At 35.2% G+C, this 71,932-nt stretch overlaps 6 protein-coding genes across 11 annotated transcripts in view; 5 read left to right on the forward strand and 1 right to left on the reverse strand.

Moving 5' to 3' along the window:
• The first annotated feature begins 13,338 nt into the window (after positions 1–13,338).
• Positions 13,339–17,855, forward strand: LOC120629607 (deoxynucleoside kinase-like). Its single transcript, XM_039898583.1, has 5 exons — positions 13,339–13,658; positions 13,983–14,152; positions 14,886–15,022; positions 15,243–15,337; positions 16,307–17,855. The coding sequence occupies exons 1-5, from the start codon at positions 13,512–13,514 to the stop codon at positions 16,451–16,453; spliced, it is 696 nt and encodes a 231-aa protein (XP_039754517.1). The 5' UTR covers positions 13,339–13,511; the 3' UTR covers positions 16,454–17,855.
• A 2,026-nt stretch (positions 17,856–19,881) lies between these two features.
• LOC120629590 (NADH-ubiquinone oxidoreductase subunit 8-like) lies at positions 19,882–23,868 on the reverse strand. 3 transcript variants are annotated; one of them, XM_039898564.1, is made up of 5 exons: positions 23,713–23,868; positions 23,060–23,280; positions 21,831–21,971; positions 20,517–20,615; positions 19,882–20,176 (listed from the first exon to the last, which is right to left on the reverse strand). In XM_039898564.1, exons 1-5 carry the CDS (start codon positions 23,747–23,749, stop codon positions 20,015–20,017), a joined length of 660 nt encoding a protein of 219 aa, XP_039754498.1. In that variant the 5' UTR covers positions 23,750–23,868; the 3' UTR covers positions 19,882–20,014. The 3 variants fall into 3 exon arrangements, with proteins under 3 accessions (XP_039754498.1, XP_039754499.1, XP_039754500.1); XM_039898565.1 differs by lacking the exon at positions 23,713–23,868 and adding an exon at positions 23,559–23,683; XM_039898566.1 differs by lacking the exon at positions 23,713–23,868 and adding an exon at positions 23,453–23,533.
• Positions 23,869–24,244: 376 nt separating this feature from the next.
• LOC120629187 (pyridoxal-dependent decarboxylase domain-containing protein 1) lies at positions 24,245–43,552 on the forward strand. Its single transcript, XM_039898026.1, has 15 exons — positions 24,245–24,380; positions 24,461–24,894; positions 27,542–27,648; positions 28,660–28,791; positions 29,602–29,816; positions 30,169–30,240; positions 30,748–30,807; positions 31,502–31,693; positions 33,572–33,616; positions 34,654–34,782; positions 36,253–36,472; positions 37,265–37,415; positions 39,220–39,341; positions 39,960–40,131; positions 40,832–43,552. Exons 1-15 carry the CDS (start codon positions 24,309–24,311, stop codon positions 40,908–40,910), a joined length of 2,202 nt encoding a protein of 733 aa, XP_039753960.1. The 5' UTR covers positions 24,245–24,308; the 3' UTR covers positions 40,911–43,552.
• A 4,581-nt stretch (positions 43,553–48,133) lies between these two features.
• Positions 48,134–50,647, forward strand: LOC120629188 (lactosylceramide 4-alpha-galactosyltransferase-like). 2 transcript variants are annotated; one of them, XM_039898027.1, is made up of 4 exons: positions 48,134–48,326; positions 48,593–49,328; positions 49,805–49,932; positions 50,350–50,647. In XM_039898027.1, exons 2-4 carry the CDS (start codon positions 48,664–48,666, stop codon positions 50,571–50,573), a joined length of 1,017 nt encoding a protein of 338 aa, XP_039753961.1. In that variant the 5' UTR covers positions 48,134–48,326; positions 48,593–48,663; the 3' UTR covers positions 50,574–50,647. The 2 variants fall into 2 exon arrangements, with proteins under 2 accessions (XP_039753961.1, XP_039753962.1); XM_039898028.1 differs by having other exon boundaries at positions 48,134–48,245.
• Positions 50,648–57,474: 6,827 nt separating this feature from the next.
• LOC120629332 (lactosylceramide 4-alpha-galactosyltransferase-like) lies at positions 57,475–59,978 on the forward strand. 2 transcript variants are annotated; one of them, XM_039898246.1, is made up of 4 exons: positions 57,475–57,667; positions 57,933–58,668; positions 59,145–59,272; positions 59,681–59,978. In XM_039898246.1, the coding sequence occupies exons 2-4, from the start codon at positions 58,004–58,006 to the stop codon at positions 59,902–59,904; spliced, it is 1,017 nt and encodes a 338-aa protein (XP_039754180.1). In that variant the 5' UTR covers positions 57,475–57,667; positions 57,933–58,003; the 3' UTR covers positions 59,905–59,978. The 2 variants fall into 2 exon arrangements, with proteins under 2 accessions (XP_039754180.1, XP_039754181.1); XM_039898247.1 differs by having other exon boundaries at positions 57,475–57,586.
• A 10,478-nt stretch (positions 59,979–70,456) lies between these two features.
• Positions 70,457–71,932, forward strand: part of LOC120629334 (lactosylceramide 4-alpha-galactosyltransferase-like) — a 2,509-nt gene continuing 1,033 nt past the window's right edge. The window contains exons 1-2 of one of the 2 annotated variants that reach the window (XM_039898248.1): positions 70,457–70,649; positions 70,915–71,650. In XM_039898248.1, the coding sequence (XP_039754182.1) occupies positions 70,986–71,650 (665 nt within the window). In that variant the 5' untranslated portion in view covers positions 70,457–70,649; positions 70,915–70,985. The remainder of the gene's footprint in view (positions 70,650–70,914; positions 71,651–71,932) is intronic. The other variant, XM_039898249.1, reaches the window with a different exon arrangement.

The raw sequence follows: 71,932 nt of genomic DNA on the forward strand, positions 1-71,932 counted from the left end.
TAAGAGATACGTATGAAACCAAATAAATGAATAAATAAAGAGAGTAGCCCTATCAATATAGCCCTGTATAATGGTTCCGTAATTTTACTGTAAAAACCATAAAAACGACAAAGATTCTAAACAATTTAGGCAACGTATGAAAAACAAACCAGGTGAGTAATTTGTTTTCCAATAAAATTGTTTTCTGAAAGGCTGGTCCTTTTAATTCCAATTTTCCACTTAATTCCATACCATGCGCTGCGACGGCCGTATTTTTCGTTTCGAAACCGATTTATGTCGGCATCGCCGGCCGTTTATTTGTTCGGAAATTGGTACGTGTGATTAAGTCGTAAAAAACCGGTAGATACCGATCTTTCGGTTATTTGTCCCTTAAATTTTCCTACTCGATTATTTTTCTTTATACCTAAGCTCGTTATATAAGGAGTATCGAATAATAGACCTGTCCTCAGACCATTTTGGGGAAAAGCTTCCAGACCCAAGAAAAGAAATGCTATAGGAATAAGCCGTCATGACGTTTAAACTTTAATCCCACTAATGGAAGCTTAATTCGTATTTACATTATTATTTTGAATAGTTTTTAGTTATATACTTATTTTAGTTTTTATTTTCTTATAATGTGACCGGAGATAACAACGATAATTCTGTATACACTTATAATTGATTATTGTAATGGCACTAGACAGAATTTTTAATTCTAACACACAATTTAATTTTTTTTATGAATGTAGTTACAATTAATTGCTAATGTGTCTTTTGAATAAATAAATAAATGGATGGGTGCTCCATAATTTAGAACCCCTTATCATCTCTGGTAATATTAGTTCATTCATCATCATCATCATCAGCCTTATTACTATCCCACTGTTGGACGTTATTCTTCCACCCGGATAGAAGTAAAAGGCCATTTTTCTTTGCCGGAATTGGACCTCCGATTTATAGGACCACTTTAATTCGGAACCACCCACTTATGACCACAGAGCTCAACACTGCGTCACAGATAAAACAAAAAAATGTCTCCAGACTAAATAACCTCTAGAAAAACACAGATATACGATCAAATTTAATATAATGCTCCACGTTCTGTATTGTTATTTCAGTGAATTGTGAAACAAGTATAGAATGTATTGAACTGAATTGCTATAATAATAAAGTAAAAACATTGCGTATTTTTTTGCTTCTAAATTAAAGATAAACATGGTTTCTAAGTAAATAATGAATTAAGTATTTTGGAGGTCCCAGAGTATTTATATGTATGTCTTTGCCTGGAAGTACATTAATAAACTGTGGACGATCACGATTTTGTGCATGCATTAAATGCACGCAACTGGTAAGCGCAGTCTCTCGAAAATAAATTAAAAGCGGGTTCCCAATCGTCCGCATATTAATGACGTGGCCTTAACAACTGCATACCTACCGTAGTTATTTGCAATGCGAATCCATAATAAATCATTTTCACAGATTCAATTAATTTTAAGAACGATAGTGAAGTGCTTGCGGCTATCATTAAAAGTGAATGATTCCCGATTCGGAACTCATAATAATATTTGTATATGGAACACTCAATCATTCATTCATTCGCTATATTTCTTTATTAAATAAGTATATTTATAACAATAAAGTATTTGTAAGACAAAACATTTCGCTTCACAAACGAAAAGGCGATATAAACAACCGCCTTACTCGAAATTGACATAAGTTGTAATCTGCATATCGTTTGCGAAAGGTGCAGAAGTCTTGGGATTGAGTATATGCTTTTATAATCTGATTCCCAAAGTAATTTTTGATCTGTCAATGCATAAGTTTAAACAATGTATTAAAACACATTTAATAAATCGTGGTTACTATACGATTGATCAATTTCTTAACGACAAGGCTGCTTGGAAGCACGCTCCACTCTCATCTCTCAAGATAGAAAATTTATTTTAAATATATTTTTTCATTTGTCACAAAAAAAAAAAATAACGTAAAGTTGCGGGCAGTAGCTCGTATTAAAAATATTTTAATACTTGGCAGTAGAATACTAGCCTTGTCAGAGTTACGGTTGGTTGAATAGCGGCATATGGCACTGTATCGCCGTACCTACCTTTTATGTTATTTATTTATACCTAAATGGGTCCAGTTTCCAAATAGAATACCGGGTTATTAAATTAATTTTCACCATCATCATCATCGTCATCATCATATTATCATTATCATCACCACATCAACCCAATACCGGCCCACTACAGAGCACGGGTCCCACAATGAGAAGGAGTTAGAGCCGTAGTCCACCATGCTATCCTAGTGCAGATTGGTGAACCCCACACACCTTTGAGAACGTTATGTAGAACTCTCAGGCATGCAGGTTTCCTAATAAGTGAATTTTTAATTACTTTAAACGCACAGAACTTAGAAGTGCGTGCGTGCTGGGATGAGAACTATCAACAATGCGCTATCACCGCTCAATAATAAAAATAATAACTCGGAAAAACTAAAGGTTCCAGAGGGATTTTCAAAAAGCCAAAAAAGGCGGGCACATCGCGAGAAACAACTGTCCAATTAAACAATACATACGATTTGAATATTTCTTCTTTTGTCAATGCGGCGTTAGTAAAGAGTTATAATCGACACTAGCTGACCCACGCAACTTTATTACCGGTTTTAATATCTTAAAAAACCTATAACCTAATTGCAGCGCCACCTACCGGGTCCAGTTTTATTTTTTAAAGTTCAAATTAACTTTTAATTATTATTACGAATCGTTTGTATGGGAGTATAGAAGAGTGTTCAATTTTTTTTTTATTTTTTTTAATAATAATAATAATAAATATACTACGACAATACACACATCGCCATCTAGTCCCAAAGTAAGCGTAGCTTGTGTTATGTGTACTAAGATAACCGATGAATAATTTTTATATATAATATACATAAATACTTATAATATATAGATAAACACCCAGACACTGAAAAAATGAATTTAGACTTTTTCAGGCAATTTTTTAATTTTTTTTCTCTGTAGTAACTATCATCGTACTTCAAGGAATATTTAAAAAAAAGAATTAGCGAAATAGGTTCAGCTGCTCTCGTGATTCGCGCTTAGCAGCACATTCAGCGATTCATTTTTCTATTATAGATTAATTACAGCCACGTTTAAAGTCAAAGCTTGTGAGTGAAAGAGCAGAAGTTTTAAGTTTAATTTATTTCGTCTACCGCCTCACCCCGAGTTGTTCGTAATTTGACGAAAACAAATTTAATTACGGCATGCTTCTGACATGGTGATTGTGACTTTGTGTGGAATCTTTTGTGAGCCCGACCGACTACACCGACGTTTGGAAATAAGGCGAGTGAGTAGGAAGGGTGGTAATGTATGAGTTCGGGGATTCAATCATTTAAGACAGTAACATACTTTTACGGCATTTTAATAAACGTATCATAACAGCGGAATAACTATGTAGTTTGCATCATGCTCTGGTATTTGAAAGGTGCTGTCAATTGAATTGTGACAAAGCGAAATTGCGTAACTGTTCCGACGTTCGCGTTCCCGTTTATTTATAAGGCCCTAAGGCTTAGAGCTCAGCGGGCGATGGAGAGAGCTATGCGCGATCGAATCAGAAATGTGGAGATTCGTAGAAGAACCAAAGTTACCGACATAGCTCAACGAGTCGCGAAGCTGAAGTGGCAATGGGCCGGGCACATAGTTCGGAAAAAGGATGAACGTTGGGGTCCCAAGATGCTGGAATGGCAGCCCCAATTATGAACATCTTAATCTTCATGGTGTGACATGGTGATTCTAATAAAATAAAGATATCTTTGTAAAGCATCTTTTGTGGCATCTTTAAGGCTTTGTGCGTGCATTAGTGGGGATATGTAGATGAGTGATTTACTACCTTAAGCTCAGGTACCAAGAGACAAGAGGAATACTTCTGCGAATTCAATTTCCTAGGGTACGAATGTTACATGATGACTGTTACTGGTGTCGAATCACTCGAATCGAAATAAGGTACGACCGACGGATAATGTTTGATTTCGGAGATTCAATCACTTATGTCGGTAACAGGCTTTTAAGGCAATTAAGCTACACGATAGAAGCAGGCGTTACTTTGCAGGATTCCATGAAAATCTGAGCAGGCTTGCTTTTCGCAGAGTATAGCAAGCCTAAATTACGTAATTCAATTTGACTACGACGAAGCTTATTTCTTATCTCCGAGCTAGTAACTTAGAAACAGACGCAATCTGTAATGGAATAAGACAATCTGTAATGGAGTAAGTTTACCTCTATCAACATCATATCAAATTCAAATTCAAATTCAAAATTTCTTTATTCATGTAGGCCTATCACAGGCACTTATCACGTTCATACATATGTGTTTACATAATTGTAAGGGGATGGTGATAACTTCGTTCGCCAACTTAAACCTAAATCTACAAGGGTTTCAAACGCGGTCTGGTCTAAGAAGAGCCCACAACAAACTTAGCCGGGTAATTTTTTTTTTATCACCATCTCACAGTAAATTTATATTAAGCTATGAAGCTAGAGCAATTCACACCCAAGCTTGTTTATCGTTTAAGTAATCCTTAATATTATAATAGGATTTTTCTGTAGGCTTAGGTTTTATATAAACTTTGAACTTATTGAGAGACATTTCATTTGATCCAACACGCGCTATACGCCATACGTAAGCGTTTCATGTTTAAATAATGTCTCGACCATTTATTTCATCTACTTCGTAACGTACAAACTTCGAAGTATATTCCCATTTTGGTTCGTATTATTTTTCATAACTGATCCTATTCTTCGATGTTTTTTAGAAATTTTATTTATGAAAGTAGTTTAATTTAGATTCAATAGCAAAAAAACATTCATATCAGTCATATTAAGAGCTTTAGAAGGCTATAGAACATTAAACATAAGACTAAAATGTGTACATTTAATACGTAAATTCTCATTATGAACAATGAAGCCTGTATCATGTAGTAGGGCAAGGTAGAAGGCACTAGAGCGCGCGTTTTGTCACACATGCGATGGACCGATCGGATCAAATCTTCGGCGGTCGTGAGGCGAGTAACAACCAACAATCTCCCACCGTGATGACCACGACCAGTCTGGCAAGAGTGTTACGACAAAGAAGAAGAGCCAACAGACAACAGCCAAAGAGTACGACAGCTGTCATAACACGTCCTTAAAAAGTCATATAAAAGCCGTTGTTACTTTGAACCGAAGATTTATAACAAGTATAGTATTAGTGCTACATTTATTGTGTTTTTCTTTTTTTGACAATCTCCTTTGTAGATATTCCAAGTATACGTGACACTGGCGAAATACAACGTGCTGATTTAGCACACCTAAATGTCAAAAAAGCAAAAGAAGAAAAAAAACCGGTGCGAATTCTTCGACATTGATTAAAATTATCAAAACATACAAACGGATTCCACCACCATTGTCTGTGATGAAATGTTAAAAGCCATCCACGCCATATCGGAATCTACCTCGAGGTTTTCTTTAATTCAAATTCAAATTTCATTTAGTTCATGAACACTATAATCATGTAAAATTCATTTGAATTACTACCAAAATACTATAAGGTACATTATACTGTTAATAGTTGTCCAACTTAAAATAATATCATCATCATCATTTAACCAACCGACGTCCACTGCTGGACATAGGTGTTTTGTAGGGAGTTCCACAATCCACGGTCCTGGGCCGCTTGCCTCCAGCGGCTCCCAGAGACGCGCCTGATATCATCTGTCCACTTCGTTTGGGGCCGACCTACGCTGCGTTTACCAGCGCGAGGTTGCCATTCCAGCATCTTAAGACCACAACGTCCATCGGTTCTCCAAGCGATGTGCCCTGCCCATTGCCAATTCAGCTTCGCGACTCGCTGAGCTATGTCGATAACTGTAGTTCTTCTACGGATCTCCTCATTTCTGATTTGAACACTTAGAGATACTCCAAGCATAGCTCTCTCCGCTGAGTGACTCTGAGTCTTCTTATAAGGCCCGTAGTTAGCGACCATGTCGGAGCTGAGACATGGTCGCTAAAATAATATAGCCATTAACTAATTAAGAAAAGATTTCAAAAATAGAAATAAAAATACAACAACAGCCACAGCGAGTGACGAGAAAGGAAAATACAAACAAACGGATTCCACCACCATTGTCTGTGACAAAATGTCAAAAGCCATCCAGCGTTGCGCTAGGCATTGTGCGGGCGCTATTTCGGAGCGCGTCGAGCAAAACTGGACAAATGAATTGTATTTTTGTGAGGGAAGTGACTAAGTGGGAGGTGCAGAATGTAGGCCTATTGTTGTATTCAAATCTATCATGCAGTACTACCATGGTCAATGGCGTAGATAGAAGGTATGCACAGAGTATGCAGATGATATAAAATGAAGAAAATCTCCAGTAAGAGCTATACAAACTTAAGGGTAGGCTTTTTAAAAGTCTTACAATGCCTATCCTCAAGTTTTTATAGCGCATTTGATAGGAGCACGACTTCCGAATCCCAGCACCAACCTTTAACTTTTCTAAGCTATGTGCGTTTTTAGAACTTAAAATATCACTTGCTTCACCGGTGAACGTCGTGAGGAAACCTGCATGCCTTAGAGTTCTACATAATGTTATCAAAGGTTTGTTTGAATAAACTAAAAGAAAGAAATTAGTTTAGTTTTTTATACCAAGCGTGTTTTTTTAGTTTTTTTGAACTATTTAATTATTACTGTTTTAAGTAATAGACAACTAAACTAACTGATATCGTCGGAGATTGCTCGACTAGTTTTGTAACCTGTGTACTGTCATCTTTATTAAACAGTCAAAATAATAAACCACGTACTATTCCATTATGTTCGCGAAAAATTAACTAAACGGGCGAACAGAAATACTTAGTGAGCGAATTTTGTACCGAGTGAGCGACTACAAAAGCTGAAGGGTTAATTAATAAGCTTTGAAAAGTGTAGTCTCGCTGACTCCGTGCTACTGTTAATATCGAAAGCTAGATTAGTTTAGGTTAGAACATAAATATACAGGTGCTCGCAGGTGGTCGCAGGCCGGACGTTTAGGTTCTTTTCGTTTTTTTTTATTGCGCTCCAAACTAGCCCTTTACTGTAATCTCTCCTGATGAATAGTAGCAATTTTTAAGTTTTGTAGTCGCCACAATACATGCGCTCACTTAGTTCCTACTAATATTATAAATGTAAAAGTGTGTACTCAATCACGCAAAAATTACTGAACGGATTTGGACGAAATTTGGCTTGCATGTAGTCTTTGACATGGAAAAGAACATAGGCTACCTTTTATCCCGATTCCTTGAGTAGTTCCCGAGCGGAAGTTGAACATTGTTTACCAGCTAAGCCGCGGGCAGACAGCTTTGAAATTAGATATGCATGTCAGTGTCACCTATGCTATGGAAAAGGGCATCTACTTTCTATACCGAACTCCCAAATAGTTTCCGTGGTAAGATTAAAAATTGTGAGCGAACATTTAGACCCCAGAAGCTAGTATTTTATTAAGTCTTATTTAGTTAATACAAAACCTTTAATGTACATTGATATTCGCTCGTTTAAATACTACATTAAAAACTTATCTAGGTACTTATAAACCGACTCATATGTTCTTAAACGCATGCCGTCACCGGCACCTATTAATTATCACATGAACTCACTTGACTCAAATAGACTAATCGCTGCAATCACACATGGTGAGTGAAAATTTACCCAGTTCACTCTTGATTTTAAGGTACTCCACCTACTCATATAGGTACTAATAGAGGTGGCGGTGAAATCGGAACGTGAAGTGGAAATCCAAATCCTTGTAATGGAATTAGAACCGAGGAATAAAAGCGCTTTGTAGCCTACAATATTCAAAATTCATTCAAAATCAAAGTCAAATATTTCTTTATTCAAATAGGCACATGGATGGCACTTTTGATGCGTGGATAACATACAAAAATTGTACATACATTGCAGTGAGTAGTGATGGTAATAACTACATTCGTAATCTTAAATGTTAAGCTACGAGGGTTTCAAACGCGCCCTGGTCTAAGAAGAAGCCCACATCAAACTTAGCCGGGTGTTCTTTTTGTTATCACCATCTCACATTATTATTATTATTATTAAATTCTTTATTGCACACACAAAAACAAAATACAAAGAGAAACACATTTACAAATAAAAAATAATAAAAAACTAGTTTAGGTATGCAAACCGCCAAAGCGATCTCTCCCAGACAACCTTTGGCGAAAGTAGTTCTTTTAAGGAACGGACACACATTGTCACACCCAAGCTTTTTTATCTTTTACGTAATCCTTCATACTACTCGTATAATACGACTTTTCTATAACCTATCGCTTAATACAAACTTTGAACTTTTTTAGAGACTACGCCAAGATATCAACCGGTAATTTAATGTAAAATTGTATACATTTCCTCTAAATGAATTGCTTATTTTGTGTTGAGTATTGTATTGTACTGAAAGTTTATTTTTACTTCTAATGTTCAAATTATTCTAGTCACATTTTCTCTTAAATTTTGAAATATTTTTGTGAACATACATTAAATATTCAAATATGTATTACATTTATTTCAAGTAGGCTCACGCTATAAGAACTTTTGAAACGTCGACTCTTTCTGTTTGTAGTGACTCTGCCACTGATTCGGAAGGCAGACTCTGCCGCGAAGAAACCAGCGAGAAAGTCAGCAGTTGCTCTTTTCCAACATTAAACATTATTTTTAACATTGATTTGACGACCTCCGTGGCGCAACGGTAAGCGCAATGAATTTAAGTTGCAGGTCCCAGGTTCGATCCCGGCAGGGGGGAAGGTTTTCTCTGATCTGGTCTGGTCTAGCTTTGGCCGAGGCTAGTTACCATGCTACCGAAAATCAGAAGAGATTGCTATCAAGGGCTAACTTGTAGTGTAATAAAAAAAGAAAATCTTTTTTTTAACACTAGAGAAAATAAATTGATTGATCCTAAAATGTAAATTGAATTTTCAATTTGAAAAAAAAAGCGCTATATTTATGAAATTTATTTTTGAGTTTATTTTTTACACTTGAGCAAAAGATACAGAACTATTTAAGTCTAATGTGCCCAAAGTGCACTTTTTGATATTGCATGTTCAAAAAGAAGTAACGGAAATTACCTACTACCTAATTCCAGAAGAGTCATCGACATATCTCAATGGGTTCAAAGCTGTAGTGGCAATGGGCGGGGCACATAGCTCTGATAAACGATAGACGTTGGGGGGCCGGTAAACGCAGCGTTGGTAGACCCCCGATGAGGTGAACAGATGACAAACGAGTCGCCGGTAGCTGCTGAGAGCTGGAGACAAGCGGCAAAAGACCGCGGTATTTCGATCTCCCTACAAAAGATCTATGTCCAGCAATGGATGTCCATTGGTTGACGTGATGACAGCATTAAGTATCCTGAGTTTTTATCCACCAATCCGCACTGGGTCACATAAACCCTATTCACTGAGAGGAGACCAGTGCCCTGTAGTAGGCCGGCAATGGGTTAACGATGACGATGATCATGAGTTTTGAAAAAGTCAACGGCTTTTGGAAATATGAGAAAAATAAAATCATCACGCAAACGGGATCGCGCGTTACAGTGGCGAATAAAACAAAACAAAAAATGAGAGACACAAAACCGTATATAAAGTACCGCTTAAAAAATAAATAAGCTCCGAAAGAACGCCAACAATCGCAGCGAGCGTCGAAATGAAAGAAACACAATCATCTCCCGCCCATTGTCTCTGACAATTGATGTCAACAGCCATCCACGGCGACAGCGCTGAGCCATTGTGCGAATACTATTCTGGGACTGCTCGAGAACTGGACAGGGGGAATTGCTTTTACAACTTTTTTGAGGGTTCTGCACCTGTTAAATACACTCTTAAAAAAATTAAAGCCGGTTGGGATACTACAGTACGGTTTTTAATAGGTAATTGCCTAATGTAACGTTCAATTATGGTGCTAAGTGAGTATTATTTGTGCCAAAAACTATCTACGACGATAGCGCTGAGCCATTGTGCGAAAACTATTCTAGGACTGCTTGAGAACTGGACAGGGGGTATTGCTTTTACAACTTTTTTGAGATTTCTGCTCCTGTTAAGTTCACTCTTCAAGAAACTATTCATTTACAATTAATCAGCGAATAGCAGGAAAATCTATACGGTGTAATTTATAAAATAATACTTAAAAAAAATAGATTTTCAAAAATGTACTTTCTTTGTACGCTCTGTAAACGGACCATCCTCAGAAGATTTTGACTTTACAGTTATGATAATTTTAGCAGAATTATTGCCTAAATTATTATGCTAAATATATTTTTTGTCAATAGCTATCCACAGCGTCAGGGCTGATCCATTGTGCGAATACTATTCTAGGACTACTCGAGAACTGAACCGGGGGAATCGCTTTTGTAACTTTCTAAAGGTTTCTGTTCACCTGTCCGATACCGCAATATGCCTTTTACGAACATTTCCCCCTATATACTTGAGTTGAAGGTCGGACAGGTTAAGTACACTTAGTCGCATCCAGTTTCACAGTATGGTTTTTAAACCTTATTGAATAATTTCGCAGTAAATTATGTCCTAAGAACGGGCGAACTAATGAGCTAATTTACGGCGACAGGTTTAAGTCATTGTGCGAAAAATGCTGGGACTTCTCAATATCCTGCACAAAAGGAACTGCCTTTAGGTCTTTCTTTTAGTTTCCACACCTGAGCTCAACAAATAAGACGTAGCCAGAATTCCGCGAGACGATTTTAAATTTGCCTAATTCAGTACCTGGTTATTTTGTTGCCAGTCATCAAGTTTTTTTTTTAGTAATAAATGTCGGACTGAGCAGATGGTCCACGTGATAGTACGTGGAAAACCATAGAGCAACACTTCGCAGGGCATGCAAGAAACACGTCCTGCAACTTGCAGCCCTGTGTCCATCAACCTGAGGTGTGAGTTAAGACTCATGTGCCTTTGATACTGGGACACAGCATTGAAACAATGCTGCTCAGAAATAAGCATGTTGGTAGCAGTTGCCCGGAGCTCTGTCACAAAAAGCTGTTCTACTCTAGTTAGAAGAAATCTAGTTCTAAGACGAAGGCATCACAGAAAAACTAATGCACGCAGATCACGTCGCAAGCAATAACATTCCTTAACGTTTACTGCTGTACTTTTATGAAGATCCTATTCTAAAAAACCTTACCATTGATTTCGGCGGTATGGCAATGTCGAATAATGTAGAAAACATAACAAATGCAGCTCGCGTGGTAAATAGAGGCCTTTCAGAGTATATATCGAAGGTAACATACGTTCCGGTAAATCTACGTGCATTTAATACTTCGACAAATATCCTAATGTCGAGAAGCATGCGGCAAATTTGTATACGTTCTCTACTACTCAGAAGTTACCCTCGACTGTCGATGCGTTCTTTGTAAATCCCTGGGGAACCGTTTATTTCCTGTAATAAAGAATAAAAACGACATTCGTCTCCAGAACAATAAGCGATAAAGCAGGTACAGTTAACAAAAAAACCCCTTGAGTTAAATGTTTGATAATTGAACCACAAAAACCTCCACACACAAGGGTATGGTGGTGATGGAATGTGTGTAGTTCTAAGATGAAGACATCATAGCTAATGCACGCATTCCGTCGAAGGCTAGGTAGCTAACTTAGCTAAATCATATATGAGTGGTGCTCTGCTGGTGACTGGTTTTGTTCCAAAGCGTCTCAAAATGATCTAACCTGAACCCCAACGTATGAAGGTCTACATACACTAGAATAACCTTGGCCCTATTACTTCCGACTCTCTGATTACTCTTCAGAAAACTAGCGTCATAAGACAAGTTTTATTTTTTAATTAGTAAATAACAGAATTTCTTTCATGCTACCATTCGCGATTCAGTCTTGAATAAATACTTGACTCTTTGTTTTACAAGCTCCAAGTTTTATACTTCGGCCTTGCGTTATTTTTTTTGTCTCCAAGGCCAAAAGGAAAATTAAAATGAAACCCACGACTTAAGCAAACTTCCGCACTGTCCCCTAGTGGCCTGGAACCATAAGATATATAAAATACAGGTGCAGCTGGGCAAATGTTTATAACTGATCACCCAAGATAAGTCAAAAATTACGTCATACATCGCCAAGACACCGACCGTGAAGGGATAGAACTGCAGTCTTGCGTGGCTCATGTTCGCAAAACTCAAAATTAAAAAAGCATTGATTGCAACTAGGCTTTCTATATAAGTCATTATATCTGTCTGTTCGTATTAGCTCTATCAGCGATTTGCTAGGCAGATTCTATAATATTCTATTTGCTGGTGCAGACAGCCAACCTAAAAATTAAAACTTGTCCACTAAATAGCACCAGAGCAGACCTGCAGACCCAGAATCTAAAAAAAAAAACAAGTCTATCCTGATAACAGCTGTAGTACCTACTCTTGTTGTCACAAAATTCAAACTAAGCTTTCATTATAAATTCCATTAGAAATGGTACATACTTTCAAACTTTAATGAATTTAATACTTAATGAACTACCTACCCCGTGCGAAATTTTAATAATATAGATCTAACTAAATCGGTAATTTTAACCCAAAACGGCTATTATCATAATAATTATTATTTTATATATCTACATAAATATCTTAAATTGTTTAGAACTATAACTAAACCACATCAAAAAACAAAATCAAACGCAGACGAAGTCGCGGGCAACAGCTAGTAAAATATAACTAACTAATATTTTTTTTAATAAAAAAAATTAAATAAAAAGAGTGTTCCTTTTATTTGTGCGCCAAAGCAGCATTCTTGCAATGTTATGTATAATATAATTATGTTCCAGTCTGAACTCTGAGGGGCATGGTTGCCGTTATAATTACCGGCACATGAGCCTATGGCATCTATGCCTCAGGTTGTTGGACACAGGGCGACACTTTGTATGACATGTTCCTGTTCCGGCATGCCCTGTGCGAAGTATTGCTCTGGTTATAGGCGATGATGATGATGATGATGGAAATAATTTAAAGAACAAGGAAATTTCCATACTTAGACCGGCGTTCACCAAACTCTTGCTTTGGATAGCACGTACATTAGAGCGCATAATGCGCATAAATACACGGAAAAAAGGTATTAATAAATGAATACACTATTATTAAATAACACAGAAAATTTATAAAATACAAATATAATATAGAGCGTTTATATAATAATAAAATCTTAGAAAAGTTTTTAAAATCCCGCCCTCATATTGAGCATAGTGCAAACCCAAAGACTACCCAAAGACCAGTAACATTAACATTTTTAAGGTAGTAACACATGACTACAAAAATGTCAATATGACAGTGACAAACTGACTCAAAAAATTGTAGATGGATTTTGGCGCCTTGCGGTTGTCAATGTGAAATTTGGATTTTTACCTAAATTACGCAAATCTATAAATTTTCGTACCAAAGCCATACCATTTCCTTGCCGTTTACTGCTGTGCTTTTGTAAAGTTCCTATTCTAAAAAAGCCTTACCATTGAATCAGTAGTACGGCAATGTCGAATAATATAAAAAACATAACAAATGCAGCTCGCGTGGTAAATAAAAGGCCTTTCAGAGTTTCTATCGAAGGTAACATAGGTTCCGGTAAATCTACGTGCATTAAATACTTCGACAAATATCCTAATGTCGAGAAGCATGCGGTAAGTGTTTACGTCCTCTGCTACTCACAAGTTTCTCTCGACTGTCGATTCGTTCTTTGTAAATACCTCGGGAGCCATTAATTTTCCTTTAATAAAAATAAAAACGATATTGGTCTCGAGAACAATAAGCGATAAAGGAGTTACAGTTAAAAACCCCTATTAGTTAACAGTTTAATTGAGCCTCCATATAATCATAGGGGTAGTGTGGTGATGGACTGTCCTCTTTATGTCCTGTTTGAAAGTTCATTATTGCTTTCCATCAGCTATGATAATTCAAGCGTAAGCCTATCTTCCATAAAAAAAAGGATTGCCATTTATTTCCAGGAACCCATAGCTGAATGGCGCAACGTCAGCGGTCACAACCTGTTAGGGCTTCTCTATAGTGACATGAATGAATGGAGCTTTGCGTTCCAGCACTATGTGCACCTTAGCCGCCTCAAGATACAGACCAGCCCGCCCTCGAACCCTAATATCACCGTTAAAATGTTTGAGAGGTATATATTCTTCTTATATTATTTAAGTGTATAATGAAGCTGCAGAAAGATTCACTTGGCTACCAAAAAGATCCCAAAGGTAGTAGTTATATTAATAGAGCAATTTGGGAATTTATTATTTCTGATTTGTCTCTGGTCTGCTCGCTTCAGCTAAGGCTAGTGCCACTGTCAAAAATATGCCTGCTATGATGTCCCATAGAAACTGATTAGGAGTATGTACTCATATAACTGCCATACCCATAACAGGTTAGCCCAACATTTATGGTGAGAATGCAGTTAACTTGTGGAGGAATTTAAAACAAAATGCAAAACCACACTTTCCATTGTCATGTCTAATATTAAGAAAGAAAGATTTTACTTAGTGCATTATTAAAATTATTTTTTTCATTAAACTAATAATACAGCCGACTGGCGCAGTGGGCAGCGACCCTGCTTTCTGAGTCCAAGGCTGTGGGTTCGATTCCCACAACTGGAAAATGTTTGTGTGATAAGCAATAAGTGTTTTTCAGTGTCTGGGTGTTTATATGTATTTTCTTAGTATTTATGTATATAAAATTCATAAAAATATTCATCAGTCATCTTAGTACCCATAACACAAGCTACGCTTACTTTGGGGCTAGGTGGCAATGTGTGTATTGTCGTAGTATATTTATTTATTTATTTATGTTATATGTTGCTTTATTTATTGTTGAATATATTACAAAGTTTGTAACACTTTTTTTTGTAATTTCAGATCCGTACAAAACAGCAGGCACTGTTTTGTTGAGAATTCCAAGAAGCAAGACTTCCTTAAGGATCCAGAGTATCAAGTTCTACTACAATGGTTTGATTACACTGAGAAATATTTAGATATCAGCTTAGATCTTATAGGTAAGCTATATATAGAACAACCAACCTCTGCAGGGCTATGATTGCAAAGGATGCACTATTAATTATATCCCCTGAAAAAGGCTATAATTAACGTGTCCACATATATTAAATAATAGATTTAGTAACTCTGTAGTGTAATATATTTATGCAACAAGTAATTTAGTCAGTGAATAAAGGCTTTTTTATTTTATTTTTCTTTATTTTATTATAATAATTTCAGTATATTTAAGAACAACACCAAAAACTGTTTGGGAGAGGATGATGAAGCGCGGGAGAGCTGAGGAGTCTGAGGTGCCTTTGGAGTATTTAGAACAAGTGAGTTTTGGTTTTCTTATACTGTAAGGTTTACTGAAGTGTAGGACTTGACATCTGCTAAAATTTAGCCTAGAAAAGTGAAGTAAAAATGCTGAACTGGGTTATGCCAGATATGGCAAATGAGAGAGATGAAGAATATGTGAATATGTTAGACAAATATAAGAAACCTTATGATGGTTAAAAATTAACAGTTTTAAGTGCAAAGCAAATTGGGTTTGCTAACAACCCAAGCATCTTCATCATCGGCAGACTATTAACATCCCACTGCTGGGCATAAGTCTCTAATGGGAGAGCTTTAAAGCATAGACCCACCACACTGCTCCAAGGGGGTTGATCGTTTTTATCAACTATTTCCACAATTAAGTGATAATAAACGGGACTAACGGGGGTATAGCTGCTCTGAGGCATGGTGGCAGCTTCCTAACTCCGGGCTGGTACTTTTGATACGTAAAATCGGTATGTTTGTAGTGACGACCACCAGTTCGGAAAGCAAATTCTAGCGAAAGAAGCCGATTACATACGACAGCGCTTTTCTAACATTATTATATAGTTTGACAATCATTCATAAAAGATCCTCTCAAAGCAAAATCTATCTTGCTTTCGAAATATTCTCATACGAAACATCTGCTCATAGTCCACCAATCGATTGCAGTATGTCAGATAGGATAGATTTTTTTTCTTTTTATTCTACTACAAGCCCTTAACTGCAATCTCACCTGGTAGTAAGTGATGATACAGTCTAAGGTGGTAGTGGGCTAAACTGTTAGGGAGTATAGTAATCATACCGCTAATATGCCAAAAGGCATACAGAGACCAAAGATTTTATGTGATTTTATTTATAAAGCCAACTCTATAACATATTGTGATAGTTTCCAGGTAGGATTATTCTTTGTTTTACAGGCGTATCTTTCAAACTTTGACATCTAACTTAATAAATATAATGTTCCAACTCAGTTAACTTATCCACAGGTACACGAGTCGTACGAGAACTGGTTGAGTAGCCCCGACATCGGCTGTGAGGTGCTGACGATTGACGCCGACCGAGGCCTGGACTGCGTCAGAGAAGATCTGGATAGATACAGCTATAAGATACTTGGTGGAAACCATACTAATTAATATGATATGTAGCATAACCTATCAATGGATAGTTCCATACTGTCAAGCTACTATTGCTTTATCATCATAGAATTCATAAGGCCTACTTTAGAAGCACTTTTAACTTCAAATCTGTCTATTTTTAGTGTTTTTTTTTTAATTTAAATTTGACTGATAATGTTTCAGAACTGTTTATATTAATATAACAAAAATAATTTCGTGGAAAAACCATTTTACTTTAAAGTTAGATGAACGGCCGCTGTCAAGACATGGGTCTTTTGAAGTTTCAAATTCAAAGTCTGCAGCTTCTTGTGTCAAGCGGGTCTCTGAGAGGGGCTTTCCAACTGTTGCATATGAGGTCACAATTCCAGCACCTTGGGACCCTAAGATCCTTCAGTTCTCTTGCTACTATAGATTTCATTAGATTTCTTAATTCCTGATAAGATCATGCAGAATGTAACAGAGTTAAACTCTCTCCAACGCCCGTTGATTCCTTTTTACACAACCCATTTCTGGTTTCTTGAATGTTAAGCCATAGATGCTTTTGAGCTTTCAAATTTAAATATGGTACTTACACAGATATTTTGAAATGTTAGTTACTCAGTTTGGGACGCTTTCGCTCGTGTGAGTAAGTTTGTCATTTCGAAAGTGCAGTAATAAACTTATAATTGATTTAATTTAATTAATCTAGAATTTATTTTTGCGAGGCTTGTGTATATACATTAAGATAATATTTAGATTGCATTGATACTTTAATTGCAAATGAAATACATGCAAACCTCTGTGATCCCCCTGAGTCCTGATCCAAGTATGTAGTGTATTATGTATGGACAGATTATATGTAGCTTATATGTAAAAGTATCGAATTCCAAAAATTATGATTGACCTTGAAAACTTCAGTATTAAGAGAGTAAATGAGTATAAAATATTAAAGTAATTGTGTACAAATCTATGCACCAAAGTATATTTTATTAATGCGAAATGTATGCACAATTTATTAAATTTAAAAAGCGAAATTTATTAGCCATTAAGTTAAGATATTAAATTTTTATATAAATTGTATTGTTAAACAGATAATACCATAGTCTATTTTAATATGAATAATCAATTTAAAAGTTGTTTAACCTTATAATGACATTGTTGAATATACAACATGAAATGATTTTCAATTATTTTGCCTTTGACTGGCCCAACTCAATTAAATTTTTGCACTATAATCAATGAAAAAAAAAAATCTTAACACACACACAATATATTCATTGAACTAGGAACTCTTCCATTTATTCAATTTTAAGTTTTTGATATTAATCCTAAAATAATTATATTGTTTTATTCATTGATTACGATCATGTTTCTAGTAAGATGATTGATGTTATTTGACTGAACAGGTGACATAAAATAAATTTTCTTCAAATGCATTATATACCTAGTGGTTGTTTTATTTATTACACTGGTTTTATTTCACTTAATTAATGTGACAAAATAAATTTTCTTAATGTGCATTATTTGATCAAGGGCATGTCGTATGCTTACACTGGCATGCCATTCCACAAGACGAAGTTCTTATAAAGCTTTCCTTCACAGTGCAAGCTATCGACTTGTGGAACGCTCTCCCTACCAACATACGACAGGGAAAATCGCTTAATATATTTAAAAACGCAGATAAATCGTATTATTTTGCGCGATAAAAAGACCATACCATTTTTTCCGTTTATTTATTAATATATACTAGCGGACCCCAGCGCCATCTGTCGGGCTGATTTGTGAATCTAAACCATCCAGGGTGCCACCAAAACGCAGCCGTTTAGGAGTTCAGTGACATACACGCACAAAAGAAATATATATATAAAGATATACATACCTATTTATATATAGATTTGTATTTTTTTTCCTCTATAATTTATTGCTTATCATAATATATATTAGTATATTATTATTGTATTTATTTCATATATATTTTTTTAATTTGAGTAATATTTGTTTATGTATTTGAATGTAGGTTTATAATAATTTTGCACCACCTATTTGTTCTCGCTCTTGTTGTCCTAATCCTAAGGTTGCCTGGCTTCTAAGCGATAAGGCCGTCCTTTGTATTCTACTCCAGTATTGTGTTTATCTATTTGTCCGTTATATTCCTAACTGTGTAGTGGTGTACATATTAAGAGTTTAAATGAATAAAACAAATTTTTTTTTTTGGTTTAAAAATCGAGTTTTTGCAGAGTAGCTCTCTATAGTCGTAAAAATGTAATAGACCCGTTTTGACATTTGTGCAAGACCATAGAATGTAACTTGGAACAAAACTGAAAGAAACAATAAAATAATTTTTTTGGGACGTTAAATAATATGAAAGAATATATCGCGAGTATTCTTTTTGCGCTTACTTTATAGTAGCATGCAATTTATAATTGTTGCGAAACGTTTCGAAAACAGTTTCGTTCTCAGTCTTTTTTTTTTATTCTAGAGTTGTAACCATTTTTTTTACTGAATATCGAAAGCCGCCGCGCTTGGTTCTCAAAGCCGCAAGTAAAATTTTGAATTGACGACACTGGGTTCTAAATAATGAGTCTGAGTTGATGTATCTGACCAAGCGGCACATGACTGAAGCGTCCCCGCGCGCACTGCGCAGTTTTTCGTTCCCCATCTTGTAAAGTTGACTGTGCGCTCGTTTAAGTTTGATATATACTGTTTACTATATCGTTAACTTTTGCTCTTCTACTTTGGATATTGATTTAAACATAGTGATTTGACTCGATTTTTGTGTTTGTTGTTATATAGTACGAATAATTGTTAAAATGTTTCAATATGTTGAAACACATTTCAACATATTGAAAAGTGGACGTATAATCAACAGCCAGTCACGCGAATTGGTTGTGAAGTTAAAGGAATACTTTGAACGAACGAACACTTTACAATACATAATAATATCAATCAGGTACTGATACGATACAAACTTGAATTGATTTATCGTGAGTATCGAGTAGTCTTATGGTTCCATTACTAGTTACGTCGCGATGACAAATGTCAAAACGGGCCTATTACTTTTTTACGACTATAGTACGTTATAATTCTTCAACTAAATTTAAATTTTCAATGCGGTTACTACATTTTAACTTGCAAAAAAAATTGCATGTAAACAGTGAATTACTATAGTAAGTTAAAATTTACTCGTCCATTACAAGTAGACTTGTGAGTTGGGGTCTAAATTAGAAAAATAAACGCCAGAGACGATAATATTTATTTATTTATCACATAAATTATGAAAATTAATTAAGTTCCAATCCTATACTAAGCCATCGATTCGAGGGAGGATAGCAGAAAGGCATATATATATTTTTTTACACTAAGGATGCGATCACACTCTCCCCGCTTTCGATGTTGTTACTCCTTTTTTGTATAGAACTACTCGCGATAAATCGATAGAAGAACCTAAATTGAAATAATAAACGCTATAGAGACGATCATATTTATTTATTTATCACATAAATTAATAATCCTAATTTAGTTCCAATTTTGCAATGAGCTATCGATTTTAGGTCATAGCAAAATTGGGCCTATATTTATTTACACTAATGCAGTACAAGTTTAGCGGTACAAGTGGTCGGCCCTGATGTTGGATGCGATCTCACTCTCCCACTTGTCTCCGTTAGAGAGTAGCTTCTCCTTGTTGTAGAGGAGCTCCTCGTGAGTTTCTGTCGAGAACTCGAAGTTGGGGCCTTCGACGATGGCATCTACTGGGCATGCTTCCTGTAAATAAATGATTATCATTATCAATGTTTTTTTTAAATAATTAAGTAATATTTAAGACTTCCAAATGTATGTGCATTCAAACAATATAATTATACTATAAGTTATATTATTATATTAAGTTATAAGTTATATTGTTTGAACGCATTCTCTGAAACTACCAGTCAGGCATTTTGTAACCAAGCGCGCTCCACCTTAGGCTGCATCGTCACTTACCATCAGGTGTGATTGCAGTCAAGCGCTCGTCTATACATTATTAAAAAAAAAAAAAAAAAGTAAGGATAAGATTGTTTACATTATAAGACAGGTAAGCATAAATAGATTTTATATGATGATTTACCTGACAGAATCCGCAGTAGATACATTTCGTCATGTCAATATCATACCGCGTTGTGCGCCGGGAGCCATCTTTACGCTCTTCAGCTTCGATTGTGATTGCCTGAAATTAATTCATTTTAAATTTTACTAGCTGACCCGGGCAACTTCGTCTGCACCAAATTATTACCAAATTTTTATTACCGGAAAACACAAATAAAATGACATTTTCTAAAAATGAATCCTAGCTAGATCGATTTATCACCCCCGATGATAAATCGATCTAGCTAGGATCCCGAAACCCCATGTATACTGAATTTCATGAAAATTGTTCGAGCCGATTCCGAGACGGAATCGGAATACAAGAATTGCTCGTTTAAAAATATTCCGACAATTCGGATATACTTACGCATCGCACGCAACAGAATGAAAAAAATGAAAATGAAAAATAACTTATTTGTTATCTAAATTTCAATCAGAAAAAAAATTTGAATCTTTCATAAAGGATATTTTTTGAGAGAGTTATGACTACCCATTGTCTCGTCAATCACAATAGTAAAAAATGCTAGTAACGGGTACGGAGATAACTATCTCGTGCTACGAATACTAGCCCTACTGGAGACAGCCATAGCCATTTTATCCTGTAGAAAAATTGCGGTAAGAAGTCGCGGGCAATAGGGAAAAAAAATTTTATAAATTACTTTTAAGAAAATTTTAAAAACTTTTTACGATGTCTTACTCAGAATTCTCTGTGTATTTATTAATTTTTAACCAACGAAAAATATATTTTTCTAGGGAAATAATAATTACAAACTAAAATTAATATTTACAATAAATAAAAGCCGGGCATGGTACCCTAAATGCTGGCGCTATTGCGCCTTTGAATTAGCCGGTGGCTAAATAAACGCCGGCTCTTGGGTCATCAGAGGTAAAGACCAATTTTTGAGACACGATGTTAATCTTATCTTATATCTTTAAACGAGCAATTCTTGTATATATATAATTGGAATCTCGGAATCGGCTGCAACGATTTTCATGAAATTTAGTATACAGGAGATAAATTGATCTAGCTAGGATTTATTTTTAGAAAATGTCATTTTATTTGTGTTTTCCGGTAATAACCGATTTGGTGCAACGAAGATGCACGTGTCAGCTAGTATTAATAATAAACAGATAAACACAAACTAGGAAATCAGTTTCGGGTAACCGAAACCACAGCGATTCTCAGAAAGCAGTGTCGCTGCCCACTGCGCCAATAGGCCGTTAAATGAACATGATTACAAATTTAAAAATTAACATTACTTGCGATAGTTCAAATTCTAAAATAACCTCTCAATACCTGAGCAGGGCATATGGCTTCGCATAATTTGCAAGCAATACATCTTTCCTCCCCTGATGGATAGCGACGCAATGCGTGTTCTCCTCTGAACCTTGGTGACAGAGGCCCTTTCTCAAACGGATAGTTGATAGTTGCTGGCTCCTGTAATGTAACAAAAAAAAAGAAAATATCAAATGCATTCATTAGTGAACCAATAATAGTACTAAATAACCAGTATCAGTATTTAGCGTCATTCACGTGTGTTCGGATGCTAGTTTATAAATTAATAAATACACAGCAACAATACACACATCGCCATCCAGCCCCAAAGTAAGCTTAGCCTTTATGGGTAATAATATACATAAAGACTTATAATATAAAGATAAACACAAACAAAAACATTCATGTTCATCACCCAAACATATTCCAGTTGTGGGAATCGAACCCACGTTTATAACACAAAGTGTTATAGATTATTTACAATGTGTAACTTAATTATAAAATAACTAGCTGTTGCCCGCGCGTGTTGTCAGTGTCTGGGTGTTTATATGTATATTCTAAGTATTTATGTATATTATTCATAAAAATATTCATCAGTTGTCTTAGTACCCATAACACAAGCTACGCTTACTTTGGGGCTAGATGGCGGTGTGTGTAAAAAAAATCATTATCATCATCTTATCAACCTATTACCGACCCACTACATGGCATGGGTCTCCTCCCATCGAGAAGAGGTTAAAGCTGTAGTCCACCACGCTGGCCCAGTGTGGATTGGTGGACTCCACACATGTTTGAGAACATTATTGAAACAGGCACGCAGGTTTGCTCACAATGATTTCCTTCATTGAAGCAAGTGGAATTTTAATTACTTAAAATGGACGTAATTTAGTAAAGTTAAAGGTGCATGCTGGGATTCCTCAGACCACCGAAAGTGGAGTCCTACCCACTGGGCTATTCCTGTTTCCTCTCTTTGATTATAACTTTATTTAAATAGGCTATTTTCCACATTAATTAAAAATTCAACAAGAGAATTACACCAGTTGATTTAAATCTTTTATTATAAGATTTTCTCACCAACAGACAGTAAAATTTTTTTTCATTGTGCGTGTGACAGAAATGAACAATATTGATTAGGTAGTTTTAAAATTTTTAAGACATTCTTCAAATTTCAAGTTTCTGTCCAACTTAGGTTGTCCGTCTGTCAGTATGTCACAATACTTTGTTATAGGAATAAAGATTTTTATAATTACCTTGAAAATGTGGGCTAAAGTCACAGCAAAACCTCTTGCAAGTTCAGTCCAGAACAGTGTCTGGGCAACCCTATTTGTCATTTCCTTCATACTCATGTCTGGGTCCTCGGCATTAACATATTTGTAGCCAGGGGAAGTTGGTGGATACACTTTGGAGACTTTCCCTTCTTGACTAGAACTGGCATAGCGGACTAGCATACCAGATGATCCAAATGGTCTTACTGAAATCAGTCAGACTGTTAAAACACACTACATTTTCAATAGATGCATACAGTACTCCAGGCTACTGCAGGCTTTTAAAAAGGGTGAGTAAAGGATCAAATACAAGTCCTGCTAAGGATTTTCCTTGGTAAGAATTTCTTTGGCTAACTGATTAAAAAGGAAGCAAGTTACCATGTTTCAGGATGGGAAAAAAAAGAAAACTAAAAAGAAAACTTAGCTGCACTGAATTGAAGGTGCCTAATTGTATCTTTATATTTAGCACTTATAAAGCACTTACTACGTCGTAAAAGCTAAAAATTGCAGTCACTTGTTTAGATTCTATTTTTAATGTTTTGTTTTTACGCGAGGTTATATTTAGTTGCGTAACTTTGCGATTTTAATCAATAATTAACCCTAACTAATAAAACTAATACGTTAATAGAAGATTTTACCTCGAGCCGACACGGAAAATATCTTTGCTACCGACATTTTTATTCACTTTCAATTCCAATTTTTGTAAAAAATCACAAATTTTTGATTATTTTCCAATAGAGAACCGTCAAATAGAAATGATTTTGACAGCTTTCTGGTGTCAACTGGTGCCAACCCTAAAATGTGTCACTGTAGTGTCAAAGTAAAATCGGATACTTGTAAGAAATCTACGGTAATTTCATTATTTTTATTGAGTTTTTTATACATTTATGTCATCAGAGATTATCTCTCTATTTTTATTCTAATTCTATTATGAAAACCTTTTACTGGAATGTTAAATTGGAACATTTGAATACGCATTTTAAAGTCAGACAGACGTCCGTTCCAACGATTTTATTGCAGGTAAAAATCGGTCTTCTCTAGATCCTAGGTGTCCTACTAAATATACTCTATGGGCTATGATCATGCTATGACTATGCTAATAACATAACTAGCAACCAACTTGAAACTTCATCACAATGTCAAACTCTATAACTATAGACTGTCAAAACATTGGAGTGACGTTTACAAATTCTTGTCCGGTGTCGTAAATTTTCGAAAAAATACGCCACGCAGCATGGAAGATCCACCGGCTTCCGGAATGGACTCCAAGAAACCCAGTTCCGAAGATGAAATCACATCTTCAACGGTAAAAATGAGATCCTTTGTCTATACAGTTCCCATTCATCAAGTTGTTCCAGCTCATTACAACTTAATGGTTTTTCGTAGGACCGGCGACCGTTTGGAGGGCTGGAATTCCAAGTTTCCGAAGTAGTTGGTAGGCTAGAAGCTGGAGTGAATGCCCAGGACGCTGTGCTAAACCCCCAGGATGCTGAAGTTAACTCCCAAGATGCTGAAGTGAACTTCCCCGATGCTCCAGAGATGAACAAAAAGGAGCCGCGTAAAACTATTCCTGGTTTCTTTGAGCCAGATGAAACGCCAATGGACGAAATTTTAAAAGTTTTGGAAGACATAGTGATGAAAACTGACCCCAGCTGTGAGAGTATGGAACCTCCTTTACTCCCGACGGATGCTGTGACTCGAGCGGCGATTCTATCGCACAGTATTGCGGCTTTGTTCGCAAGATTAGAACGGAGCCATGCTTCCAAATTAGGGGGCTACATAGCCAGTGAAACTACACGATGGATGTCATATCTGTTTAGGTAAGTTTAAAGTTTGTACTCTTAATCCAATTATCTTGTAAACCTACCTCTAAATTAAACTATATTGAATCTAAAAAAATAGTGCTATCCTATTCTTCAGGATACATTGTGAAAAGTATAGTAATATTATATACATACATAATGTGTATAAAGGATTGTAATAACAAAAAAAAAGTTAATCTTTAAGCTAACAAAAGTAGTTATACCTAACAGTAATTGAAACTAATATGTATGAATGCTTCATAGGTGCTTGTGATGGATCTGCATGAATGTAGAATTTCTATGAATCTGAATAACTTTTAGTCCTGTACATTTGGTTTAGTTAAGAGATTTGTGTACACCAGAATTGGCAACAATATATTTTTACTATGTTTTTTATCTCTTGTTATCCATCTAATATTATAAGATAATATGAGATATTAATTTTAAGTTTAGCACAGTATAGCTATAGAATTGCCATTTGTTACAATAGCTTCCAAACCAGTTCATGATAGTCTCATAATATGTGTTTTATGTATTTTGTGTAACTCATGATAAATTTATAAAACATGTCAACTAGCTTGCATAATTTCCACATATTATAAGAGATCATGGTCATAATCTAGGACTAGGACTAATCTACCTACCTTGATGCTGTGCATAGTCACATCAAAAATGTTTCAGTTTTTAAGTTATTATTTATGTATTTATTTTCTCACTGAAGATCTGAGCGAGATGGAATTGATGCTTTTATTAAAAAATTAAGTGTATATGTAGCTTGGAGCTATATTGGAGTCATAGTAGATTATAATGTTTAAGTTTAATTACATCAAATTGTAGAATTCATTGTTTTGTTCTATAAGTTAGCCCTCCACTACAATCTCACCTGATGATGCAGGATAGAATGGTAGTAAGGTCCTAACTACAATCATTATTCCATAATTGATTTGACTAAAGAAAAGTATCAATATTTTAGTTTACAAATGCATTTAGCAGGTTTTTCTTATACACACATTCCTTTGCATATATCCAGTTAAAAATGAATCACCAACTGTCATCTAATCAGTTGATTATTTTATTTCGTTCTAGAAAATAATTTATATATTTTTTTTATTCCACTACAAGTTAGCCCTTGACTGCAATCTCACCTGTCGGGAAGTGATGATGCTGTCTAAGATGGGAACAGGCTAACCTGTCAAGGTTTTGGCAGTTATATAAAACTCATACCCCTATTCAGTTTCTACTCAACATTGTACCAGAATACTTCTTTGTCGGTTGGGTGGTAACTAGCTACGGCAGAAGCCTACCACCAGATAGATCAGAGAAAATTTTGAAATTATAAATTCTCCTGCTGGGAATAGAACATGGGACCGCCCACTTAAATCCGTAGTGCCCATCGCAGCGTAATGGATATCAACGAAAAAATCTAGTTGACACTGCAGGGAAAAACAAAAAAATAAGTGCTGAGACCCCATAACTTGTGATGGAAATTGGTGTATTGTGTGAAGAATACTTATCAAGGTTATCATATACAAAATAAAAATCAATAAGAAAAGATCCTGTCTTGCCAATCCTGCAATGTGTAGGCAAACCAAGATTTGTCAGCTATTGTCTACCACATAAACATCCACAGGTAGATTGTTATCAGACTATCCACCTTGTTAGTGTACAAACATTTTACAAGCAATAAATAATCTAATCCGATTTAATTGAAACTCAAGGTAATTGATAACAAATGGTGTGGAGAAATTTCAATTATTGTAAAGGTATGGTAAAGTTTTTTTTTTAAACTTGACCCACTTTATGACAAAATGACAATGAAGGTTTTTCAACTTTGACGGCCGATTGGCACAGTGGGCAACAACCCTGCTTTCTGCGTTCAAGGCTGTGGTTCAATTCTCACAACTGGAAAATGTTTGTGTGATGAACATGAATGTTTTTCATTGTCTGGTTGCTTATATGTATATTATAAGTATTTATATATATTATTCACAAGCTACACTTTGGGGATTGATGGCAATGTATGTATTGTTGTAGTATATTTATTATTAATTTAATTTTAAATGATATATCATTCTTATTTGTTTAATTTTTACAGCTTAAAGGGTATCCTTCCCCTATCATTATCATATCAACCACAGGTTAGATGGGTCTTTGTAGGCATTTCCACATCCTATGTGCTTTTATCCAGCAACTTCTTGCCTCTCCGTTTATTATCTGTCTACTATAGACAGAATCTAACAAATCAAAATCCGTGCAACACACAGACTACTTACATTCGTAACAATAACTAAGTAACGTAACGCTCACGAGATTACCGCCATGTGGAGTGTTGAATCGACCGTTATTGTTCCGATAGTAGTTTGTCAATTTTCTTCTCGCGAAAAGCTTCGACCAAAATCCAACAACCAAGCGAAGGCTTCTTAAGCCTTCGCTTGGTTGTTGGCTCAAGGGTCGGATATAGGCCTTGAAACGGCGTGTATTGTGGGGAGATTCCTCACTCTGGACCCTAATCGCCGGTTGCTTGTGCATTCAAAAGCCTAGCAAGCGGTAAAATGTTTTTTTTTTTTTAATTATAAGTTTTTAATAGTGTTGTTTTAATTTATATAATTTAGCATTGTTAATAAGTAAATAAACATTATTTATATTGTTATTTTTTTGGTTACAGGTTGGAAGACTATAATGCTTATTATCACCAAGAACAGTTAGAAGGCTTAGTCCGTGTTACAAAGATGTTGCTCCACCATAGATATCCCCGGTATTTAGAAGATGGAGGTATAAAATCCTTAAATTTTTCCAATATATACTGACACTGCACTGACGATATTAGTAAGAGTGTAGACGTACGCCTGGTCTAACGGAATTCCTTTAACTACACTCTTTAAAAAAAAAAAAAAGCTAACTACTGCTGAAACCCTCCAAAAGACTACATTTAAGAAAATTTTGAAGTTATGATCTCCCAAATTGCCTTTTCTGGGGATTGGTTTATACATTCGGAAAATACTAAATAAAGACATACATTCTAAAATAAAGTTTACGAAAAAATTCAAGTACAAAAACGGGCTTTTCGACGGGCAAATAACCTCTTATTGTATACAAACCTCGAACTAATACTTATGGCAACAAAAATATTATTTTTGAGAGAGCACAGATTTATAATAAACTGCCATCTGATATAAAAGAAGCTAAATCTAAGTTTATTTTTAAGAAAAAATTAAAATTCTACTTGATAAAAAATATGTCAGTATAAGTAGTTTCCAGTAAACGATGATCTTTGTTTAACTTGTATCTTTTTGCTCGGTAATATTTGTGAAACTACCCTATTGTATAAACATTTTCTTTTAGCTGCATTAAGTTATGCTTTATAGATTATAGTTTACTAGCGTACCCAGCCCGCTTCGCCAGGCTAGATTTTACTTTATTTTATTTAAACAATATAATTACATCATTAAATTTTTAATTTAAGTCTCATAATATATTAAATCATTTATTTATCTCCGTAATCATTCTCTTCTATTCTCTTCTCGAGCGGGTGAAGATCATTATCTACACCCATGTACACCCAACAATAGAATATCGTCATAGTAAATAAAAGCTGTATTTGACAGTTTGACAGTTTAAATTTAGGAGTGCTCCGATCGTCACCAAACTTTACAGGATTACTCGCCAGGTCATCATAGCATTCACCACTGCAGTTTTAAGTCCTCTGCGTGTCACCATGTATAGCCAATAGCCAGTCTGTCCCGCCATCTCACCTAAGCTCTTAAAGTTACATTATATTTTCAGCATTAGCGTTCGCGAACCGCCTCCCCTCGATATACAGTTGCGTGGCGAGCCCTTTGGGCGTGGTTCAGCATTTGTGTCGACAGCTCGGCTTGCCGCTCGCCTGCGTTCGACCCGTGCCCGTGGATTCTTCAGGTAAGACGTTTGTTTTGAGTCCACTATTTTCATACTGTTAAAGAATGTGAAAATTTATTCTAAATTTAATTTATTTATATATTACGTTTATTTATTTAAATTATCTATGTATTTTTATACAATATACATTTTGTGTATATATTAAAACACTCTTGGCACCATCCCGTACTCTTGCTGTAAGTCCTTTCTACAAAGGTTGCCTGTAAGAGATTGCTTACAGCAATAAGGTCGCCTTTGCATATCTACATTGTTTACTGTATACCTTAATGTTACTTTTCTTTAAGTTTCTTCTTCTTCTTTTAAACTAGAAATAAGCGTGTGAATAGAAATGAATGTCCTAAACTTTAAAGTGTCAATATTCAATTGTTATAATTATATTGATATCAATTTCGCGATATAGAAATCTTTACATCGTTAAGCGTAGAAATAGAAGGAGAAAATAGCTTACAACTGTAAATTTCAGGAGTTTGATTCAGTGACGACGACGGTGAAGCGATTGGAAATATTTCCTATTTGATACTTGATTTTTTCTTTGTATTAATACAACAAAAAAATATTATAACAAAGAAAAAAATTAAATACTTATATCGATATTTTTCCTAGTGTGATGTTCAAATAGTATAAAGATATAGTAACCGTATTTTATGGGCGACTCTTCTGAGACTTCTTCTCAGAGTCAGGTAAGTCGAAGTAGCTAACCACTAGACTACCTTGGCAGTCGAGTACTGGATTCCGAGGATCGTTAAAATCATTGCCACTTAAGATCACTTTGAAACGAATATGATCCCACTTCTGATGATTTAACTTCAGGTAAGAGTTTGGATCTGGAAGCGCTGGATCGTCTCTGCGAGGAGGACGTAGCAGCTAATCGCACCCCCCTCCTGGTTCTGGGTGAAGTGGGGGGGCCGCCACTAGGTTGGGGCACGCCACTCGCGGCCCTCGCCGCGCTTTGCACTAAACGCAACGTGCATCTACACGTCAGAGGCCACGCACTTGCGCTTCCCGTAGCTTTACCTAGAGGACAGGTACGTTAATGATAATAGTTGATATTCTATGTCAGATGTTTTTTATAGAACTTATGAGTTCTTTAATAAGAAAGTCGATTGAAAGCAGTTGGCTCATCTTTCATTGGCCCGCAAGCTATGGGCAAAGATAATTTATTTGTATATTGCCATAATTACTTATTTGAATCGTTTCCGTCGGCTAAATTTCATTATTTTTTTAGTATAAAGTATGTTTCTATTATTATCATATACATAGAATAATAAAAACATACATTATTAAAGTAATTTAGCTTTGATATAGCAATATAAATATATATACTATGTGTATTATGTTGATTAATATGGACAATTTTACCTCATTCCTTTTTTTCAGAAATACAGCATAGCAGACTCTCTTACATTAACGCCGGGGCCCTGGTTTGGTGTGCCGGGATTACCGACTGTTGTATCCTTTTCAAAAATGTTTCAGAAAGGAGATTTTAAGAAAACTCTCGACTAAAATGATATTTTTCAGCGCCCTTTGAAAGGCTACACCTTTGTGTGTAGTGCAATAAAAACGCATTAAATTTTTTAATGCATTTTTATTTTTAGTATTAAAAAATCTAGCGGTTCTTTTAAAACTTTTTTTTATATAATAAGATTATAAGATTTCTTAAATATAGTTCAACACGATAATATTTAAAAAAAACATTACCCGGCTAAGTTTGTTGTGGGCTCCAGGGGAGTTGGAACACGTTTGGAACCCTCGTAGCTGTAGGTTTAAGACGAACGAAGTAATCACCATCCCCTTACAATTATGTAAACCAATGTGTATGACGCTTCATAAGTGCCTGTGATAGGCCTACATGAATAATGAAATTTTGAATTTGAATATATTTAAGAAATCACGGTTGTAGTTTAAAAAATTTTTGTGAAATAATATTATAGGATAATTTCTTTAGTAATATTTCAGACATTTTATAAAATACCAGAAAGTATTACAGCAAACGATCATTCCAAAGGAGTAAATCCGGTAAGTCGTATAGTTTAAAAGTTTTTTTTTTTACAATTACGACAGTTTGTTCGCAGGACCTTTATGTAAGCGACATGATAACAAACACTAACAGAAATTCAGTACATGTTTCTGAGTCTCCCAGCATTCGAACTCTTGGTTTGTGTTTTTTCATGAAATTGATGATATTTTTAACAGTTTTTTTTGACTACTTAAAGCATAAAAATATCTATTTGGTTTATCGAAAAGAGATATTAAATGGAATTCTGGATTTGGCGACCTCCTTGGCGCAACGGTGAGCGCTGTGAATTTAAGTAGGAGGTCCCGGGAAATTTGGAAATTAATTTCTGAATTTTCCCTGGTCTGGTCTGGTGGGAGGCTTCAGGCGTGGCTAGTTACCAACCTACCGACAAAGATGTGCCGCTAAGCGATTTAGTGTTTCGGTGCGATGTCTCGTAGATACCGATTAGGGGTGTGATGACAACCATACTCCCTAGCAGGTTAACCCGCTACCGTCTTAGACTGCGTCATCCCTTACCCAGGTGAGATTGGAGTCAAGGGCTAACTTATAGAGGAATAAATAAAAGAAAAATAAAAAAAAAACAAAAACGATAATAGCCAAAAAACAGCAATGTTAATTAGAAATAAAGAGCGCGCGATGGCAGCTGTTTCTCTAAATGTGCACTAAATAAATTAAAGTTTATTTACTCTTCAGGCAGGTAGTAGAGAAATCGCTTTAGCCGCGCTGGCTGGGCTGACGGCGGGCTCGGCGCGACTGGCCGCGTTGCCTCTGTGGACGTGCGCACGAGCCGCAGGCGAGAACAGACTTACTAGGCGGATTGTCGCCGCCTTTCGCTCCGCCAGAGCCGCGCGGGCGTTAATAGCCAGTGCTGACTTACGGCTTTTAGTAAGTACACAAGTACTGTATAAAAAAAATAAAAAAGACACATTATATGGCCGCCAATTGTACACTTTTATTTGTACAATTGGCGGCCATTATAACAAAATCAAAGAAGCTGTGATAGCGCATTGGGTAGCAGGTAGACTTCACTTTCGGGGGCCCGAGTTCGAATCCCAGCACGCACCCCACTTTTTAAGTTATGTGCGTTTTAAGTAATTAAAATATCACTTGCTTCAACGGTGCAGGATATCATCGTGAGCAAGCTTGAGAGTTCTACATAATGTTCTCAAAGTTGTGTGGAGTCCACCAATCCGCACTGGGCCAGCGTGGTGGACCCCTTCTCATTGTGGGAGGAGACCCGTGCCCCATAAAGGGCCGGTAATGGGTTGATGTGATGATGACCGCTAAATATCGATCTCTACCAGGCAACCATACCGCAGAGGAAGTGAAGTGATAAATCGGATATGGGTCTGTAGAAAAAAGTTCTTTTTTTAAATATACGAAACAAATACAGACACAGCGATAAGAAAGGAGAAGTAGCGATACAGTTGGTCGAAGCTTTTGATCTCGTGGTTCACGACTCAGGACAGTGTCATCATCATCGTCGACGTCATCACGTGGCGATAGAGATCAACTGCTGTAGATAGACGATGGTTTTACTCTTGCCTTCAGCAGGTCTAGCAAAGACAGGAGACAAAAATGATATCCCCCGATTATATCCATAAAAACATTTCTTAATTTAAGAAAAAATGTGACTGCAATAATTTAAACATTAGAAGTAAGAATAAACTTACAGTGCAATATACTAGGTTACATAAAATTCATTTTCATTCAAGCTTGGGTGTAAATTATTGCTCTAACCACTAGCTCTTCTAATAATTTTAAATGACATTGTGAGATGGTGATAACAAAAAAAAAACACCCGGCTAAATTTGTTGTGGGCTTCTTCTTAGACCAGGACGCGTTTGCAACCCTCGTAGCTTTAGTTTTAAGTTTACGAATGTGGTTATCGCCATCATCTCACTACCGTGTAATTCTTATGTACGCATGAAAAGTGCCACCTATGGGCCTACTTGAATAAAGATATTTTTGACTTTAACTTTGTTTAATTATATAATTAAAGTGTCCACCTGCTAAAGCACGGGAACATGGAATAGGAGAAGTTTACCCCCGTTTATTATTACACATATATATTATTTGGATATTATTTCCACATGTTGTGCTCTGAGAGTTGATCAAGCTATGTGAAAGTTTTATCCTTTCCCCGGGGAGATAATTGTGAGATAAGTGTAAACATATACGGACCAAAGTGGCCTAGCATGGGCGATGCTAGGCCACTTTGGTCCGTATATGTTTACTATAAAATTTTTGTGTGTTTGTTTCTATTGCTTTCTTAACAATTTGAAAATAGACTTTACGAAAAAGAATTGAATCTTATATTTTAAACGAGCAATTCTTGAATATATATAATTGGAATCTCGGAATCGGCTCCAACGATTTTCATGAAGTTTAGTTGGGGGTTTCGGGAGCGATAAATCGATCTAGCTAGGATTCATTTTAAGAAAATGTCATTTTATTCGTGTTTTATCGATAAACATATATTATTGGAATCTCGAAATCGACTCCAACGATTTACATGAAATTTAGTATACAGGTGGTTTCAACAGGGGGCTTTAAATCGATCGCTATCGATAGCTACGATTCATTTATATTGGAATCTTAGAATCATTTATATTGGATATATGACTATTTTTTTAAGTCGACTCATTCGCGGACGAAGTCGCTAGTTTGACTTAATAAGACAAGTAAAGAAAATTGACTTTAATTATTTCCGATATGAACACGTTGAGATTTTGAAATTAAATAGTTTGTTAATCTTTTTAGAGCGATCGGCCTGGTGGTGATGAACCTCCGAACGTTGACTATGTGGTAAGTATTATCAAAATAATTAACTTAGTTTTTAACATCTAATATTCTCGCGTCTAACAGTCTCGCTCTAGCTTCATAGCTTAATAATTTGTGAGATGGTGATAACAAAAAAAAAAACTACCCGGCTAAGTTTGTTGTGGGCTCTTCTTAGACCAGGGCGCGTTTGGAACCCTCGTAGCTTTAGGTTTAAGTTGGCGAACAAATTGGATAGAAGCAGGCGTTACTTTGCGGAAATCTATGATATATTATCAAAACTAAGCTTAATTTGCTATACTCCGCGAAAAGCAGTCAATACTTATACTCCACACCAAGTATGGTGTGGAGTATAAGTATTGTCCACACCAAGTATGGTGTGGAGTATAAGTATTGAAGAAATTATAAATTACACCACACAGATTCGCTTTTCGCGGAGTATAGCAAATTAAGCTTAATTTTGATAATAATTTGGCGAACAAAGTTATCACCCTCCCCTTACAATTATGTAAACACATGTATGAACGCTTCATAAGTGCCTGTGATAGGCCTACATGAAAAATAAATTTTGAATTTGAATTAGAATTTTGAATTTGTTGCTCAATACATATTGATCGCACTTGTTTACTAGAACTAGTTGTCGCTTACTGGTCATCACTTTATCAGGTACGCTCGCGTAGCGTATTTACTATGCACGTGTCGGTCTTTTATCTTTAAATAGGGTTGTCGAAGGTGAACACTTGGAATGTTTTAAATTATTTTGTATGTAAAATATATAATGCTTGTTTTCATTTAATATTTGTACGTACAGTATGTCGTAATTAAATAACACGTTGTATAAGTATCAGTTTATTTTAAAAATAATTTCGTGATAAATAATTGCTAGTAACTTAAACATATTTTTGCGCCTACCGGCGCAGTGTGCAGGGCTATTTCATAACCCGTACTGGAGATTTTCTTCATTTAATATCATCCGCATACCCTGTGCATACCCTCTTTGCACGCCACTGGTTTTGACATATTTTGTAGGACCTGGCGTCATTACTGACTTGTGATGTTTCCAGGAAGCAATATCGCAAGCGTCCGCCTGCGTGGCTTTCCAATTCGCACCGCCAGATGTGGACAAACCACCGCCCTACTACGACAAACTGAACTCCTGGCTGGGACAGGTTCTACAGAGGGAAGCCGATATGGTAAGAACTTAAGAACGATTCGCGCCGTAAATAAACAGTCTTCCCATAAGTCTGAATGAATGAATGAATGAAAGAACACACTTTTATTGTACACCAAAGAAAAAAAGTAGTTACGGAGATATAAATACAGAGCAAGAGAGTACAATTTGATGGCCTTATCGCTACATAGCGATTTCTTTCAGGCAACCAAAGGCGTAAAAGGAAAAAACAAAGAAAAGGGGTAGGTGGTCAAACAATAAGGTTTAAAAATTACAAATCTGTGTCTTTGATCTGTGTAAACAATAATCAATGTCCTAGATATTCCATATCTAACAACGAAAGTGTCCGATTTTGCAGTTATACTTTTTATCGCACAGTTATATTTTGCTTAGTTGTTTTTTTTTAACGGACCTTATAATCTTATAAACCCTTATAACATTTCTCGCGGAATTCGGGTTGTGGCTGAATTGATAGTATTAGAATTTATATACCCAGGTTATATCCACTGACAAGGTTGTCGACTGACAATAGAAGTTTACCCCTGTTTAATAGAGTTGGTATCGTTTCGATTTTTGTTTCGACAGTAAAAATACAATCGCGAGGAGTAATTTAGAGGATTTAGTTAAAGTATTATTTTTATCACAAGCTTTTAATATTTTGTTACAATAAATGTTTTTATATTCTTAGTATATTATTTGCTCAGAGAGTGTATGGAACTGCACTGGAGATACAGTAAACATGAAGTCTTAGTTGATTAAACATTATGGTATTAAACCGATTGACGACAATGACGGCCGATTGGCGCAGTTTGGGAGTCCAAGGCCGTGGGTTAGATTTTCACGGCTGGAAAATGTTTGTGTGATGAGCGTGAATATTTTTCAGTGTCTGGGTATGGTATATGTATATTCTAAGTATTTATGTATATTACTCATAAAAATATTCATCAGTCATCTTAGTTCCCATAACACAAGCTAAGCTTACTTTTGGGCTAGATGGCGATGTGTGTATTGTCGTAGTATATTTATTTATTTATTTGAACCATACTAATCTTGTGTGCGTGTGTATGTCACTGAACTCCTCGTAGACGGCTGGACCGATTTTAATGAATTTTTTGGTATCCTGGATGGTTTAGATTCACAAATTAACCCGACAGGTGGCGGTTGGTTCCGCTAGTAGTCATATATGTTCTAACTTGAAGTAAGATAACATGTCATTTTTATTTAAGTACAGTCTGATTCAAACTTTATATTGTCGTGCACATCTCGCTCAGGACTACCTGAGCGTGACGACACGACACTCATGACAATACACATTTTATCCATTAAAGATTAGTTTTCATCGTTATTAATATTACACTTTATAGATTTTTCAATACACTATAGTCTCAAACACTTTTACAAATGTTTATGTTATAAAAAAAAAAAAACTACGGAGCTGTTTAAACTATGTGTTGGCAAGGCAGTAGTGTTTAGATAAAGTTATTCCTCTCAGATCAGCATAGAAGTATGCGAAACGGAAGCTCACGGCGTAGTCCTGCGATACTGCCCTCTAGAAGGTTCTCTTCTAGAGGAAGACCGCGTGGAAGCGTGGGCGAGCGTTCTAGAAGGACAGTTACACGTACTGCACGCGACAGTAGCTTTACGGGAGCCGTTCCAGCAAAGTGTGAAGGAGCATCCCTGTTTGACCTTGGTGCACGTGCCTGGATGGGCGGGTAAGATTTCCTAATTAATATTATAAATGCAAAAGTATTGCCCCTTAGCGGGCGATGGCGAAACAGCTATGCTTGGAGTATCTCTACGAGATCCGTAGAAGAACTAGAGTTACCGACGTAGCTCAAAGAGTTGCGAAGCTAAAGAACAATGGGTGGGGCACATAGCTCGGAGAACCGATGGACGTTGGGGTCCCAAGGTGCTGGAATAGCGACCTCACACCGGTAAACGCAGCGTTGGACTTCCGACAAGGTGGACGAAAGACTTCAATCGACTTGCTGGGAGCCGCTTGAAACAAGCGGCCCGGGACAGTGAATTTTGGAACTCCCCACAAAAGACCTATGTCCAACAGTGGACGTCAATTGGTTGAATTGATGTTGAAACTGCTAGTCTTATAATAATAATAATTATTATTTCTTTATTTCAGGCAAAGAACATATTAATTCATTTAAAACAACAATTAGTGTTACTTAATATGCAATATCGAATCAAAAATTTAAATTACAGTATAAATTTATTCAAATGACATGTCAAAAATATAAAATTAAAAGACGAAAATAAAATAAAAATTACAATGAATAATGACTATTTGCTCAGTGTGTGTATGTATGTAAACCCACCCAGTGCCTCCTGAACGGGTTATTTAGCTTTCCAATTAGTGTTTGCAAAATGCTGTTGCTGCTGCCGCGAATCCTGCTCATCAAAGATGCAGATCTCTTCCTCATTACACAGTAAAAGTCATCAACGTGAGCATCTTATGAATTAATAAAAAAAAATGTAAAATTATTCCTTAGGCCTCGGCGGTGTACGCTACATACCTCCAGGTTGGGACGAAGCACCGCAAGAAGAACTGAACAATTTAAACAAACAGCTAGTTGAAACTTTAAGAGCCACTGACGGTGCCTTCTCTTGTGGAGATGGAGAAGACGGGATGGCTTGTGTGAGGTGAGAGAACATTCGGCTATGAATCAATCAATCGATCTAGCAATTTGCGTCGATTACTGAATCTTTTTTCTTTTCCGAGAGGGCGCTACTACAAATAACCCTTCGCCTTGTCAAACATATTCCTACAATTTTTCAAGGTCATCGGTTCCTTGGGCTGGAATACCACTCTAGCCTAGCCCGGCACCACTTGTCCCTCCGTAAACGATAACGTAGTCGGGAGTACCAAGCCAACAGCAAAAATTTGGCTTTAGACCAAGTTTTTTGGCATTCCGAAGTCTCGGATAACAGCTACAACAGTATACTGTAAAATAAAATAGCCATTTATTTGTCATCACAAATATATGAAATTAACATTTGTTTATGAGCTCCATTACATACAAAATATGCAAATAAGTCTGCTTGTTAAGTATTTATTCATTTTGATTGCCGTGAAGTTGTTTTTTAACATAATATCTTTATATTGTCACAATAATATATAAATATTTTCTTTTTGTAATTAGCGATTATTTTACTCATTTTTTGTAATTTATGTATTTGTTGTTGTAATTATTACTATAATTCATTATTTATATATTTTTATTTCATTTGTCGTGTGTGGATGAGAACCCAGGATCCTCGTTGCGAGGCTTTCTTTACCCTGTCTGTCCCTGCTATCCTGCAGATATCGCCTCCCCTTTTGGATTTGGGTCTGCCTCGTTTTTTTTTCCCTTTAGGGCCAGTCCATATTGTTGCTTTATTAGTCCACACATCCTCAGTTAGCCTGGCTATGGGTCTGGCCCATTGTCATTTTAGTTTCAGCGCAAGTGACCAAAATTCTATGACTTTCTTTTCTGCTCTGATATCTAATGAGTTAAACTTTTGAATTGTATTAATGTTCAGTAAGCTACGCTCCATCGTTCTTTGGCTGGTTATCAATTTGTTTTTTGTTTTGTCGGTGTGGGTCCAGGATTGAGCGCCATAAAGGTAACTGACTTAAATACATCTCTTAGTGACCAATATCTATTAAATGTTTTTGATCCTCTTCTTTCGAAAAATTATGAAATGTTTTTGAAACGTGCGTAGAGGGTACATTGCCGAAGATCTGTTTGGTGTGGGGTATAAGTATTGAAGAATTTATAAATTACACCACACAGATTCTCCTGCTTTTCGCGGAGCAAATTAGGCTTAATTATCATGGATTTCCATAAAGAAACGCCTGTTTCTATCCAATACCTAATACTCTCCACTCTTCTTTCCACTTCTTCGAGAGTATTTTGCGGTTTGAGAAAGATCTGTTTTCCTAAATAGACAAAATCTTCTACATATTCTATTTCTATGTCGTCCATATATAAATAGAAATATGATTTCTAGGCCTTCATTTCTGCTAGCGTCTTGTAGTGTTTGTACATTCATTGCAGTTCCGCACAATATTCAGTAAACAAGACCATGTCGACGGCAAATCGGAGTGGTGTTACCGTTTGTACCAAGTGGTGTAAGAACGCTAATTCCTAGGTTGTCCCATTTCAGTGTTTTGAAAACTGTCTTCTAGTACTGCTATGAAAGTCGTAGGTGAGAGTGGGTCGCCTTTATTAGCTCCTCTTTCGACTTGAAATACTGATCCAATTGCAATCCAATCCCTCCAATTCCAAGTCTCTAGCTTCACTCTTCTTACGCTTTTAACATACCCATCTTTGATGATGTTAATGTAGACACTGTGTATATTATTCTGAGCTAGTGCTTCCCATATAGAGTTAAAAATATTGTTTTAAAAGCTTTTTTATAGTCAGCTAGTATTCTATATTTTACGTAACGTATTACTTTGCAGATTTGGCATGGTGACGGCAGACACAGATGTTGAGGAATTGCTGGATCTAGTGATATCGGCGGGGAAGGATGTCGAGAACAATTCAAAAGCTCTTGTTGATATGACGGAGGTTGTCAAAAAAGGTTAGTGCTTTTGTCTACTACACGTAGCTCAAGGTTTATGACACTCACATTTATTACAACAAAAGGTAGGAAATATACAGAGCGTAACTGTCAATTTCAATTTTTCATAACTTTTGTGACTGACTGTCTGACTGACTGACTGAATCAAATACAACACAGCGCCTGAATACCCTAATAGTGTTTGAGAGAGAAAAGGAGTTTATGACTTAACATGTATAATAGGTAGTGTATTAAACGCGGACATAGCTGGGGCAGATCTAAGAGATAATTTTTTTTTATTTTTTCATCTTGTTAATACGGCAGGGCCACACTAACTAGATGGGACTACATAATTTATGGATCATCTTTAATTCATTTTCATCCATATGTTATAACAAAAATGAATGAAAAATTACATAAAACATGATATTAATATTGTGTACCATAGTGGTACTCTGCTTATATTGATGAGGACAATTTACGGAGCGATCCCATAGACTGTCCAAGCCGCATTGAATGACGTGATATGAAAAAGTCATACAAAATTTTAAAAAAATTATATGAATTTTTAAATTTATAAAATACACTACACTAGTTGGTCTATCAATATTATTACTTTAAAAAAAATCTTTTTCACAGGCATAACAGCGGCACAGGAGGAATTAGCCCGCGAAGCGTGGCAGGAAGGCTTGTTACGGCGAGTCCCAGTTGTGGGCCGCGTAGTGTCATGGTGGGCTCCGCCCGCGCCTCCCGCTGGCCGACGGTTGTTATTGGCTAACGGGACGTTACAGACCACTGAAGACATATACAGGTTGGTTAACACAGCCTCGTTAAAGAATCGTTATATTTAAAGGACAGGCTCAATGTTGCCTGTTTAACAGTTTTTTACAACACATACAGGTTTGTTAGCAGCTACTAGTTAAATAATTGTCGGGTTTGCAGCACCAGCATGTTGTCTGATTAATATATAAAAGTTAGTTAACACAGCCTAGTTATATAAACATCGGGCTTAAACCACCGGCTCAGTGTTGCCTGTTTATCAGTTTATTTCAACATATACAAGTTGGTTAGCACCGACTAATTAAATAATTGTCGGGTTTACAGCACTAGCTCCATGTTGCCTGTTTAACACATAGAAGTTGGTTAACACAGCCTAGTTATATAATAACCATAGGGTTAAAAGCACCGACGCAGTGTTGCCTGTTTATCAGTTTTTTTACACTCTTTATTCCAGGATATACATCAGTGAGTGTGCTGGGGAACTTCACCATGTTGCTCTTTTGTGGCCGATCTATACGCAAACAGAAAGCTCATGAGAGCGTATTCATTATCATGGTTTTCTTAGATATAGTGGTGGTAATAATATTAAAAGATTGAAGAAAAAAACACAATTAAAACCCGAGTCCGACTCTAACTTGACCGGTCGGCTAAAAAACAAATGCAATAAGCTTTCGAATAGCAAAAAAACTGGAGGTTTTTATACATGCTTATCATCTTTATTTTATTCACAGACGCGTACAAAAGAAAGAGACGGAAGAACCTGCGCGTGCGCATTCTCCCTCGCGGCCAACTCAGCAAGAACACAAATAGCATTACACCAGTGAGTCGCCTCACACACGCATCCATACGAACCTATTGTATAAACGATAAGCTACCTTATAGTGTACTTTATAAAGTCTTAAGTTGCATAACAAAAAGGAGAAAGGCAACTGTATAGTATTATTACTAGTGATTTACCTCACTTATACATAGGTATCTATAGTTCAAACGTTAAGCGATAAGCATGTTTATATCGAAGCAAATAACGTCTAGAATGACAAAAAAAAGGAATTACAACAATCACACATACAAATCCATTATCCATTTATAAATGATAATCAACCTTATGAGTATATAAATAAAGTCTAAGGAAATGCAATAGGAAACCAATGTCCTTACACATACAAATCTGATCTTCAATTGATGGCCATCATATTTCTTAATGTATGTGGTTTAGAATAGCAAGCTTATTTATTTATCTCCGAGAAGGCTTATAATGGCCAAATTCTCTTTTCGTGTATGAAACAACATAAGGCAAGTTTTTTTTTCATATGAGATTGAAGTTGTGCAAATGATAATCAACCGTAAAGTTATGCAATAAGGTCTGATATGCTATATGGTCTGAAACAGTGCAATAAAATGAACCCTATTGCGGCGTGCTAAAATTGAAAATAACATTGTGATAGTGAATAAGAAAATTATAAGGCAAGGCAGCCGAGAGAACGATTTAATAAATCGATAGTTTTGTCCACGTATATTGTATACTTAAACGTATTCCTATAATAATATGCTAGCAATAATTGTAGTTACTATAATAAATGTAAATATTTATATAGAATATATCTTCCCCCCCCCTGATCACGAAAAAAACTTAAGTATTTTTGTTGACGCATCTGTACTAATTAAAAAGGAAAAAATAAATAAAAAAATAGCAACACCCTCTAACATGGTCGTGCGTATAGAAAATAAAACTAAATTAAAAAAAATACAATAGTGAATCTATTGTATTTTTTCTAATCTATTTAACTATTCATGTGATTACTACAGCTGTAGTTATTTTAGCTTTTATATTATGGCGTAGAATATACTATTGTAGAATAGTAAATAGTTTTAACTTAGATTAAAAAAGTCCACTAGGCTTGGAAACACAAAAATTAATGTTAACTATACTAAGTAATGCCTTAATTTATTATTATTAGAAATGATTAACGTCTCGTTAACACATGGAAGATAAAACAAAATTTAACGGGATTTTTTGTAAATTTATAATTTCGTAAATATTTCCAACTATGCCACTGTCTACAGCGTAGCTAAATTTAAGACCCAAATAATGTAAAATCCACTGTCGTGAGTTTTCGACTTATATGTTTATTGTTTATGTAACAATTTGAATCGTACCCATAAAGATTAATGTAATATATACGCGCCCGATAAAAGGTTGGTTTCGGTTGTATATAATCTGTAACGTCAAAGTAAAATGGTATTTAATTATCTAGTTTTAAAGCTCATTTTCATTCACACTTCTACAGCATTTAACGTTACAGTAAAAAAACAGGTTAAGAGAAATTGAGACTGTAAAACGAATACCATTAGGTCCATATTCCTTTTACGTTAGAGTGTTTCAAGCAACCCAACGATCGCGAGCTTGCCGTGGTTAATATTCGAAAATATAATTTTTATTTTACTTAATGGAATGGAAATTAACAAGAGTTTACAGAAACCTTAACTAATAATACTGAGGATGATTTCAATGATCCATAAGTAAACCGGCTACGGCTATAGCGCGTTATACACATTACTACGTGTGATTACTTTTAATTATTTAAGGTGTTTTAGTTCAAATTATATTCCAAATATAGGTTTATAGGTTAGGACCCTTATTAAAAAAGAGTCTTAAGAAGAAGTTTAAGAAAAAATCTTCTTTACGCGCTTTCGAACTGATGAACTAACTCACGAAAATCGAAACGAGCGAGGTTAAGGCTGGGATCTATAAAGCGTAATTAGACTTCGTCAAAATTAGTCTTAGAACGATTTTATATTATTAGATACTTTTGTCAGAATTTCTTAATAATGTAAACAATATTTTCATTACATTTGAATTTTTTGTCTAAAATATCTCTGTCTCTCGCAATTGATTGATTTAAACTTTCGATAGTGTATATATAAAAGCTTCTTTTAAGAGCGAGTATAACATAGTAACTCTTTCATAAGGAAGTTTTGATTGCGTTTTATAATCTACGATTGATTATACAGGTCGATACAGATCATCAAAAAATGTGGCAAGTCGCGACATACCTGTAAATGAAAAGATTACATTTTCACTTCGGAGTGGTCAATTTTGGTGCATGTTAATTCATAAGTTTCTAATTAATATATAAACTATATATACTGATTTATTATTTCCTTATTTAATCATTATTTATCAGTGTTGTATTGTGTATCTATATCACGGAGACAGTAGGTGTTCTGCACGCAAATTTTTTTGTACTAAGCAGTGTAAGTACCTTACATAGGTACTTACACTGCCTAGTGTGAAATTTTCTCATTCATCTATACTCCATTTTTTCTTAAATGTCTTATTATGTAAACAATATTGAAGTAATAAAAATATTTCAGTCTAAAGATCTTTCAGAAATTATTAAAACCTAATAAAATCATACATACAACGGACATGAATTAATGACATCTGCATACCGTTTGCGAAAGGTGCAGAAGTCATTTGTGGAATTGAGTAGGTACGTGCTTTTATAATATGATTCCCAACGCAATTTTAGACCTGCCTATGCATAAGTTTCAACAATGTGTTTAAACACATTTAATGAATCGAGGTTACTATACAATTCATGAATTTCTTAACGACAAGGCTGCTTGGAAGCAATGAATGTAAACTGTTACATGATGTTGAAAAAGAGCAATCTGCTGAGTTTCTTGCCGGCTCTTCTCGGAGGAACCTGCCTTCCGAGAATCCTTCCGCTAGATGGCGCTTTTTCTATACCATATAAATCGTAATTAATATTAGATAATTAGCACCCCAGTCTACAAATTGCTTTGTTGGTCTACTAATACAACCGAGGTTGTAACAGTCTCCGTGAGATAGCTGTAGGATACAATTCTTTATGCTTATGACATCTTATCATTGTTTATAATATTATTATAATTCTCTATTTTGACTTGATTGTATTTACAAGGGACATAGTTCCACTAGTAGAAGCTACCCAAGAGAATTTTGAGAATTGCTAACTGCAATAACTGGATCATATCGCACCACTTACTTTTTATATTTCTCTACATTTTAGCCCTTCATTACAATGTCACCTGCGATGAAATTCTATAAAATACATATGTGAACTCGCTGAAAAACTCAAATATTTATTTGACAGTTTAATCACCACCACCTTCCAATCTTAATTCTTTCCTTTTAAATTCTAGCCTTTTATAATGGTTATTTATAATTGCTGTCTTATTTTATTTTTATTTTTTGACTTTCTTATTAAAACATCGGTTAATTAAGTATTATGCTTTTTTTACTGTACACCATAATAAAGGAATATGAAAAATTAAAATATTATATATATATAATAATTAATAGTGATACAACCTGATTCAATCAAATAATACATTTATTGTGATTTGTAATTATTTAAGTTAATGAAAAGAAAAATAAAGTTATGCAATGTTATGAGAAGATTGTTTATTATTTTATTAATCTGAGTGCTCAACTCAAACCCATAATATAGTTTACGTCTCTATCTATACTAATAATAAATATTAAAAAGTATTTTTTTATTCGTTTTAATCGCCAATCTCCGGTTTCAACTGGCAGTGGATTTGATAATTTTTTTGCATTACCTAATCAAATTCTTGGGGATCGAATAACTACTATTTAACATCACACTACGAACCTTAGGAGCCGAGCAACCGAAGAAATAGCGCAGCGAGTGTTGTGACGCGGTATGCTGGGGTATTTATTTAGTAAAATAGCAGATCAAATTTACTCATCAGTGATCAGGAGTGTATTCTATAAGTGCCCAGTCATATTACATTTACAAGAACCGGGCACTTTTTCTGCTAGGATTCGTAAGGGATTGTGTTCATATCACGTGATCTAACTTGGGCGGGTTTGCTGAAAATGGTTGAGAAATCATGTTTACGCGGTTTTTTTTTCGAAGTAATAATTGACGAAAAAATGATGGTAAGTGGAAAACCTTATAAGCCCCAATTATTGAGTCATAACACAAAAAAATATAGACTAATTTGTGCCGACGCCTTTTAATCCGATTAAAACTTAGAAGTTACTTACAAGCCCTAGGTACAGACTACTGCCTTAGCAGTGTGCGTATAATAATAATAATAATAATAATAAATATACTACGACAATAGGTACACACATCGCCATCTAGCCCCAAAGTAAGCGTAACTTGTGTTATGGGTACTGAGATAGCTGAGCTGAATATTTTTTTATGAATATAATACACATAAATACTTATAATATACAGATAAACACCCAGACACTGGAAAACATTCATGTTCACCACACAAACAATTTCCAGTTGTGGGAATCGAACCCACGACCTTGGACTCAGAAAGCAGGGTCGCTGCCCACTGCGCCACTCGGCCGTCAAACGAGATGTTTTGTTTTGCGATTGATAACAAAACTGTGTCTCAGTAAATGAATAATAAAGGAGTATGGAAACTACGTACAAATCTTCGAAACTGCACACTCGCACAGAATCTGCCGCTATAACGCACCCTGTAAAATCAACGTTGTATTTACCAGCCCGACTGTACCTTCGGAAAGTACTTAAAAGACTTATATCATATATGGTATATATTTTATCCTATATATAAAACAACGATTCCGTCGAATGCATTGTGATCGAACCGCAGTAATTTCAAAATTAGCGTTTGTATGAAGACTCAAACTTATTGGGAAATTACTGAAACACAAACTTTTGAGACCGAATTTTATTCCATTTTTGCTGTATATCATCATATAAAATCAGTAGGTATAGGAAAATATCAATTTGCTCTAAAGGTCGTCGATAGCGCATGCGTATTTTCACCCATTTTTGACGATGGCCCAATTCATTAGCGGCCGCGCCGAGGAAATGCAAGCCCTTCTATCTTGTGATATCCCACTTAAGGCCAGGTTTTCCCGCAGCTTTAGGTAATTGCGCGCTACCTCTTCCCCCGCACTTAATAAATATAATATTAATTTTACCAGACAATTTGTGCACCCCACGCTTTTTGAAGTAAAACTTTTTTAGGCGCGACTACAGAGTAACACAGATTTTCTTTCTGACGGAAGTAACGCTTACGTCAGAGGTCTGTGTAGTTTCCGTTGTTTTAAAATAATAATTTGGATTGGTCGTAAGTACATATCATTTACTCCACGCTTCTTGACTTAAACGCCAGCTAGTGGCAAATATGATAATCAATTAGGATTATTTATTTCCAATACTTTCTGACCGATCAATTGTCGACAAAATTCAACAGTTTAAAAAAGAAATAAATAAATGGCAAAGTTGTTTAAAAATCTCTAAATATATGTACTTGTTTATTTTTACTTTTATTACCTAATAAATTTAGTGACGATTGCGACATTCTATAATATTCAATGACAAAGTGCTGATCTAACCTTCAATTTTCTACTCTCAATTATTCAATGTAACAAATGAAAATGTTTGTGAATGTGAAATTTGAAAGTTATATTAATGAATTTTAAATAGAATGTAAAATGAAATAGTGAATATTAAACGAAATGGCGGAGTCCCAGGAACATTTTACTCTTTCATTAACGCGCATAAAGGTTACACGCACACACTTTTTTTCAGTGCTTATTGTTTTTTTTATCACGAGGCAATTAAATTATTTTTAGTACCAATTTATTTATAACAAAAGGAATAAATAAACAAGTAAATTAAGTTATTTTCAAAATACTTTGCAATTAAAAATATTTATTTTTAAACTGTTGAATTTTTACTCACTTTGCTATTCACAATTGATCCGTTTGAAAATATTGGAAACAAATCATCCTAATTGATTATGATATTTGCCACTAGCTGGCGTATAAGTCAAGAAGCGTGGAGTATAGACATATACTTACGAGCAATCCAAATTATTATTTTTAAATGTACAGACGTCTGACGTAAGCGTTACTTCCGTCAGAAAAAAACCTGAGTTACTCCTAAAGTTTTTGTACAATTTAATCAATTAAATCACCGGAATGAGCCCTCAGACTTTGACAATTGAAAGTGTACACTCAAACCTTGTAGCTAAAAAAAACAAACTTCGTCAATATATACCATATATGATATAAGTCTTTTAAGTACTTTCCGAAGGTTACAGTTGGGCTAGTAAATACAACGTTGATTTGCCACTCATGGTGCGTTATAGTGGCAGATTCTGTGCGAGTGTGCAGTTTCGAAGATTTGTACGTAGTTTCCATACTCCTTTAATATTTATTTACTGAGACACAGTTTTGTTATCAATCGCAAAACAAAACATCTCGTTTGACGGCCGAGTGGCGCAGTGGGCAGCGACCCTGCTTTCTCTAACTTCAGGGTGTTTTTTGTGACGATGTGCGCGCGCATCGCAAAAAGTGAGCTTGCGGACGATGTATTTCCCTCTCTCTCAGTTTCGCAACTATCTTCATCCTGTTAAACTTGAGTAACCATGTGCGCGTGCATTTCGTTACATCGTATAATTTAAAAAAATATCAAAATAAAATGAACTCACTAATGATTACACTGTGGTCATAAATATTGACTATCAATGTTCTACTTTACACTTTAATTATATTTATTTAAAGAAATGACGTTTATGAAGCGATGGGAGCGTGGCTGTCAAAAACTGATACACATCCTATTTCGATCAAGTCCCGCGGGCCACTAAGTGCATGGCTAGAGGGTGCGCGTGACCATTTTATGCTTAAAATAAGCTTATAGAACTATACTTAGATTTTTATTTAAAAAAGTGCCCATTACAATCACAAGTAAATACAATAAGCTTTATTTAGATCTATTATTTTTTTCATTTTGAAACATTAAACATGAGACAAGAATATCGATAAAAATCAACATCTTTCAGATTTTTGAAGTTGTACTTCTTTAGGCGCGTTATGAAAAAATGATGAGAGTGAAATTTTAAGATGCGCGCGCATCTGTGACACAAAATTAGCTAAATATATTTAATAATAGAGGTAATAAATAAATATATTTTTAGGCCATTTCGCTCAAGCTTGTGTCTTAGACCACGCGGTGCAGCAAGCTTCCTACAGCTTCCCGGGCTGACGCCTCCAGGGGCAGCAAACCATAATTTTCAATTTGAATCTGATTAATTACTATAAAAACAAAATACCTTCGTAAAAAGTGAATATTTATCAATGTAAATGTCTTATTTACAGTATTATTGAGTGTTGTGTAAATGCTATTTGCGCTTTGAGTGAAATTCGAGACAAAGCAACAGGTTTTTTTTTTTTTTTCGATGTTCATGTTTTTACGCAGTAGTTTACTTTAATTCGTATAACCAAACCAAAGTATATTTATTAAAGTGATGATTTCTATGAGTTTAAGCTTATTATATTCGTAAATATGTGTAGTGTAGTTTTTTAAATTTCAAATTTCAAAATGAAATAACTATGATAGTTGACTCATAGTGGCTAAGAAGAAGCTTTTTACTTGATTTACTTTAGGTACTTACTAGCTAACATCTACTTTTTTTTTCTTTTATAGGTAATATACCTAGCTGTACCTAGCGTTTACCTTGTACAATAAAAAGAACACGTTACAATACGTTTGGAAAAATGTACAAGAGGAGAACATTCGTGCTACGTTGCATAATAAGTAACTCCAAATACGTCATACATTTGCCTATTTTGGCACTTTTCACATTCATATTACGTACTTTAACGGGACAGGAGCAAGAACATGAAATGTCCTGCCCCTTTGTAAATAGCAATAGCACTTTACCCGTATTAGAAAGAAGTTCTAATCTACCCTCGCGGTCCATTTTTATGTACGCGACCTCTTGCCCTGGAAATTTGACTGCAAGACAGCACTGCTCTATAGAATCTGCCGCTATAACGCACCCTGAGTGGCAAATCAACGTTGTATTTACCAGCCCAACTGTACCTTCGGAAAATTTGACTCACGAGAACTTTAATAATGTAAAATTTTGGAGCATTAATATCAAAGAATTCTGTAAGGGGACACCTTTGGGGGATTTAATAATTGATGTCTTGCCAAAATGTAGTCGTAATCGTGTTTCAATAAGTCTGGATGTGTTGAAATATTTAACGCTGGCTCAATGGGGTGGGATATACTTGGACATAGATATGGTGGTTGCACAGCCTTTGCGATCTTTGGCAAGGAATTGGGCGACCAGAGAGAGCGATGATACAGTTGGGGAAGGTGTCTTGGCTTTTTCCAGGGACGCTGTTGGAAGAAAATTATCTGGAATCGCTGTCAAGTTAGTTAATTTATTGTTTAAAGTAGCGTTTTAGTTTTAAGTGTAAAAACGTATCTTAAGCCCGTCGCCGCGACGGTCTGGTTGATAGTAAATTTTAACAAGATCGGTTCAGTCATATTTTTTTCCGTGAAAACAATCAAACAACTCTGTCTAGAAGTATGTCAGCATAGCACAATTAAGTAGGTAGGTAGTTCAAATACTTCTTATTCTATGAGTAATTCCGAAATAAATACATTGAGAGTTCTTCATTATGTTCTCAAGGGCGTGTGAAGTCTGTCAATCCGCACTTGGCCAGCGTGGTAGACTATAACGGAGTATAAACCCTTCTAATTCTGAGCATTCTGAGATGCATACTTGAATCACTTGTTACCTACTAAATAAGGAGGTTGTAACGACCGGTATTCAGCGATCGTAATTTTGTTTACATATTATGTTAGTTTATATTTGATTAATCATGTTATGTTTTTAACTTTCAGTGAAATGCAATCGATTTTATGTAGAGGTGACTGCATTCATACATGGCAACCGACGGTCATGACCAAAGTTCTGAAAAAAGTTTGTTCGACCCCAGACACCTTGTACATGTCCTCTGCTACGTGTAATGGTGATTATATACTCTTGTATCTATTTTATTTCAGTCATAGGGTTCATAGAGTACTCTGTTTTACGATTTTTATTTAAGTTTGCATGCTCTGTTAAGTAAGTATCGAAAGCTTAAGTAAGTTGTAATCAAAAACTTGCTATGCTGTGTGCACTGCTGGTAGGCTTGTGATTAAATACAATTTAAAAGAAAAAATAATATCAGTAGGTATGCCTCGTCACATAAACCCTGCGTGATTTGAAACTAGGTGAGTTACATAGATGTAGTTAATTGTTGAACAACACAAAGCGTCAAACTGCCAACTTGTGCAAAATGTATTTTTTTTTAAATGTCAACCGCAATATAAGTATTTTCCCTCCAGCCTATGTAGGTACCTATTTAAAACTTTGCAACTCTCTTTAATTTAAATTATTTTTCCAGGCTTTGAAATATATGGTCCAGAGTTTTTCCACCCCATACCAGAAGTCCGGGCCATTGAATATTTCGTCCCAGGAGAATTATGGACTACAAACGCATATGCTTACAATTTGTGGGACCACAGTACCAAGGACTACAAAGTTATGAGAAGTTCTCCACTAACCAAACTAGCGAAAAGATTCTGCCCTTTGACTTTTAAAATGTATTCTGATCAATTCGGGTTCTAATGTAAGCAAATATATCAAACACATTGTATGTAATTTCAAAAGTTATTTAATCTAAAAAATGCAATAGTAAACAGAGTTAAAATAAGCTCGTTTTTTTTTAACTTACCCAATTTTGATTTTTGTTTGTGTTTATTATGAGGAGTGCCAAATGATATTAAGTCCTCTGCCCAATTCTACTATTATTATAACAAAATGGTAATATTAACGTTGAAAGTTATTTAATCAATGCTAAAACAGTATTAACCCGAAGAAGGAGAAGAAATCATTGTTCTTTGGTTTTTCATTGATTTTATACATTCTGGGTTTTTCATATACACGATGGAACATTATTTAAACCAACCAATTTCTAAAAGGTATGTAGGAATCGTAGGAATACCATTGCTGTCAGAGGCTAACAGAAATGGTTTGACAATGGTTCAATCGCTCAGCGCGCAGATCCAATAAACCAAAAAGAAGAATAAAAACAGAAATGTTATTCCTACAGGGCACCCGACATTGTTTAGAGAATATGTAGGTACCTCGCATTTCAGTCATTTGGTTTATCATCTAAATTACCCGAAAACTCATCATCAGATCTTTAAGAAACTTAAATGAGGCTATTCCGTGATAAATTCCTTTCAACGAAAGAGTAATGCTGCAAATCCGTCTATTATGCCCTACAAAAGAAAATAGATAATAAATTAACATCCGAATTGGTATCCTCCTCCTATTTGAAGTCGTTTTCGAACATTTTCCGTTGAAAAGCAGTTCGATACCTTTAGCGTAGTAGCATAACTAGTATAAAAAACGTTCACCATTGCTATTAGCGACAAAATTGTCCAAATCAAATGCTTTCAATACGACCGGATGAGGGATATTCTTTGGATTACCTACCTGTTTTCTTCTTTGGCTTATGAGATTATTGGCCAACAAACAATTAGTTTATTAAAAAAGCAATGACAACAATATATAAGAAAAAAAAACTGTCGTCGTTCAAAGCGAGTAAAGTTCAATCGGTTACTGAAACACCGTAACTTACGAGAAATGGCTGAAACCAAGAAGTAAACATTACAACTTTCTGTTATCCGCAGCAAGCAGATTGCAGATTTTTAATATAAAATCATACTTAATATTCAGCAGCTTTTACTACCTGTGACTTGCAGAAATCTATTTAAAGATGTAAATCCAATCGCTAATGATCTTTTAATAATCGATCTGGCGATCTGGCTATCTTTCATCATTGAATTACTTTTATTATTTCTTGAATCTTCTTTAAAAATTGTGACTCGTCGCCCGCGACTTATTCGTCTTAAAATAAATTTAAAAGCTGCAAAATCTGTACGACACAATTCATGTCAAGACATAGTTATTATTCATTGTTACGTCTCCTGACTTTGAGGATGCTCTGGTTAACAAAATGTGCATTGTAGTTCCATTTTGAAAGTCTGCTTGATATGGAGTATAAAGATTGAAGTAATTAAATCTGTATGTGCACCATATAGTGCACATACAGATTTTTTCTGCTTTTTGAGGATTAAGTGTAGCAATAGAAGAAAAGGCATTGCTTATTTTTACTTAATTAATAAGTAAAAAAAAGTAATGCCTGCTTCTATCCATTATTCATAATAAAAATAATAATATTTTTTTAATAACTATGCAATGATGATTGATCTAAAATGCCTTTAATATGTTATAAAACCTGACTTGCTTATGCCTTTCAGCTCTTTACAAAAAAATAATAAAGGTAGATTGGTTAATAATTGCAGACTCTACTAGAAGACTAGGAAACTAATAGAAGTAGAATAAATTATGCCAAAGACATCAAAACTATTCAGAATATTGAGGTTTGTGAATAAATGAATATAATCAGTATCTATTAGTCACTAAGATAAAATCGAAAATAAGAAAGAAAATGTGTTATGTATTTGGTGTTTTCCTCAACTGCCCTGGTGCAGTGGTGCTCTGGTGGATAGGTTGTAAGGGAAGTCTTGGGTTTGATACACAGCAGAGGGAAATCAGTAATTTAGAATGTCTGAATTGGTCTACATGGGGCTTCAACCCTGGCTAGGTACCACCTGACTGACAAGGACATGCAGCCAACCAACTTACCAATTTATTTCTGGCACTATCAAAGCTGTTTTGGGGAAATTCCACCAGAAATATAGTCAAATTAAAGTTACTACCACTAGCACGTTACGTTCTAGACTCTAGTATTACCCACTAATACATGAGTATCATTGTATGACGTTAACTGTAAGAGACCCATGTCCAGGAGTAAGGCCTTAACTAGGCTGTTTTGATACAAAATATTGTAAGACAGAATGATGGAAAACCAAAGTACATTTGTGTGAATTGTGTACAGACACTTTGTAAAGCTGTTGAGTTGAAGCAAGTAGCTGAGGTGAACCAATGGAGGTTAGCACAAGAGGCTGAGATGGGTAAAGTTTGACAAAATGCATTTAAACTAAAATAATGTTTAATAGCAGTTAGTAAGCAGTCCACTTAGATTACGCAACCATATGTGTTAGATGCAATTGTGTTTACTTTTACAGAACCATGTTTAAACTTCAACTTTTTAATGCATAAGTTTTAACAATGTGTTTAAACACTTTTAATGAATCGAGGTTACTATACAATTGATGAATTTCTTAACGACAAGGCTGCTTGGAAGCAAAGATTGTAAACTGTTACATGATGTTGAAAAAGAGAAATCTGCTGAGTTTCTTGCCGGCTCTTCTTGAAGGAAACTTCCTTCCGAGAATCCTTCCGCTAGATGGTTTTGTTGGTCTACATTAACATGCGAACTACAGACCACAAGGCATTGATAATACAACCGAGGTTATAACAGTCTCCGTGAGATAGCTGTAGGATACATGTTTTATGCTTATGACATCTTATCATTGTTCATAATATTACTTATTATAATTCTCTATTTTGACTTGATTGTATTTACAAGGGACATAGTTCCACTAGTAGAAGCTACCCAAGAGAATTTTGAGAATCGCTAACTGCAATATCTGGATCATATCGCACCACTTACTTTTTATATTTCTCTACATTTTAGCCCTTCATTACAAATGTCACCTGCGATGAAATTATATAAAATATGTGAACTCGCTGAAAAACTCAAATATTTATTTGACAGTTTAATCACCACCACCTTCCAATATAATTCTTTCCTTTTAAATTCTAGCCTTTTATAATGGTTATTTATAATTTCTGTCTTATTTTATTTATATTTTTTGACTTTCCTATTAAAACATCGGTTAATTAAGTATTATTCTTGTTTTACTGTACACCATAATATAGGAATATGAAAAATTAAAATTGCCGATTAATTGCGAAAAAATGTGTGATACAACCTGATTCAATCAACTAATACATTTATTGTGATTTGTAATTATTTAAGTTAATGAAAAGAAAAATAAAGTTATGCAATGTTATGAGAAGATTGTTTATTATTTTATTTATCTGAGTGCTCAACTCAAACCCATAATATAGTTTACGTCTATCTATACTAATAATAAATATTAAAAAGTATTTTTTTATTCGTTTTAATCGCCAATCTCCGGTTTCAACTGGCAGTGGATTTGATATTTTTTTTGCATTACCTAATCCAATTCTTGGGGATCGAATAACTACTATTTAACATCACACTACGAACCTTAGGAGCCGAGCAACCGAAGAAATAGCGCAGCGGGTGTTGTGACGCGGTAGGCTGGGGTATTTATTTAGTAAAATAGCAGATCAAATTTACTCATCAGTGATCAGGAGTGTATTCTATAAGTGCCCAGTCATATTACATTTACAAGAACCGGGCACTTTTTCTGCTAGGATTCGTAAGGGATTGTGTTCATATCACGTGATCTAACTTGGGCGGGTTTGCTGAAAATGGTTGAGAAATCATGTTTACGCGGTTTTTTTTTCGAAGTAATAATTGACGAAAAAATGATGGTAAGTGGAAAACCTTATAAGCCCCAATTATTGAGTCATAACACAAAAAAATATAGACTAATTTGTGCCGATGCCTTTTAATCCGATTAAAACTTAGAAGTTACTTACAAGCCCTAGGTACAGACTACTGCCTTAGCAGTGTGCGTATAATAATAATAATAATAAATATACTACGACAATAGGTACACACATCGCCATCTAGCCCCAAAGTAAGCGTAACTTGTGTTATGGGTACTGAGATAGCTGAGCTGAATATTTTTTTATGAATATAATACACATAAATACTTATAATATACAGATAAACACCCAGACACTGGAAAACATTCATGTTCACCACACAAACAATTTCCAGTTGTGGGAATCGAACCCACGACCTTGGACTCAGAAAGCAGGGTCGCTGCCCACTGCGCCACTCGGCCTTCAAACGAGATGTTTTGTTTTGCGATTGATAACAAAACTGTGTCACAGTAAATGAATACTAAAGGAGTATGGAAACTACGAACAAATCTTCGAAACTGCACACTCGCACAGAATCTGCCGCTATAACGCACCCTGTAAAATCAACGTTGTATTTACCAGCCCGACTGTACCTTCGGAAAGTACTTAAAAGACTTATATCATATATGGTATATATTATATCCTATCCTATAAAATTTCAAAATTAGCGTTTCGTATAAAGACTCTCAAACTTGGAAAAGTAACTGAACCACAAACTTTTGAGAGCGAATTTATTACATTTTTGCTGTTATTTATGTCATTATATAAAATCAGTAGGTATAGGAAAAAATCAATTCGCTCTAAAGGTCGTCGATAGCGCATGCGTATTTTCACCCCTTTTTGACGATGGCCCAATTCATTAGCGGCCGCGCCGAGGACAGATATAATGCCAGCGGAGTGCAAGGAATTGCAAGCCCTTCCATCTTGTGATATCCCAATTAAGGCCAGGTTTTCCCGCAGCTTTAGGTAATTGTTAATATTAATTTTACCAGACAATTGGTGCACCCCACGCTTTTTGAAGTAAAACTTCTTTAGGCGCGACTACAGAGTAACCCAGATTTTTTTCTGACGGAAGTAACGCTTACGTCAGACGTCTGTACATTTAAAAATAATAATTTGGATTGGTCGTAAGTACATATCATTTACTCCACGCTTCTTGACTTAAACGCCAGCTAGTGGCAAATATGATAATCAATTAAAATCAAAAAGAAATAAATAAATTGCAGAGTTGTTTAAAAATCTCTAAATATATGTACTTGTTTATTTTTACTTTTATTGCCTAATAAATTTAGTGACGATTGCGACATTCTATAATATTCAATGACAAGGTGCTGATCTTTAACCTTCAATTTTCTACTCTCAATTATTCAATGTAACAAATGAAAATGTTTGTGAATGTGAAATTTGAAAGTGATATTAATGAATTTTAAATAGAATGTAAAATGAAATAGTGAATATTAAACGAAATGGCGGAGTCCCAGGAACATTTTACTCTTTCATTAACGCGCATAAAGGTTACACGCACACACTTTTTTTCAGTGCTTATTGTTTTTTTTATCACGAGGCAATTAAATTATTTTTAGTACCAATTTATTTATAACAAAAGGAATAAATAAACAAGTAAATTAAGTTATTTTCAAAATACTTTGCAATTAAAAATATTTATTTTTAAACTGTTGAATTTTTACTCACTTTGCTATTCACAATTGATCCGTTTGAAAATATTGGAAACCAATCATCCTAATTGATTATGATATTTGCCACTAGCTGGCGTATAAGTCAAGAAGCGTGGAGTATATGACATATACTTACGAGCAATCCAAATTATTATTTTTAAATGTACAGACGTCTGACGTAAGCGTTACTTCCGTCAGAAAAAAACCTGAGTTACTCCTAAAGATTTTGTGCAATTGAATCAATTAAATCACCGGAATGAGCCCTCAGACTTTGACAATTGAAAGTGTACACTCAAACCTTGTAGCTAACTTCGTCAATATATACCATATATGATATAAGTCTTTTAAGTACTTTCCGAAGGTTACAGTTGGGCTAGTAAATACAACGTTGATTTGCCACTCATGGTGCGTTATAGTGGCAGATTCTGTGCGAGTGTGCAGTTTCGAAGATTTGTACGTAGTTTCCATACTCCTTTAATATTTATTTACTGAGACACAGTTTTGTTATCAATCGCAAAACAAAACATCTCGTTTGACGGCCGAGTGGCGCAGTGGGCAGCGACCCTGCTTTCTCTAACTTCAGGGTGTTTTTTGTGACGATGTGCGCGCGCATCGCAAAAAGTGAGCTTGCGGACGATGTATTTCCCTCTCTCTCAGTTTCGCAACTATCTTCATCCTGTTAAACTTGAGTAACCATGTGCGCGTGCATTTCGTTACATCGTATAATTTAAAAAAATATCAAAATAAAATGAACTCACTAATGATTACACTGTGGTCATAAATATTGACTATCAATGTTCTACTTTACACTTTAATTATATTTATTTAAAGAAATGACGTTTAAGAAGCGATGGGAGCGTGGCTGTCAAAAACTGATACACATCCTATTTCGATCAAGTCCCGCGGGCCACTAAGTGCATGGCTAGAGGGTGCGCGTGACCATTTTATGCTTAAAATAAGCTTATAGAACTATACTTAGATTTTTATTTAAAAAAGTGCCCATTACAATCACAAGTAAATACAATAAGCTTTATTTAGATCTATTATTTTTTTCATTTTGAAACATTAAACATGAGACAAGAATATCGATAAAAATCAACATCTTTCAGATTTTTGAAGTTGTACTTCTTTAGGCGCGTTATGAAAAAATGATGAGAGTGAAATTTTAAGATGCGCGCGCATCTGTGACACAAAATTAGCTAAATATATTTAATAATAGAGGTAATAAATAAATATATTTTTTAGGCCATTCCGCTCAAGCTTGTGTCTTAGACCACGCGGTGCAGCAAGCTTCCTACAGCTTCCCGGGCTGACGCCTCCAGGGGCAGCAAACCATAATTTTCAATTTGAATCTGATTAATTACTATAAAAACAAAATACCTTCGTAAAAAGTGAATATTTATCAATGTAAATGTCTTATTTACAGTATTATTGAGTGTTGTGTAAATGCTATTTGCGCTTTGAGTGAAATTCGAGACAAAGCAACAGGTTTTTTTTTTTTTTCGATGTTCATGTTTTTACGCAGTAGTTTACTTTAATTCGTATAACCAAACCAAAGTATATTTATTAAAGTGATGATTTCTATGAGTTTAAGCTTATTATATTCGTAAATATGTGTAGTGTAGTTTTTTAAATTTCAAATTTCAAAATGAAATAACTATGATAGTTGACTCATAGTGGCTAAGAAGAAGCTTTTTACTTGATTTACTTTAGGTACTTACTAGCTAACATCTACTTTTTTTTTCTTTTATAGGTAATATACCTAGCTGTACCTAGCGTTTACCTTGTACAATAAAAAGAACACGTTACAATACGTTTGGAAAAATGTACAAGAGGAGAACATTCGTGCTACGTTGCATAATAAGTAACTCCAAATACGTCATACATTTGCCTATTTTGGCACTTTTCACATTCATATTACGTACTTTAACGGGACAGGAGCAAGAACATGAAATGTCCTGCCCCTTTGTAAATAGCAATAGCACTTTACCCGTATTAGAAAGAAGTTCTAATCTACCCTCGCGGTCCATTTTTATGTACGCGACCTCTTGCCCTGGAAATTTGACTGCAAGACAGCACTGCTCTATAGAATCTGCCGCTATAACGCACCCTGAGTGGCAAATCAACGTTGTATTTACCAGCCCAACTGTACCTTCGGAAAATTTGACTCACGAGAACTTTAATAATGTAAAATTTTGGAGCATTAATATCAAAGAATTCTGTAAGGGGACACCTTTGGGGGATTTAATAATTGATGTCTTGCCAAAATGTAGTCGTAATCGTGTTTCAATAAGTCTGGATGTGTTGAAATATTTAACGCTGGCTCAATGGGGTGGGATATACTTGGACATAGATATGGTGGTTGCACAGCCTTTGCGATCTTTGGCAAGGAATTGGGCGACCAGAGAGAGCGATGATACAGTTGGGGAAGGTGTCTTGGCTTTTTCCAGGGACGCTGTTGGAAGAAAATTATCTGGAATCGCTGTCAAGTTAGTTAATTTATTGTTTAAAGTAGCGTTTTAGTTTTAAGTGTAAAAACGTATCTTAAGCCCGTCGCCGCGACGGTCTGGTTGATAGTAAATTTTAACAAGATCGGTTCAGTCATATTTTTTTCCGTGAAAACAATCAAACAACTCTGTCTAGAAGTATGTCAGCATAGCACAATTAAGTAGGTAGGTAGTTCAAATACTTCTTATTCTATGAGTAATTCCGAAATAAATACATTGAGAGTTCTTCATTATGTTCTCAAGGGCGTGTGAAGTCTGTCAATCCGCACTTGGCCAGCGTGGTAGACTATAACGGAGTATAAACCCTTCTAATTCTGAGCATTCTGAGATGCATACTTGAATCACTTGTTACCTACTAAATAAGGAGGTTGTAACGACCGGTATTCAGCGATCGTAATTTTGTTTACATATTATGTTAGTTTATATTTGATTAATCATGTTATGTTTTTAACTTTCAGTGAAATGCAATCGATTTTATGTAGAGGTGACTGCATTCATACATGGCAACCGACGGTCATGACCAAAGTTCTGAAAAAAGTTTGTTCGACCCCAGACACCTTGTACATGTCCTCTGCTACGTGTAATGGTGATTATATACTCTTGTATCTATTTTATTTCAGTCATAGGGTTCATAGAGTACTCTGTTTTACGATTTTTATTTAAGTTTGCATGCTCTGTTAAGTAAGTATCGAAAGCTTAAGTAAGTTGTAATCAAAAACTGTGTGCACTGCTGGTAGGCTTGTGATTAAATACAATTTAAAAGAAAAAATAATATCAGTAGGTATGCCTTGTCACATAAACCCTGCGTGATTTGAAACTAGGTGAGTTACATAGATGAAGTTAATTGTTGAACAACACAAAGCGTCAAACTGCCAACTTGTGCAAAATGTATTTTTTTTTAAATGCCAACCGCAATATAAGTATTTTCCCTCCAGCCTATGTAGGTACCTATTTAAAACTTTGCAACTCTCTTTAATTTAAATTATTTTTCCAGGCTTTGAAATATATGGTCCAGAGTTTTTCCACCCCATACCAGAAGTCCGGGCCATTGAATATTTCGTCCCAGGAGAATTATGGACTACAAACGCATATGCCTACAATTTGTGGGACCACAGTACCAAGGACTACAAAGTTATGAGAAGTTCTCCACTAACCAAACTAGCGAAAAGATTCTGCCCTTTGACTTTTAAAATGTATTCTGATCAATTCGGGTTCTAATGTAAGCAAATATATCAAACACATTGTATGTAATTTCAAAAGTTATTTAATCTAAAAAATGCAATAGTAAACAGAGTTAAAATAAGCTCGTTTTTTTTTAACTTACCCAATTTTGATTTTTGTTTGTGTTTATTATGAGGAGTGCCAAATGATATTAAGTCCTCTGCCCAATTCTACTATTATTATAACAAAATGGTAATATTAACGTTGAAAGTTATTTAATCAATGCTAAAACAGTATTAACCCGAAGAAGGAGAAGAAATCATTGTTCTTTGGTTTTTCATTGATTTTATACATTCTGGGTTTTTCATATACACGATGGAACATTATTTAAACCAACCAATTTCTAAAAGGTATGTAGGAATCGTAGGAATACCATTGCTGTCAGAGGCTAACAGAAATGGTTTGACAATGGTTCAATCGCTCAGCGCGCAGATCCAATAAACCAAAAAGAAGAATAAAAACAGAAATGTTATTCCTACAGGGCACCCGACATTGTTTAGAGAATATGTAGGTACCTCGCATTTCAGTCATTTGGTTTATCATCTAAATTACCCGAAAACTCATCATCAGATCTTTAAGAAACTTAAATGAGGCTATTCCGTGATAAATTCCTTTCAACGAAAGAGTAATGCTGCAAATCCGTCTATTATGCCCTACAAAAGAAAATAGATAATAAATTAACATCCGAATTGGTATCCTCCTCCTATTTGAAGTCGTTTTCGAACATTTTCCGTTGAAAAGCAGTTCGATACCTTTAGCGTAGTAGCATAACTAGTATAAAAAACGTTCACCATTGCTATTAGCGACAAAATTGTCCAAATCAAATGCTTTCAATACGACCGGATGAGGGATATTCTTTGGATTACCTACCTGTTTTCTTCTTTGGCTTATGAGATTATTGGCCAACAAACAATTAGTTTATTAAAAAAGCAATGACAACAATATATAAGAAAAAAAAACTGTCGTCGTTCAAAGCGAGTAAAGTTCAATCGGTTACTGAAACACCGTAACTTACGAGAAATGGCTGAAACCAAGAAGTAAACATTACAACTTTCTGTTATCCGCAGCAAGCAGATTGCAGATTTTTAATATAAAATCATACTTAATATTCAGCAGCTTTTACTACCTGTGACTTGCAGAAATCTATTTAAAGATGTAAATCCAATCGCTAATGATCTTTTAATAATCGATCTGGCGATCTGGCTATCTTTCATCATTGAATTACTTTTATTATTTCTTGAATCTTCTTTAAAAATTGTGACTCGTCGCCCGCGACTTATTCGTCTTAAAATAAATTTAAAAGCTGCAAAATCTGTACGACGCAATTCATGTCAAGACATAGTTATTATTCATTGTTACGTCTCCTGACTTTGAGGATGCTCTGGTTAACAAAATGTGCATTGTAGTTCCATTTTGAAAGTCTGCTTGATATGGAGTATAAAGATTGAAGTAATTAAATCTGTATGTGCACCATATAGTGCACATACAGATTTTTTCTGCTTTTTGAGGATTAAGTGTAGCAATAGAAGAAAAGGCATTGCTTATTTTTACTTAATTAATAAGTAAAAAAAAGTAATGCCTGCTTCTATCCATTATTCATAATAAAAATAATAATATTTTTTTAATAACTATGCAATGATGATTGATCTAAAATGCCTTTAATATGTTATAAAACCTGACTTGCTTATGCCTTTCAGCTCTTTACAAAAAAATAATAAAGGTAGATTGGTTAATAATTGCAGACTCTACTAGAAGACTAGGAAACTAATAGAAGTAGAATAAATTATGCCAAAGACATCAAAACTATTCAGAATATTGAGGTTTGTGAATAAATGAATATAATCAGTATCTATTAGTCACTAAGATAAAATCGAAAATAAGAAAGAAAATGTGTTATGTATTTGGTGTTTTCCTCAACTGCCCTGGTGCAGTGGTGCTCTGGTGGATAGGTTGTAAGGGAAGTCTTGGGTTTGATACACAGCAGAGGGAAATCAGTAATTTAGAATGTCTGAATTGGTCTACATGGGGCTTCAACCCTGGCTAGGTACCACCTGACTGACAAGGACATGCAGCCAACCAACTTACCAATTTATTTCTGGCACTATCAAAGCTGTTTTGGGGAAATTCCACCAGAAATATAGTCAAATTAAAGTTACTACCACTAGCACGTTACGTTCTAGACTCTAGTATTACCCACTAATACATGAGTATCATTGTATGACGTTAACTGTAAGAGACCCATGTCCAGGAGTAAGGCCTTAACTAGGCTGTTTTGATACAAAATATTGTAAGACAGAATGATGGAAAACCAAAGTACATTTGTGTGAATTGTGTACAGACACTTTGTAAAGCTGTTGAGTTGAAGCAAGTAGCTGAGGTGAACCAATGGAGGTTAGCACAAGAGGCTGAGATGGGTAAAGTTTGACAAAATGCATTTAAACTAAAATAATGTTTAATAGCAGTTAGTAAGCAGTCCACTTAGATTACGCAACCATATGTGTTAGATGCAATTGTGTTTACTTTTACAGAACCATGTTTAAACTTCAACTTTTTAATGCATAAGTTTTAACAATGTGTTTAAACACTTTTAATGAATCGAGGTTACTATACAATTGATGAATTTCTTAACGACAAGGCTGCTTGGAAGCAAAGATTGTAAACTGTTACATGATGTTGAAAAAGAGAAATCTGCTGAGTTTCTTGCCGGCTCTTCTTGAAGGAAACTTCCTTCCGAGAATCCTTCCGCTAGATGGTTTTGTTGGTCTACATTAACATGCGAACTACAGACCACAAGGCATTGATAATACAACCGAGGTTATAACAGTCTCCGTGAGATAGCTGTAGGATACATGTTTTATGCTTATGACATCTTATCATTGTTCATAATATTACTTATTATAATTCTCTATTTTGACTTGATTGTATTTACAAGGGACATAGTTCCACTAGTAGAAGCTACCCAAGAGAATTTTGAGAATCGCTAACTGCAATATCTGGATCATATCGCACCACTTACTTTTTATATTTCTCTACATTTTAGCCCTTCATTACAAATGTCACCTGCGATGAAATTATATAAAATATGTGAACTCGCTGAAAAACTCAAATATTTATTTGACAGTTTAATCACCACCACCTTCCAATATAATTCTTTCCTTTTAAATTCTAGCCTTTTATAATGGTTATTTATAATTTCTGTCTTATTTTATTTATATTTTTTGACTTTCCTATTAAAACATCGGTTAATTAAGTATTATTCTTGTTTTACTGTACACCATAATATAGGAATATGAAAAATTAAAATTGCCGATTAATTGCGAAAAAATGTGTGATACAACCTGATTCAATCAACTAATACATTTATTGTGATTTGTAATTATTTAAGTTAATGAAAACAAAAATAAAGTTATGCAATGTTATGAGAAGATTGTTTATTATTTTATTTATCTGAGTGCTCAACTCAAACCCATTATATAGTTTACGTCTATCTATACTAATAATAAATATTAAAAAGTATTTTTTTATTCGTTTTAATCGCCAATCTCCGGTTTCAACTGGCAGTGGATTTGATATTTTTTTTGCATTACCTAATCCAATTCTTGGGGATCGAATAACTACTATTTAACATCACACTACGAACCTTAGGAGCCGAGCAACCGAAGAAATAGCGCAGCGGGTGTTGTGACGCGGTAGGCTGGGGTATTTATTTAGTAAAATAGCAGATCAAATTTACTCATCAGTGATCAGGAGTGTATTCTATAAGTGCCCAGTCATATTACATTTACAAGAACCGGGCACTTTTTCTGCTAGGATTCGTAAGGGATTGTGTTCATATCACGTGATCTAACTTGGGCGGGTTTGCTGAAAATGGTTGAGAAATCATGATTACGCAGTTATTTTTTCGAAGTAATAATTGACGATAAAAAGATGGTAAGTGGAAAACCTTATAAGCCCCAATTATTGAGTCATAACACAAAAAAATATAAACTAATTTGTGCCGACGCTTTTTAATCCGATTAAAACTTAGAAGTTACTTACAAGCCCTAGGTACAGCCTACTGCCTTAGCAGTGTGCGTATAATAATAATAATAATAATAATAATAATAAATATACTACGACAATAGGTACACACATCGCCATTAGTGTTGCCCAAATGCAAGAACAAGACGAGACTTAGCCAGTCTTGGTCTTGGTCTTGCGCCAATACACCTGGTCTTGGTCTTGGTCTTGGTCTTGCGCTCCCAGTCTTGGTCTTGGTCTTGGTCTTGCAGCAAGAGTCTTGCAAGTCTTGCAATTACCTATTAGTCTATTACTATTTATTAAAGTTTACTTTAAATCTTAGAAAAACGTATTAGAATTGGAACATTGTGAGCTTGAATTAACATAGCCATAGTAAAGATCAAGCAGATTAATAAATAACTGAAGATTTGATAAGAAATTCGAAAAATCAACTGACCTATATGTCGTTTTCCATGGAAGTAACTGTTTCTTAATAAACATTTATGATTTATAAGCTTACATTTGCTAAAACATGTAAAAAAACAAATTAATTACAATAACTTGACTGTATTTTTAAGAACAATACTTATCTGTCTAGAAAGAGATTGAACCCTCAACTTATAAGAAATTTAATAAAAGAGTTTTACGATTTATCATTTATTTGAATAAAAAATAAAATACAACACAAATCAACAGCTTTATCATTAGGTTATGATACTTTATATCAATTCTTTTGACCAAGAATTAATACAAAGTAACCATCTGGCTGACTCATCACTTAACCTATTTCTATGTTTTCTAATTACTAATGATGCTTTAGAAAATAACCTCTCAGCAGGTACTGAAGTTGCAGGTATTGAGAGAAAATCACGGGCCATTTTCGATAAAATCGGATACTCTGTCTCATGCGTCCTCCACCAATCTAAAATGTCTTCCGAGCTGGCAGTTCTTGGTTTTCTCAGGTACTCCTCCAACTCGTCTATCACTAAGCCTTGAAGACAAGATCCAGATGACGTCGAGGGACATTCATAGAGTTTATCAAAGTCTATTACGTCTTCATCTTCATCACATACTTTATTGTCTTTTTCTGGTAATTCCAGAGATTTGTTCAGTGAGTGTAGACTTTTATATTCTTCATAAAGTTCATTGAACTTGCGCAGACTTTCTGTTTTAAGTTGCTTCCCCCACATTGTCAGGTCAAAAGTCTGAGCCTTATGCCTTGGGTCTAAAATTAAAGAAGTACAATAAATCCAGTTGCTCTTCTTGTAATGTTTAAGCATTTTGTCTCGAGCTGCTTGGAAAGCTAGAATGAGCCTTTCATCCACTTCAGATCGATTAGGTTTCTCATCTAACTGTTTTACCATGGATTCAATTTTATCTAGCAAGAGATTAAATGATACAATGACTAGCGGTAACGTAACATATTTGTCTCCACCAAGTTTTGTACTTAAAAGTTTAAAGTTTATTAGAAATTTATGTAATTTTTCGAGTACCTGCCATTCATTAGCTGTGATTTGAAAATCATTCAATTCGGTGACAGAACTGCACAATATGTCAATGCCCGCTCTCACTTTTAAACCAAATCCAATCATATCATGTGTGGAATTCCATCTCGTTGGACAGTCAAGAATGGCATTTAGATTTGATGGCACGCCAGCTGCTTCACAAGCAGACTGAAACTTCTTCTTCACTATCTCACTTCTTTTTATTTTACTGGAAATACTGCGTAACTTTGTTACAGATGTACGCGAGTCAGCAATATTTGGTGCAGATTCTTCATCTTCCTCATCCTCAGTTTCGTCTGCATAGTCTTCGTACTGCTGATCTTGCGCGTTAGTGTCAGACTCACAGTGTAATGCTAAGGTCTTTAATAAATCTTGTACACCAAGGTTTAAAATGTGAGCAAAGCACCGGAAATGTTGATTGTCTGAATCAAAGTGTGGCGGCAGCTGTTTGCCCAGTTCATACATAAATTTGGTATTTGCAGTTGCGTTGTCGACCGTGATACCTTGTATTTTATCAATTATGCCATATTCCAATAAACATTCATGGAAAATCGTTGCAATATCTTCCCCAGTATGTCGACCGCGTGATGGTATAAAATCAAGAACTACAGATCGATACTTCCATTCGTTGTCTATATAATGAATAGTAACCCCGTAGTAACTCCTACCAGCAATTGACGTCCACCCATCAATGGTAAACGACATTTTAGATGATAATGGTTGAAGTCGTTCCTTGAGATTCAATTGGAGCTCTTCAAATCGCTCTTTGACTTTCCTTCTAAGTGTAGACCTTTTAGGAAACACCATATTAGGGCAAATACGTCGAAAATATACTTGTGTAGCTTCGTCATCGAAAAATGAGAAGGGAAGATATTTTTTCACCACCCAATCAACTGTAGCTGTCGTGATGTTGTCACTGCTGTTTTCCGACTGAAACAAAACAATAAATCTTGTGTTATTATTTAAAACATACTAGGTTTGAGCGTATAAGAGGAGGAGGTTTGTTGTTGTTAAATCGAGAAAATCGTTAAATTGATATTTGTTATATTAAGGTTGCACTGTACTGTAATTTACCAAAATAAAGTACTTAGTTGTTACTGGCCGATTAAATGAAAATATGGGTGTTTATAAAAAATATTTAAGACGATAATTACATACTTAATATGTCGCACCCCTAGATGAAAACACCACTAACTCAAAAATACTTACGTAAGTTATGGCGTTTTTGAAAGTATCGCATGAATAGCTACGCGGAGTTAAAATTCTTTTAACTGTTAAAAAAATATTCTTACCTGTCCACTTCTTCCAGCGGTTACTAAAAAGCTTGTGATATCTCCACTTAATTTTGGTTTAACAGGAAGAAATATTTCTGATTCCTTTTTGTGGAAAGACATTAGATGTTTCCTTAAGCCTGAAGTGTTTCTGTTTTTCATTTTTATTTCAATCTTTTTATGTTGGCACAATTTACACAAGGCAGTTTGGGATGCATGAATTATTTCGAAAAACTCCTCAAATTTGCTTTTGGGTCTTTTAGATCTGTGACTCAAACTCTCGTTACTCGGACTAGAATAATTTGAATCTTCGTCACTCATATTAAATTGTACACGTGATACGTTTTTAGAAAACAACGAGAATTAGTGAAAACAATTATTAAGTTAGAATCGAAGCACAGCTCAATTGGAAATGACTGGAATTAAAATAATTCCTTCATTTATAGTACGTTTCCTTGCTTTTTACCGCGCCGCCTCGCCACGTGTCGGCTCTATGAAAAGGATGCCGCCGCAAATCGAACGATGCCGCGTGCGGCGTACAAACACACACTAAATATTACCTACTTGTACAGACGCGACCCGTGAATAAAATACATGTAAAGAATTAGTGCCAATCACTATTCTTTACATATAAGTGAATGTTTTGGCGTGCATCTATACTAATATTATAAAGCTGAAGAGTTCGTTTGTATGTTTGATGACAGAAGTTTTAAAATAAATAAATAAATCCTGAACGTCACTATACCTCCAAAGTTACTATTCCTCGTGGACGAAGTCGCGGGCACAGCTAGTAAATACTTACTCTCATCATCTCTCTCAGAGATATTCGAACACTTTTTTGCTATTTTTTCTTGTAAAAACTTAAGAAATATAATGACTAAATGTACAATAATAGTACCTAAGTAATTAGTTTAAAACCATATAAGTAATCAATATTATAATTACTTACTAGAATGAATTATTATGACATCTACTACCTATCCTCACCATTTTATCCTAATCATAATACTACTTGCGTGATCAGTATAATGTATTCATTTTCATTCTAAGCACTCTGAAACTTATTTATTCTTTGGAACACCTGTAGGTACTCTTAAAATTCGAAATTATTTTGCATGAATAGTGTCAAATGTTATGATTTCGGCGCGGCGGCAACGATTGTTTTAGATTTCAAAAGAAGCCGCCGGCGCGTGTATCATAACCATGTACTTCCGAAAAGCGGCAAATTTCTTTGAGAAGTAAGTACAAAACCTTTGATGCCGCATTATCAAAGTGCCGATGGTTAAAACATAACTATGCATGCACTCAGTTTGATTTTAATAGATATTTTTTTATTCGCTATGTTTATGGTATTAGTCGTAATGCGCATAGGTCCAGTTTTTCATATTCTTTGATATAGTTTTTTGCGTCTCATAGAATTCCTAAGCGTACCTACCTACCTATACACCGAACTGTTACACCTAACTACTCCGTGAAATAGCGCTAAGTCCTAGCTGCAAGACGCAAGAGTCTTGCAGGCTATGTCTTGTTCTTGCTCAAGTCTTGCACGGTCAGTCTTGGTCTTGGTCTTGCTAAAAATACGCGGTCTTGTTCTTGGTCTTGGTCTTGCAAAAACGCAAGAACAAGACCAAGACTGCAAGACCAAGACTGAATTTGGGCAACACTAATCGCCATCTAGCCCCAAAGTAAGCGTTACTTGTGTTATGGGTACTGAGAGCTGAGCTGAATATTTTTTTATGAATATAATACACATAAATACTTATAATATACAGATAAACACCCAGACACTGAAAAACATTCATGTTCATCACACAAACAATTTCCAGTTGTGGGAATCGAACCCACGACCTTGGACTCAGAAAGCAGGGTCGCTGCCCACTGCGCCACTCGGCCTTCAAACGAGATGTTTTGTTTTGCGATTGATAACAAAACTGTGTCACAGTAAATGAATACTAAAGGAGTATGGAAACTACGTACAAATCTTCGAAACTGCACACTCGCACAGAATCTGCCGCTATAACCATGAGTGGCAAATCAACGTTGTATTTACCAGCCAAACTGTACCTTCGGAAAGTACTTAAAAGACTTATATCATATATGGTATATATTATATCCTATATATAAAATTTCAAAATTAGCGTTTCGTATAAAGACTCTCAAACTTGGAAAAGTAACTGAACCACAAACTTTTGAGAGCGAATTTATTACATTTTTGCTGTTATTTATGTCATTATATAAAATCAGTAGGTATAGGAAAAAATCAATTTGCTCTAAAGGTCGTCGATAGCGCATGCGTATTTTCACCCCTTTTTGACGATGGCCCAATTCATTAGCGGCCGCGCCGAGGACAGATATAATGCCAGCGGAGTGCAAGGAATTGCAAGCCCTTCCATCTTGTGATATCCCAATTAAGGCCAGGTTTTCCCGCAGCTTTAGGTAATTGTTAATATTAATTTTACCAGACAATTGGTGCACCCCACGCTTTTTGAAGTAAAACTTCTTTAGGCGCGACTACAGAGTAACCCAGATTTTTTTCTGACGGAAGTAACGCTTACGTCAGACGTCTGTACATTTAAAAATAATAATTTGGATTGGTCGTAAGTACATATCATTTACTCCACGCTTCTTGACTTAAACGCCAGCTAGTGGCAAATTACTAAGAAGTTACTTCCGTCAGAAAAAAACCTGAGTTACTCCTAAAGATTTTGTGCAATTGAATCAATTAAATCACCGGAATGAGCCCTCAGACTTTGACAATTGAAAGTGTACACTCAAACCTTGTAGCTAACTTCGTCAATATATACCATATATGATATAAGTCTTTTAAGTACTTTCCGAAGGTTACAGTTGGGCTAGTAAATACAACGTTGATTTGCCACTCATGGTGCGTTATAGTGGCAGATTCTGTGCGAGTGTGCAGTTTCGAAGATTTGTACGTAGTTTCCATACTCCTTTAATATTTATTTACTGAGACACAGTTTTGTTATCAATCGCAAAACAAAACATCTCGTTTGACGGCCGAGTGGCGCAGTGGGCAGCGACCCTGCTTTCTCTAACTTCAGGGTGTTTTTTGTGACGATGTGCGCGCGCATCGCAAAAAGTGAGCTTGCGGACGATGTATTTCCCTCTCTCTCAGTTTCGCAACTATCTTCATCCTGTTAAACTTGAGTAACCATGTGCGCGTGCATTTCGTTACATCGTATAATTTAAAAAAATATCAAAATAAAATGAACTCACTAATGATTACACTGTGGTCATAAATATTGACTATCAATGTTCTACTTTACACTTTAATTATATTTATTTAAAGAAATGACGTTTATGAAGCGATGGGAGCGTGGCTGTCAAAAACTGATACACATCCTATTTCGATCAAGTCCCGCGGGCCACTAAGTGCATGGCTAGAGGGTGCGCGTGACCATTTTATGCTTAAAATAAGCTTATAGAACTATACTTAGATTTTTATTTAAAAAAGTGCCCATTACAATCACAAGTAAATACAATAAGCTTTATTTAGATCTATTATTTTTTTCATTTTGAAACATTAAACATGAGACAAGAATATCGATAAAAATCAACATCTTTCAGATTTTTGAAGTTGTACTTCTTTAGGCGCGTTATGAAAAAATTATGAGAGTGAAATTTTAAGATGCGCGCGCATCTGTGACACAAAATTAGCTAAATATATTTAATAATAGAGGTAATAAATAAATATATTTTTTAGGCCATTCCGCTCAAGCTTGTGTCTTAGACCACGCGGTGCAGCAAGCTTCCTACAGCTTCCCGGGCTGACGCCTCCAGGGGCAGCAAACCATAATTTTCAATTTGAATCTGATTAATTACTATAAAAACAAAATACCTTCGTAAAAAGTGAATATTTATCAATGTAAATGTCTTATTTACAGTATTATTGAGTGTTGTGTAAATGCTATTTGCGCTTTGAGTGAAATTCGAGACAAAGCAACAGGTTTTTTTTTTTTTTCGATGTTCATGTTTTTACGCAGTAGTTTACTTTAATTCGTATAACCAAACCAAAGTATATTTATTAAAGTGATGATTTCTATGAGTTTAAGCTTATTATATTCGTAAATATGTGTAGTGTAGTTTTTTAAATTTCAAATTTCAAAATGAAATAACTATGATAGTTGACTCATAGTGGCTAAGAAGAAGCTTTTTACTTGATTTACTTTAGGTACTTACTAGCTAACATCTACTTTTTTTTTCTTTTATAGGTAATATACCTAGCTGTACCTAGCGTTTACCTTGTACAATAAAAAGAACACGTTACAATACGTTTGGAAAAATGTACAAGAGGAGAACATTCGTGCTACGTTGCATAATAAGTAACTCCAAATACGTCATACATTTGCCTATTTTGGCACTTTTCACATTCATATTACGTACTTTAACGGGACAGGAGCAAGAACATGAAATGTCCTGCCCCTTTGTAAATAGCAATAGCACTTTACCCGTATTAGAAAGAAGTTCTAATCTACCCTCGCGGTCCATTTTTATGTACGCGACCTCTTGCCCTGGAAATTTGACTGCAAGACAGCACTGCTCTATAGAATCTGCCGCTATAACGCACCCTGAGTGGCAAATCAACGTTGTATTTACCAGCCCAACTGTACCTTCGGAAAATTTGACTCACGAGAACTTTAATAATGTAAAATTTTGGAGCATTAATATCAAAGAATTCTGTAAGGGGACACCTTTGGGGGATTTAATAATTGATGTCTTGCCAAAATGTAGTCGTAATCGTGTTTCAATAAGTCTGGATGTGTTGAAATATTTAACGCTGGCTCAATGGGGTGGGATATACTTGGACATAGATATGGTGGTTGCACAGCCTTTGCGATCTTTGGCAAGGAATTGGGCGACCAGAGAGAGCGATGATACAGTTGGGGAAGGTGTCTTGGCTTTTTCCAGGGACGCTGTTGGAAGAAAATTATCTGGAATCGCTGTCAAGTTAGTTAATTTATTGTTTAAAGTAGCGTTTTAGTTTTAAGTGTAAAAACGTATCTTAAGCCCGTCGCCGCGACGGTCTGGTTGATAGTAAATTTTAACAAGATCGGTTCAGTCATATTTTTTTCCGTGAAAACAATCAAACAACTCTGTCTAGAAGTATGTCAGCATAGCACAATTAAGTAGGTAGGTAGTTCAAATACTTCTTATTCTATGAGTAATTCCGAAATAAATACATTGAGAGTTCTTCATTATGTTCTCAAGGGCGTGTGAAGTCTGTCAATC

Source organism: Pararge aegeria, chromosome 14 (assembly GCF_905163445.1).
Source record: "Pararge aegeria chromosome 14, ilParAegt1.1, whole genome shotgun sequence".
NCBI classification, from domain to species: domain Eukaryota; kingdom Metazoa; phylum Arthropoda; class Insecta; order Lepidoptera; family Nymphalidae; genus Pararge; species Pararge aegeria.

Excerpts from the sequence above, each read along its gene's own strand:
- LOC120629607 (XM_039898583.1), top strand. The coding sequence starts at position 13,512 with ATGTCGAATAATATAAAAAACATAACAAATGCAGCTCGCGTGGTAAAT. Across the intron at positions 14,153-14,885 it reads ACCGTTAAAATGTTTGAGAG|ATCCGTACAAAACAGCAGGC; the intron begins GTATATATTCTT and ends TTGTAATTTCAG. Across the intron at positions 15,338-16,306 it reads CTTTGGAGTATTTAGAACAA|GTACACGAGTCGTACGAGAA; the intron begins GTGAGTTTTGGT and ends ACTTATCCACAG.
- LOC120629590 (XM_039898564.1), bottom strand. The coding sequence starts at position 23,749 with ATGTCGGTAGCAAAGATATTTTCCGTGTCGGCTCGAG. Across the intron at positions 23,281-23,712 it reads ATTTTCCGTGTCGGCTCGAG|TAAGACCATTTGGATCATCT; the intron begins GTAAAATCTTCT and ends GACTGATTTCAG. Across the intron at positions 20,177-20,516 it reads TCTACTGCGGATTCTGTCAG|GAAGCATGCCCAGTAGATGC; the intron begins GTAAATCATCAT and ends ATTTATTTACAG.
- LOC120629187 (XM_039898026.1), top strand. The coding sequence starts at position 24,309 with ATGGAAGATCCACCGGCTTCCGGAATGGACTCCAAGAAACCCAGTTCC. Across the intron at positions 24,381-24,460 it reads ATGAAATCACATCTTCAACG|GACCGGCGACCGTTTGGAGG; the intron begins GTAAAAATGAGA and ends GGTTTTTCGTAG. Across the intron at positions 40,132-40,831 it reads ACCACTGAAGACATATACAG|ACGCGTACAAAAGAAAGAGA; the intron begins GTTGGTTAACAC and ends TTTTATTCACAG.
- LOC120629188 (XM_039898027.1), top strand. The coding sequence starts at position 48,664 with ATGTACAAGAGGAGAACATTCGTGCTACGTTGCATAATAAGTAACTCC. Across the intron at positions 49,329-49,804 it reads TTATCTGGAATCGCTGTCAA|TGAAATGCAATCGATTTTAT; the intron begins GTTAGTTAATTT and ends TTTAACTTTCAG. Across the intron at positions 49,933-50,349 it reads GTCCTCTGCTACGTGTAATG|GCTTTGAAATATATGGTCCA; the intron begins GTGATTATATAC and ends TTATTTTTCCAG.
- LOC120629332 (XM_039898246.1), top strand. The coding sequence starts at position 58,004 with ATGTACAAGAGGAGAACATTCGTGCTACGTTGCATAATAAGTAACTCC. Across the intron at positions 58,669-59,144 it reads TTATCTGGAATCGCTGTCAA|TGAAATGCAATCGATTTTAT; the intron begins GTTAGTTAATTT and ends TTTAACTTTCAG. Across the intron at positions 59,273-59,680 it reads GTCCTCTGCTACGTGTAATG|GCTTTGAAATATATGGTCCA; the intron begins GTGATTATATAC and ends TTATTTTTCCAG.